Here is a 61,407-nt window from a genome sequence, read left to right as displayed (position 1 = left end):
AGCCCTATAGTTTCTGCATTTGTTGAGCATTTATCTAGTCTTATGAACTATTGCATCATGGATTGCCATCTGAACCTTCCACACAATAAGGACTTGCTGTGGAGGGTACAAAATGTTGATAAAATGGGAAAATATATTTTTAATCACACATTAAATTTGTCCAGGAATAGAAAAATAGGTCTAATGTTCTTCCAGAAACAGCACCACGTCTGTCCATGGCTGTGTCTGGTATTGCATCTCCTCCTCCACTCGAGTGAATGGAGGAGACGCAGCCCACAGGCAGACGTGGTCCTGTGTCTACAAACACAGCAGACAAAGCCATTTAAAAAGGTTTAGACTTATTTACATAAGCTCTATTAAAAAACCAAACAGATACGCATTGACGACAACAGTCCCCTGCATTCGGCTGCTTTCAATGTGACGGGTTCCTTTTAAATATACACACAGTGGATCTGTACAGGCGCAGGACAGGGCAGAGCTCCCCGAACTTTATACCTTGCTAACTACATTTAACATTGTCTGATGGTTGGAAGGCACTTTAACGTCAAAAGTATCAATATATTAAACAGGAAGAGATACAAAATCACGACATATCAGTCTGCAGATACATAGTGAGGTTTGACATTTGATACAGCAGCATTATACCACCTAATATGGCACCGTCCTGGGAATAGGATAGGTCTATAATATTGGTAATGGTTGTGGTGGGACAAACCCTTATCTGTAATCTACCTGTGACTTGTCCTGGAGTGGAGGGCAAAGGAGGACAAAAAGAGCACTTCCGCTCTAATCACTTCAATGGGACCTCCAGAAATAGCCAACGCGGACAAATTTAGTGGTCCCATTGAAATGAATCCAAGGGAGGTATGTATTTAGTCTTCTGGCCTACACTTCAGGACAAACTGCGGCCAGATTACAGAAAATCTGTGGGGAGACAATCCCCTTTAAAAGGGAAGCACCGAAATCAACTTGATAGGTGACAAATCAATTTTGGCACCACTTGAGCACGTGAATATACTGAGAATTCAGGTTTCATATGGCAGCCCCAAAACGGGGTTTTACAAGCCATATGTGGCTCCCTAGTCATTGGTTGGAGACCACTGGTATAAGGATCAAAAATGCAATACATATGACTGCAGCAGAATATACAGCACACGACTGCATATTAAAATTCCCATTGGCAGTACCAGTAAGTTAGCAGATCAGCCTTATTTAAAACACCCCAAGCAGCACTAGGGCAGAGGGGGTATTGGTCAAAGGGAAATTTTGATACATTATGGTTAGTAAACACCACAGTTGCTTCCAAAAGTACAAGATTCACTCCTGGTTTTATCTCCGGGAAGAAAAAAAAAACAACTCTCAAAACTGCATGAAATGATGTTGTTTGAACCTGAACTAATGCGCATGTTCAGACTGTGAACGATCAGAAGCTGCTACTAATCCACTGCGCACTACTTGGGTTTCTTTATACATTACAATTATATTTTTGGCACAAGGATTTTGAGAAAAAAAAAAAAAAAAAAAAAGCCTATATTTTATTTAACGCTCAGGTCTGGAATACCGCATTCATTGCTTCTATAACAGTATATTGGAGGTGGACTTTTTACTTAAAGTAAAAGAATTAACCCCTTAAGGACATGGCCTATTTTGGCGTTGAGGACCAAGCGATTTTTGGTATTTTTCCCTCTCCATTTTTCAAAAGCCATAACTTTTAGATCGCCGTGGCCATATAAGGGCTTGTTTTTTTGTGTGGCGAGCTGTAGTTTTTATCGGTGCCACTTTTGGGTACATAGACTATATTGTAAAACTTTTATTATTTTTTTTATGATAACAGGGAGAGAAAACGCAACAATTCTGCTATATATATATATATATATATATATATATATATATATATATATATATATTTTACAGCGTTAATCATGCAGCATACATGACACTAAATTTTTTCTGCGGGTCAGTACGGTTACAACGATACCAAATTCTTATTTTTTTTTAGGTTTTTACACTTTTTTGCAATAAAACCCCTTTTTTTTTGGAAACCTTTTTTTTTTCTCTCTAGCTGCATTCAAAGTCCTGTAACTTTTTTTATTTTTCTATGTACGGAGCTCTATAAGGGCTTATTTTTTGGTGAGACGAGCTGTAGTTTTTGTTGGTACCACTTTGGGGAATGTACGGCTTTTTTGATCACTTTTATTGCATTTTTTGGGAGGCAAAAATGCTAAAAATTAGCATTTTGCCTCTGTTTTTTTTACGCTTATTGCCGTACAAAATAAAAAACATGTTCAACTTTTTGTACACGTCGTTACGGACGCGTGAATACCCAATATGTGGGGTTTTAATTTTTTTTACCTTTTTTTATGCTAATATTAGAAAAAGCATTATAAAAAAAAGGCTGTTTTTTTACATTTTTGTTCGTTTTTTTTTCTATTTGAGTCCCTCTGAGGGACTTGCAGCACTATGCCTATGATCGCTGTCATAAAGCATGGCTCATCGCTTATACAGCGATCATAGGCATAGGCAATAAAGGACGCCAGTGTCTGGCATCCTGTTGCCATGGTGACAGGCCGGGCTCTCACGATGTCATCTCGAGAGCTGGCCTGAGACAGAGGGAGCGCGCTCTCTCTGTGAACTCTTTCCCTGCCGCGATCTACTTAGATTACGGCAGGGAAAGGGTTAACAGCGGGAGGCACATCTGACAGCTGGCTCCCGCTGCGGGATAGCGCAAGGTCAGTCATGATCTCGCGCTAGCCCGATGACGTACCGGTACATCATTTTGCGCGAAGTACCAGCCTGCCATGACGTACCAGTACGTCATGGAGCGGGAAGGGGTTAAATGTCAGTCACCACTAGATATAGTATTTTATTTAAGAAGATGATGCGGGGAAGCTTAAGTAGTCCTAAGCACCGGAGTGTCTGGGCACCAAGCAGAAGTCTTCTAAATAGGATGGAAATGGCCATTTATATATACTGGAGGGCTAGTTACACAATTAAATAGAAAATTATAGGAGTGTCTAAGTATCCAAAACCTGAGTGCAATTTTCAAATAATTAAAAAAACAAACAAAAAAAAAAAAACACTGTTAAAAAAAAAAAGTTAACCATTGGGAACAAAAAAATATACATTAAAAACCAGAACAAGAGGTTGTTCTTCCATGTTTTCATTTTCTCCCATCTTTACATTCTAAAGTCGATTTCCGGATTTTTCAAAAAACATGAAATCCTGTAGGAAACAGAAGAAAAACGTTAGAAATGCATTTCCTACATTATTACCTCTCCCTACGATAGCAGATCAGTAAAACTTAAAGTAACAGAAATTAGTGGGTGAGAACAGGACAACCAGTAGGTGGCAGTGTTGTCACTTAATGTGACTGTAGATAGAGCTTCATTATGGCTGACACACAGTCTAGTTATACTATGCCTTTTAATAGGTGCTTCCTCAGACCAACTTAACCCCTTAGTGACAAGCTTATTTTTTACTTTAAGGACACAGCGATTGCCATTGTCTCATTACAAGAGTCATAACTTGTGGACATAGCTGTGTGAGGACTTTTTATGTCACCACTTTGGGATGCATATATTGTATTGTATAACTTATTAAATTTTTTTTGAGGTGGAGATGGGAAAAACCACAAGTTCACCATCCAGTAAAAATAACAATCATTGCCTTATCTGGATCAGCACAATTACTACCAAATTTACATAGATTTTTATATATTTTACTACTTTTACACAATAAAAACATTTTTTTTTAAAGGAACACAATGTAGTCTGCATCGCTGCATTCTAAAATTAATAGCATTATTTTTTTCCGGCAATGTAGCTGTGTGATGGCTTGTTTTTTTACGGTCAGAGTTGTAGTTTTTAGTGGTACCACTTGGGGTACATGTGTCTTTTGGATTACTTGCTTTTGTTTTTTGGGAGGGAGGTGAACAAAAGAAAAATTGCAATTCTGGCGTTCGCTTTTTAAATTTTTACGGCGTTCTCATTGTGCGATAAATAACGTTTGTTTGGAAAAATGTGTTTATTTTAAAACAGATTCTCCCCCCCCCCCCCTTAATTTAAACTTCATTGAACTTTTTTTGACGCTGTATTTTAGTCCCTCAAAAGGAACTTGATTGTTTTATTGCTAGGATAGTACACTGCATTACTTACGTAGCGCATTCTACTAGGCCTAGGACAGCAGCCTGTTCCATTCTGCCAGCGGCAGAGTCTAATAGGCAGAGCAACATGGCAGACATGGAGGCCTTTGTTAGGTGTCCAGCTGTCATAGGAACCCACTGGTACCTTGCAATCACTGCAGAGTGCTGATGGGAGACAGAAGGATCCCCCTCCCACGATCATTGCCTAAATGCTGCAGTTGCTATTGATTATAGTATCTAAGGGGTTAAACTGCCAGAAGCCTGGCTGTGAATAGTCAGCTAAGCCATTGCCTGAAAAAGATATACAGGTCAAAAGCCCATTGGTGAGGTCAGTAAAAAGGCGTCACTAAGGGGTTAAACCCATTTTTACAAGGTTCTCCAGTTAAACAGTACAGCCCAGTAAGGTCAATACACTTTTGTATTCTGACCCTTGTTCTGTAATGTCACACTCCCCGATGTTGCAATCCACTCCTTGCTCAGGCGATGTTCACAACACTCTTCAGCCATATACCGTATCTGACTGTTCTTTTCTGTTACAATGTGTTTAGAGCCCAGGAAGTTCCTGTCCTCGAAGTAGAAAGGGATTTCCAGCTTCCAGTTGCCCTTTCTGATATATGTAAAGGGCTTTCTTCATCTCTATTAGTTTTTGCTTATTTTTTTAATGATCATTTGTCCTTATTTTGGTTGACATTTTGGGGGCATCAGAACTAATTACCAGTTTTTCAAAGAATTGTCTCAGGTTACAATATTTTCAAGTCATTTATTTGTTTGTTCAAAGACCATCATTCTATTGTAACTTGAGGGACCGCCGTAATTATCTTATATATGTCAGTTCGGACCAGAACTGTGGATTTGTACATATCTCATGTACAAATCCACAGTTCTGATCCCATTTGAGTGAAATTTTGCATGAGCATTCTTCAGCACCAGGCGACGAATACTAGCGGAATTAAAAATCGAAAACTCACCCACTTCCCTTGTAATTTTTGTTGCCAGTAGCAACCAATCACAGCCCAGCTTTCATTTCTTCTACTGCTGAGGTAAAATAAAAAGGGTCCAAAGCACTAAACCAGAACTGCGATTCCCTCTGTCTCAGGATTAGGGAGTTCTAGAGATAAGTCATCCCTTTCTAACATAGGAAAACATTAAAAGGAACATCAAACCTAGAAATGTCAAAAGTAAGTGGGAGATGATCTTGCCCTAACTTTTTTGCTCATTCTGCAGGATTCTCTGCTCGTTTCTCAAAAAACAGTCTTGTAGAAATGCTGCAGAGAACACAAGGTTAATTTTTTCCTGCTACCATGTTCCCCAAAAATAAGACACTGTCTTATATAAAATTTTGCCCCAAAAGAGGTACAGTGTCTTTTTTTAGGGGGGTGGTGAGGGGGGCTTATACTCACCTGGTCTGCACACTGGTCTCAGACGCTGTGGCAGGTTGGTGTGTCAGCCTGACAGAGGATACTCTTCTTTCTGGTAATGGGGTTTTGAATTACCCCACCTCCAGCAAGCAAGTGCTGTGAATTGATTGAGTGCCAGCATAATTAGAGTCGGCGCTCGATCCAGCCAATCATAGCCATTCAGTTAGGTCATTCACTGAATGGCTGTGGCTGATCGAGCGCCAGCTGTGATTGGCTGGTGCTCGATCCAACCACAGCACTCGCTTGCCGGAGGTGGAGTAATTCAAAACTCCGTTACCAGAAAGAGAATCCTTGGTCAGGCTGACACGGCAATCTGCGGCAGCATCGGAGACCAGTGCAAGGAACCAGACGCTGGCAACAAGGTGAGTATTTTTTCGTTTTCAATTAGTGTAGCTAGTGCTTATTTTTGGGGGAGGGTTTATATTTCAAGCCTCCCCTGAAAATCAGGGTAGGGCTTATTATCAGGTGGGTCTTATTTTCAAGAAAAGACGGTAATTAGTTACATTTTTGGCTAGGGATCAGCTGAAGAGTGGGGTTTAGCCAAGGGGTAAGGGTGGCTATAAATTGAACTGGTATAGTATATATAATTGCTCAATCGAGTGAATGTAAGCAATAGTTATTCGCTGTAAAAATGGCCACCAACAATGTGACAAGTGACACTTCGTTTCAGCTAACCTAAAAATAGTCGCTGGTCGACTAATTATTGTCTGATTAAATAGGCAATCTGTTGTCTTTTAATGACTAGTCAATAATCTTTACAGGGAGGTGTGCGCACCAGCGACCGTGAAATGAACAATCACTGTGTACAAGACAAAAACAGTCGTTCGTACGCTAACAAATCGCTGCAGGAACTATTTTCAGGGACTGTTCGAATTATATTTGTCCCATGTAAATCCACCCTTAGACTTAGGGTGGCTTCAGACAACCGCATATCGGCCGGATTTTCACGCCTGGACGATATACGGTGTCCCTCTCTGCAGGGGGGAAGAGGCTGGAAGAGACGGGAGCAGTGCACTGAGCTCCCGCCCCCTTTCCGCCTCTCGCCACTATGTGCAATGGGAGGGGCCAGTACAGGGGCGGAGCTAAGTTTTAGGGCGGGATCGCAAGGCACTGCTCCCACCTCTTCCAGCCTCCTCCCCTGCAGAGAAGGACACCGTATAGCGGCCGGGCGTGAAAACCCGGACGATATATGGTCGCCTGAATAAGCCCTTAATCTGTGTCCAGAAAGCCCATGGTTCATCTCCTCAGACACCTACAGAAGACTTATTAAACATATTGCTCAGTAATAATTGTAGAATGAAACAAAATAGGATCAAAGAAAAAAGAAAAAAAGACTGAAAGAGGAAGCGATGGTATTTCTAGGTTTAGGGTAACTTCCTGGAATAATCAGTTTGTACTTCCACATTGGGTTTGAAGGCCACAGAGAGCCAGGTATTTGACAGGTTTTATTTAAAAAAAAAAACTTGAAATTTGATTCGACATAAGCAATTCTTTTCTATTCTACACAAGCCATGGACTGATGAAAATACTCCACTTCCAAATAGGAATACAAAAAAGTAGGAAAAAAGAAAAAAAAAAAAAGAGGCAGGTCAAAACACTTACAATGAGGAAGCAGGCACCAAGAACGACAGCTTTCATCTTGACATCAAGGTCCATGGGGAACTGAACTCCAAAGTTGTCAGCATCAGTAAAATACTCCCTGACAAATCCAGACCATTGTTTACAGATCTTTCCAACCACATTGTCCCCATCAAGTGACTTCAGCTAAAGAAAAAGCAAAGTGGAGAAAACCAGGTATAGATTTATTTAAAAATTATATAATGCGAGTATAGGAGTCATGCATTAATGAACCAGAGGTAGAAAAAGTTTGAGGTTTACATTTTGGGTTACATCATTTATCAGTGTTTAACAATATCCTACATCCAAACCCAAATCTTATAGCAAGAATATTATATATATATATATATTTTCACTATGCAGTAAGAAAGAGGAAAAATAATAAATACAAAGCAAGCCAAAAAAGGTGCCACTCAAGTGTCAGCATAAAGGGTTAAAGACAACTACTCTACAGTCTGGGGTCTCCAGTCAAGTCCATGGAAATTCAAGCAGGTTGGACAGATATGTCAAAAAAGGTTGTAATTGACCCTAAAATTTAGTTCTAACCTATCAGTCTCACTAACAATTAGTGGGATAAATCTGGTCAGGATCAGGCCAATTTTACAAAATCATCATAAATCAGAAAACCAAATATTGACTCCATAAAAGTAGATGAGAGAAAAAAAATTGGGTTCACTAATGCGCCCTTCAGAAGGTCTCTAATGTAGCCAAAGCCCCCAAATTGCATGGTAATATAGCCACATATCTGGAGAACACTGTAATCTTCCCAGAAATTCAGCAAAATAGTGTCCAGTGGTGTGGTGGTCACTGAAAACAAAGTACACATAGGGTTTCCTAGATCAAAAATTAAGTGAAGGGTGATGTTCCTAGTTTTTAAAAGAAATGTCAAATTTTGCAAAGGACAAATTCTACCATTTAAACAGAAAAACTCAAGCATGGACCTTCTGCGAGGTACAGCCGAAGAGCTACTAAAATTATGCCAATTAATGAAGCAGGTGTGATGCCTGTTTTAAAAGCAATGTCATAAATTTGCAAAGGACAAAATTCTACCAGATGAAAATCTGTAGTTGAACACCCTTTCTGATAGCACACTAGCAGAGGGGGTAAGCAAGCACTTCTAAAGCATGTTGTGTTAGCTCTGGCCACTTGTGCAGCTTGGACACCCAGAATTCAAAGGGGCCAACACCGTGTCTGAGTACATCATCGTGGGAGCTAACATACTCTTGGACCATTGTGGGTAACTGGCGCTGTAGTGACCCAGTACTTCATCCAGGTCCCTTCCATAAATGTCATACATGTTTGTCTTATGTGGATGCACTGTGCAAAGCTGTCTTGTCATTTCCAGTGTGTGTGTTGCACAGCTGCAGGTTAATCTTCAATAAAATCCAAAGCCTGCATGTAAATGTATCAAGTAGGTCATGTCATGTGGTATGAGAGAAGGGATAAAAGTGAGTGATTGAGAGCGGGAAAAGAGAGTAGGGGTCCATCTTCTAAGACTGCTAAGAAAAACACAGACACATGGGGGAACCTTCAGCCCTTGTGTGTTGAAAATGGAGAAAAGAGATTTCCCATACCAAATGCGATTGAATGTTAGTTGAGTGAGCCCCAAGAGAGGGATAAAAGGAGCATTTGTAAGTAACAGTTTTCCTTCAAAGCCAGTGCAGAGGTACTATCTCTTCTGATTTTCCTACGCGGCTGTCTGAAGTCTGGATTTCCCGCGTAGAGGTACACCCTTTATTTGTCACACCCATGCGTCGCCATGGTTGGGTGGAGGTACTACCAGATAATAATCTGTTCACACACACAAGAGTCTTGGAGCCTGTAAAAGCCGTGTGGAGGTAGTAAGTTCTGAAGTCTATTCATTTGCCTGCACTGTGAAGTCTACAATTGAACTGCCTTGTATTGTTTATTCTTTATTCAAGTAAAGTTTATACCGGGCTCTGACCATTCCCAGAGACCCGTGGTACTTAAGAACTGTCTGTGGCTGAATTACTTATCCTCCAAGGGTCATACCGGTGTGAGTGTTGGAACGGTGGCGTCACACGTGACAACTACCCCCTGTTCTCCAGTTTTGTGGGCCTTCCCTATCCTAAGGGTGTCCGAGATGGACTGCAGTGCTACTCTGGCCTTGGCTGCTTGTGTCCCTCCGGGAAGGAGTATGGTAAGTGCCACCGTGGCAAGTCAGTACTTTACCCTCTCAACTCCCCACGTATGTCAGGTGTTCAGGGTCTCCCTCGGGGATACTGCAGTGCCTGTGTTGTTGCTGAAATGGGCCAAAAAAAAAAAAACACTGCCAGGCCTCTGTTAGACTTCTTCTGCCACCAGTGGTGGTGCTGCCGCAGAGTCTTCCTGCTAGTCTGCCATGAGCCACAGAGCTATGATTCATTGTGGGTGCATCCCTGCTGCCATGAGGAAATGCTTTGCTCAAGGTGCTTAACAGTCAGTACCGATACTGCTGCATTTTGAGGTCCCTCACCAATGTCGGAATGTGATTTGTCGTTTTGGCCTTGTAGCAGGGATCACGGTGGGTGGCCTCCCACTAATGATCTGATGTGGGCTATGCAAAAATTCTTCTAAAAGCAATGCAACATAAAAGCACTCATATGCCTCAAAGTGCCTAATGGTGATGGCTACATTCCTCAGGGTGTCCTATGGCTGGTCCCGACATCCATGTAGCATTACTGGAGTTAGTGTCTCTGAACCTATATTATACATCCTCTTCCTCCTCAAAACTCGCATGGGTGGAGAAAAAGGGTCAGTGAAAACACCCCCCTTTCTTGCCCAAAGCCACCCTCCCTGCATTGTTAAGTAATGGCGGAATGTCTAGACAATTGGGAGATTGTTATCTCTTCCTCCTCATGTGATAATACATCATTGTCCCTGAGGCCCTGTAGCATCTGATCCAGTAGGCAGACAACAGGGATGGTCATACTGATTAATGTGTCAACATGATTGACCATTTTGGTCACTTCCTCAAAGCATTGTAAAATAGGACACAAACAGGTTTGATCTGCAGCCACTCCATAGGCATCAAGTAACTGACCTCCATACAGAGCCTGCTAATGGCATACACTATCTGGTACTCGTGACTGCTCTCTGCTGCTGGCTTAGCCTCTACAACATATGTAATGTGGAGTTCCACCATGTCACAGATAAGACGGTTGGGTGGTAGCTTGAATGGATGCTGTTCCTCTGCCAGATGAATGTGTGAGTGTTCTCAGAGCGAGAAACCAAGTAATCTTCAGGGTAATTAATGAAACTAGTTTGGATGGCACAGAATTATAACATACAGATGCAGAGGGGAGGGGAAACATTCCTGTTGATCTAATTAAATGTTTACACACAGAAATTTGAGACTGTTTTGCACTCAAAACTTAACAGACAAACAGAGCCGAGATGTAAATCAGTCCACTGAGCTCAGGACAGTTTTAGGATGTGTCTTATCTCTCCTTCAAGCCTCCCAACAGGACATTTACTGTACCAGATTAGGTACACAACATTGGACGTGGAACATGTAAATGTGCTAGGGATCTTATAGTCCTGCTGTGTGTTGGGGATCCACATCCTGTCCATGGTCAGTACATGTGAGCAGGTCTTGCAGCTCCTTACCTTACATGGATAAGTTCCTTTTTGTTTTGGAGGGCAATGCACTCCTCATTATGCAGTTCCTCAAATTAGAAGGTCGCCTCTAACACAGATGGGGAGGGTCTGGGAATATGGTTTTCAGACGGTCATCCTTGTGTAGGGTATGATGGAGTTTCTTTGCAGTCTTCCTTAGTACCTCTAGCTGTGAATTGTAGGTCACTATTAGAGGTACACGTCCGTTATTTTTTTTTCTTTCTCCTTGTATTGGAGTAGTTGATTTCTAGGTGTTCTGGTGGAATGAACCTCAGCCCAGGATTCTTGCATAAGTGAAAAATAGGAAAGGTCTGAAGGAGGTCAAGAGGAATGTCCTCTTCCCAATCATAATTTTTTTTTCTCTTTAAAAACTTCATAAAAATTCAGAACTTGACTTGTAATGATGTTGCCATCCAATAGGTGGTGCTGCATCTCCTTCCATGTGCAGCTTGAAGGAGGTATAAGATACATTGTAAAACTGTCCTAAGCTCAGTGGACTGATTTACGATTTATGTCTGAGGTCTGTTTGTCTTTTGTTTTAAGTTTTGAGCGCAAAACAGTCTCAAATTTCTGTGTGTGAACATTTATTTAGATCAAGAGGAATGTGTTCTCCTTCCCCTTGGCATCTGTATGTTATAATTATGTGCCATCCAAACTAGTTTCATTCATTAGCCTGACGAAGGGGGTGATATATCCCCGAAAGCTCGCTGTAACATTACATTTGATTACATCTTTAAGGCGCCCTGGCTGCTGATTGGCTACAGTCTGACCTCTTGACTTTCCTGCAAATTTGGCCAAAAATCAGGTCGGGCTCACCCAATCAGATTTGGCAAAAATTGGAGCGATCACAACAAGCAACACCACTTCTAATGTTTTCAAATTAGAGCTGGGATAGTTGACATGATTTAATGAAGAGCAATGGATTATTTGCATTGATCACTTGAGTGCTATGACCGTAAAGAGGCCCTCCACAGCACCACAGTATGCAGACTACAGGACATATATTATACTAATACAACTGCTATCACTACTCCTCACTATGATTTTTACAGAAACTAAATACCTCAAAGTCCACATCGGAGCAGCAGCTACAGACGCAGAAGGGTCCATGCACTTTAAGAACCTCCTCCTCCCTCTCATTCAATAACGTAAACCTGGGTAGACATGGGTGCCAGTTCTGTTTCACATAGCCAACTACGTTCCCAGGAGGAGCCTGAACTTCAAGCTGACAGGAGAAAAGTGAAACATTATATTCAACAGGTACTTTCTAACCGAAAGATATTTTAATGCCTTGGAAACATCCAACATACATGTATACTGTAAGCTTGGGTGCCAACCCACTCCATACACAGCTGATGGCAGCAGTCTTTGATTACTGACAAGACATCCAGCCACAGCTGGCAGGATAGAAGATATCTCCTATCCTGGTCAGTAACCATTTATATGCCACTGTCAATACCAACAGCATCATTTAATTGCCCCGACAGAGGGAGGGGGCTCCATCTGTCTCTCGAATGGCTCCTTACACAATGAGATTGCAGATGCCATAGATGCCATTCAATTGACATGGTAGCCTGGAGCCTTGTGAAGGTCCCCAAGGGTGCCATGGATTTTTGCCTATTAAGCCCTATCGTAGGCAGGGCTTAATACCGTTCCTGCAAAAATATAAAATAATGCAATATTGAATTCTTGCAGTATGTATATTGTATAAAACATTGCAAGTCTAAGTTCTGTATAGAAACAAAATAAAGTAACATTTTTTTGTAATTTAAAAAAAAAACAAAACCCTCTAAATTAAAATTTTACAAAACCCTTTACCCATTTGGGGTTTTTCCCCCACACTTCCAAAAAATCATATTACTCATATTATAAAACTCTTATTTTTCTATCGACATAGAATCGGACATCCTTTAGTTTCTATTGATACCATAGATTTCATGTGAATTTTTTTTTTTTTTTTAATTCGTTTTATTTATTAAATAATAATAAACAGTTTATGAGATACATATCAAAGAGGATTTACATGGTACATAGTGATGTAAATAAAATCAGGGTCTTGCATCGGGTTAACATCGTTTTGTTGCTGTATCCCCCAGACTGTCTGATCATATATATATATAACAAACTTTTTTAACTTATAAGAACAGTAAAAACCAACTTCTGCTCTTTCTTGTTTTGGGTCTTGGGAGTTGAGAGTTTTGGGTCTTCCAGGCGTATGTCGATGGGAAGGGTGGGGGGGAGGGTTATTGGGTGAGTGGGAAGGGGGAGGGTTAACGTAGGGTAAGTTTAATTTTAGTCAGTGGTTAGGGTGGAGTGTGAGTTTAGCCAGGCTCCCCATATTTTTTGGAATTTGTTCGGGCATCCTCTTTTTTGGTATATGATTTTTTCGTATGAAGTTACCGTATTTACGGATTGGACCCAGTGTGAGATCGAGGGGGGCTCCATTGCCATCCATTTCATAGCTATTTCTTTGCGGGCTAGGAATAGCGTCTTTTCGAGGAAAATGCGGGTGTGGTATGGCCATGTCTCCTCCTCCAGTAAGCCGAACAACGCCACCTTGGGGTCTAGTTCAATGGATAATGGGGGTCGTAGAAGTGAGTTCATGAGGTTTGTCACTTTTAGCCAAAATTCCTTGACGAAGTAGCACTCCCAGATCAGGTGCCAAAAATCGGCCCCCGGTTGGCGGCATCTCTGGCACGAGTCCGGGGTGGTGCCACGCATTTTATGTAGTCGTTTGGGGGTGAGGTAGGCTTGGTGTATGATGTATAGTTGGATTAGCTTATTGTTTACGGCAGGTGACACAGACAGGTGGGATTCAGAGACGTCTTGCCATTCCTCAGGTGTGAGGGAGGTGATGTTGCGCTTCCATTTATCAAATGCTGGGGGAGGGTTGGGGTTTATTTTGGCTGAGAGGAGGTGTGTATATAAGGCTGATATTAGGCCTTTGGGTCCCTGGGATTTGAGGATGCCTATTGTGGGGAACTTGGTTATGCGGGTTGTGGAGGGGGGGGGGGAAATTGGGAATTTAGTGCAGGTCTCAGTTGAAAGAATCTAAATAGCTGGAGGTGCGGGGCCTGTAACCTGTCGCGTAGTTGTGTGAATGTGGGGAGCGTTCCATCTATGTATACGTCTTTTAGCGTTTGTACTCCTTGGGCGATCCAGTACTGTGGGTCTGGGACAGACTGTAATGCAATAAGGCCGGGGTTATTCCAAAGGGGGAGTTCTGGTACAACACCTTGGTATCGTTGCAGTGTCTTTGCTTCCCTCCATACATTGAGAGCTAGCTTATGAAGTGGAGTTAATTCAGAGGTTTTGGTGTGTTCCAGGAATTCTAAGAAGTTCAGGAGATTATGACCCGTTACTTGCTGTGCAAGTTGTTTGTCTGCTATAGGCAGTTCCTTTCCTAGAACCCATGATCTAATATTTCGCAATTGTCCTGCTATGTAATAGAGCCGGAGGTCCGGGAGGGCCATTCCGGCTTGTTCTTTGGGTCTTTGTAGGGTTGATAGGCTCAGCTTGGAGCGCGAGGAGTTCCAAATAAATGTTGTGATTAGGGAGTTTAAAGTCTAAAGAATTGCTTGGGAACACTCACTGGCATATGTTGTAGTATGTATAAGCATTTGGGTTGGATGACCATTTTTATGAGGTTTATACGTCCAGCTACAGATAGTGGTAGTTTAGCCCATCGTTTTAGTTTGTGTTTTCTATAAGTGGGTTTATATTGTCTATTATTGCATTATTATGGTCATATGACAGGAGCATTCCCAGATATTTAAATGTTGAGACTGGTTTTAGACCATATTTTGCTACATAGGGGTCGTTTTTTGGGTTAGCTTCTGTGTAGAGGATTGTTGATTTGGACCAATTGACATGTAGTCCGGAGAAGTGGGAGAATCTGTCTATGTGTGTCATGGCTTGGACGAAGTAGTTTGATGGGTTTGATAGGAATAGGATTGTATCGTCTGCGTATAGTCCTAGTTTGCTTTCCAGGTCTGACCATTTAATGCCGGTCACGCTGGGGGCGTTTCTTAATCGGATCGCCAGTGCCTCAATGGCTATGGCGAACAGGGCCGGGGATAGAGGACACCCTTGTCGGGTGCCTCTTGTTAGTTGGAATTCCGCCGATGGGACCCCATTGACAGTAACGTTTGCGCTCGGGGACTTATATATGGTTTTGACCCACTGTTGAAAGTTGGGTCCGAATCCGAAGCGGATCAGGCAGGCTTCCAGAAAAGCCCATTCCACCGAGTCAAATGCTTTTGCCATGTCAAGTGAGACTAGGGCCCAGGGCATATTATATTGTTTGCCTAGTTGGATGGCCGTTTGGACTCTGCGGATATTTATGGTTGTGGATTTTCCTGGCATAAAGCCCGTCTGGTCAGGGTGTATGATGGAGAGGATCACTTGATTCAGCCTGGTGGCCAGAATTTTAGTTAGAATCTTGTAATCTGTGTTTACAAGTGATATAGGCCGGTAGGAGCCGCAGTCTGTGGGTTCTTTCCCAGGCTTCAGGATCACTACTATGGAGGCTTTGTAAAATGAAGTTGGGAGTGTTTTGTCTATTTGCGCTTGGTTTAGTACTTCAAGGAGTTGTGGGCCTAGTTGTTCGAAGTATTTACGGTATGTCTCTATTGGGAGTCCGTCGGGTCCTGGTGATTTATTAAGGGCCATGTCTTGGATTATTAGTTGGATCTCTTCGAGAGTGAAGGGGGCCTCTAGGAGATCGACCTGCTCCTCGGTGAGGGTTGGGAAATTTAGGTAATTTAGATACTCTAAAATGTCTGCCACTGTGTTATTAGAGGAAGAAGTGTACAGGTTAGCGTAGAATTCTTTAAAGCAATTAGTGATGGATGGGGCGTCGGTGTACTCTATTCCGTGCTGGTTTTTGATCTTGAGGATCGTATTTGTTTGGTTTTCGCGTTTGATGAGGCTAGCGAGTAAGTGGCTGGATTGGTTCCCTAATTCAAAGTAGTGTTGTTTGGAGAAGAATAGTTGGCGTTTGGCTTTGGCGTGTATTTGTTGCTTATACAGTCGAGATAGGCTAAGCCAGGCTATTTTGTTGGTTTCGGTGGGGGTTGATATGTATTTTTTCTCGGCTTCTAAGGTCTGATTTTCTATCTCTTTGTCAGCTTGGGATGTTGTTTTTTTAATGTGTGAAATGGCGGATTTTAGAAAACCCCTGATGTAGGCCTTCAGGGTGTCCCATTTCAAGGCGGGGTGGGTATTATCTTTGTGGGCATCTAAAAATAAGGAGATGTGGAAGGGCATCTGGTCGTCTGATCCAATGAGTTTAAGCCAGAATGGGTGTAGTTTCCAAGTGGGCCTTATTGTGATTTGGGGGAATTTTAAGGTTAGTAATATGGGGCTGTGATCGGAGATGCCTCTCGGGCAGTGTGTTATATTTGAGAGGTGTACCGCTAGTTCTATGGAACTGAATATATAGTCGATCCTTGTCAGCGCGTTGTAACCCGGTGAGTGGCAGGTATATTCCCGCGTTTCGGGGTGGTGGAGTCGCCATAGGTCAACCCATCCAACGCTTTCAATTAGTTGTCTTAAGGGGGAGTTTGAAGTGGGGGTGGGGTTGGAGGGAGTATGGAATTTGTCTTTGGTAGGGTCCATTATCATGTTGAAGTCGCCTAGGCAGATCGTCTCTGCCATTGGGTAATGATGTGCAAACGCTATAGCAGTCTGTAGAAGGTGGAGGTTATTGTGGGGCGGGTTGTATATGGATAGGAGGACATATGGTTTAGAGTCTATTTATGAATATAAACCTTCCTTCAGAGTCTCTGCGGGTAGCGATTGGGTTCCAGCGTATCGACTTGTGGATTAGCACGGCTACGCCCCTAGAGGAGGAGGTGTGAAAGGAGTGGGAGGCCCATTGAATCCATGGTTTTGAGAGGTTGTCTGCCCTATCTTTGGTGAGGTGGGTATCTTGCAGGCTAATGATATGAGGGTTTAATTGTTTAATGTATGAAAATACTGTCCTTCGTTTAAGTGCTGTGCCGAGTCCTCGCACGTTCCAGCTAAGACACCTTAGGGACGCCATTGTTTACGTGGGTATAGAGTTTAGTCCCCTTGTGTGTATCTTTGGGGGTCGGGGAGGGGGGGGGGTATTGGCGGGTGTGAGGGGAGGGTTGTGTTAGCGCCTGTTTGTGAAGAGCATTGTTGGAAAACATAATATAACATTTCAAACCAATAAACATTGACATCTTGCTAAAGTAGTATCGCAGATTATCAATGAAAACAACAAAATTAGAGAAGTTGAGAGAAGAGGGAGGGAAGAAAACAGAGGGAGGGACAGGGGTGTATTAAGAGAAAAGATAAAGAAAGAAAGGAAAGGAAAAGAAGAAAAGGGGGGGTTTGAGAGAGAGAAATAGGGGGGGGGGAAGAAAAATCAAAGAAGTGAAAAAGACAATTTAGCTACAATTAGAAGTAGAAGTAATTAGAAGTAGCAGTTGATGTGTTGTTGGGGGGAATCTCTTGATGGCCTTTATAGGCTTAAAGTTGACCGCTGGGCTCCAACAGTGTCTTTAAAGGTGTCTCGGTCATGTTGCGTATCCTCTATACGTCAAGGGGGTGTTGAAAACCTAGGTCGCGACGCGGTTTGCAAACTTGTTAGTAGATATGATGGGGACGGTCATCCTTTTGAAATTTCAGAGTGCATATCCAGCCACTCCAGGGCCTCCGTAGGGGATTGGAGAAAGACCGCCTTTCCCTGAGCCACAATTCGGAGGCGTGCGGGGTATGCCATTGAATATGGTATCTGTCTTTCTTTAAATTTCCGTTTCACCTCCGTGAAGGTGGCTCTTTGTTTTTGTAGCTCCGCCGAGAAGTCGGGAAATATGGAGATCGTTGTGTTATTGTACTTTAGTGGGCCTTTTATTCTGGCTTAACGTAGTGCAGCGTCTCGGTCCCTGCAATTTAGGAGCCTTACTAGAAAGGGGCGCGGGGGGGCTCCCGGCTGTGGTGGTTTTGCAGGGACTCGATGGGCTCTTTCCACTATAAAGTGGGTAGAAAAGGTGTCTTCTCCCAGTAACGTTTTAAGCCAGGTTTCCGCAAATGTTTCCAGATGGGAGCCCTCTGATTTTTCGGGCAGGCCTATTATGCGGAGATTGTTACGGCGCAAGCGATTTTCCAGATCGTCTGTTTTAGATTGGCAGAATTCTATTGCTCTTGTTGCCTTTTTGACCGCTGTAGTTAACGGGCGTAGTGTGTCTTCTACGTTGGAGACGCGGTCCTCCATTTCCCGCATTCTGTCACGCATATTGTGTAGGTCCTGTCTTAAGATGACGGTAGAAAAAGTTTGAAAAAAATGCTCTTGCGCTGTCTCAACAAACAACCGGAGTTGACAATGTAATATTGTCTAAAAGATTTATTAGAGTACAACGCGTTTCGTCGCGTAAGAGCGACTTTATCAAGTACATGAAACATTACATCACAATGTATACTTATATAAGAACTTACATATCTGTAATGGTGATCCTGAGGTAGGTTTCCGGGTGTTTTCAGCTCACATGACCTCCACGTCATGTGTGCCACGTCAGCTAGATAGCTACCGGTGGAAAACGAAACTGAAACCACTTCCGGGTACGTGGAGATCACGTGACCCGAGTGGCCACATGTATAAACGAAGATTTTTAGCTCTCCGCCTATACCGCTATCTAAATATATATGTAGTTTTCATGTGGGCTGTTGCTTAGATGCATTATGAGCTCCGGTATGAAAAACCGGCAGAGAAATAAAAAACGTCATGACGCGGGGCTACGTCATGACGCCGGTGACGTGAGGACGCATAATAGCGCTAGTACCTGTTGGTGTGTTTCCATTGGGGACTGGCACCGGGGGGTGGCGTGGTGACGTGGGTACGTCAGCAACGTCATACGCTACCCAGCGTGGGTAAACAGTGCCGCGTAGCCATGAAGATTGGTATAACATTCCGATGTCCGCAAGGTACGTGGTTGAAGGAACGGGGGGTTCCTTTCTAGACATCGGATTTAATCTCCTCTATTTTGTTGGAAAGAGAGGATTTGCAAGTGTTGATCGCATCTAGGAGTTGACGCATAGTGGGTTCTGGGTTTTGCCCTGGTTCGTTTTCAGGATCTCTCGCCTGTGTGGGTCGCGTTGCACGCGGGGTGTGATCAGGGGTTTCAGAGCGGGAGAATTCTTTGAGTTTTTCGGCGGCTGAGCCGCCTTTTGCGCGTGTACTCATGTTAGATTTCGCTAGGTTGGTCTTGCGGGTTGTGAGATTTGCTGTTGTAGTATAGATGGCGTCGGTGTTTGCTTGTAGGGATCAGAAATCTTTGTGTTGTTATGGGTTGTTGAGGTAAGAGTGTTCGGTCGTCTGGATCTTAGTAGCGCCCTGTCATTACTGGCCCAGGTCCGGCCGTGGTGGAGGGGGCAGGGGGTCGTGCCCGTCAAATATGGTAGCTTGTCAGCCGCGGGGTTAAACAGACCACCCTCGTTCAATGTGGTTTAGGGTCGGAGATGGGTCAGTGTCTGTTGCGGGGTTTAATATTTGCTGACTCGGTGTAATACAGTCCGCTTACAGGTGCGCGATAGGATAGCCGGTCCCTTGGCTATTTTAGGGGACGGATGACCCTTGTCTGTCGTGGGCCGTTTGGGCAGAATTTATGGCTGTGGCAGGTCTATTCCGTCCTGTGTGTTGTCCCCTGGCCCCTTATGAAACACTTACAGTTCTGCTGCCGGCTCCGCAGGGCCGGGTCCGAGGGGGGGTCCCCACGGGAGCGGTGTCCTGGGTGATGCGATCTGGTGGCGACAGGGCGGTCCGGAGACGGGACGAGCTGTCGAGGAAGGATCGTCGGAAACGGTCGGGTCCGCCGCAGCCGGAGGTGAGTAGCGGGGTTTTCAGCCCGTGGGGCCGGGATCAGGTCGGCGTGTGGGCTCGTGTTTGGTGTGCCCCGGGGCGTTGGATGTCGCCGCTGTGTAGCGGTAAGGAGTTTGCTGTGCGGTGGGTTCGGCGGGGCGCTATCCCCCGCGGGTCTCGCGGCGGCAGCGCCGGTCCGGGGATGCTTCACGCGGTCTCTTCCGGGGGAAGGTGCCTGGCAGCGGCGCTCCGGAGCGACGCAGGAGGAGCGCTCAGCCCCGTCTCGGGCGCAGCCGGCGGCAGGCACCCACCGACAGGGAGTGGGCGGAGTGCCTCGGTCCACGGGGCCGGCCGCAGGTAGGCAGCGTCGGGGCAATCGGAGCCGGCTGGATGGTTACGGCTTCCGCGGCGGCGGTTTCGGCTCGGATGTGCGAGGGGCGAAGTACCTCAGCTCCAGGGGCAAAACCGACAGCTTCGGTGGGGGGGCCACCCCCTCTCGTCTCGCGGCGGGTGCCGGTCTCTGTGGCCCGGAGACAGCGCAGAGGGGCTCCGGTCCGGCTGGGATGGTGTATTCAGCCTCGGACGTCCGAGGGGTCCTCCGCTGAGTGATGGGTGGGAAAGGATGGTCCACCGGGGTTCCGAGGCAGCCGGGAGACGAGGTGAGTTGGAGAGGTGGTCCGTGCCCGAAGTGCGGGAAAGATGGCGGGTTTTGGCGCCTTTTCTCGTTCGCGGCTCTGTTGGAGGAGTTAGAGGGTTGCAATTTCCTTTATTTGCAGTCCAGTTTTTCTCTAGAGGTTTAGGAGCCCATTGGTCTCGTTTGGGTTGGTCTGGTTCTGGTCAGGCCAGGATTTTGGACGGATTTTGCTGTTCCTCCTGGGGAGCTCCTCTCATTTGCGACTGTTCATGCTGGTCGCAGGCCACGCCCCCCCCCGATTTCATGTGAATTTTTGGTTGCTTTTTATTATATTTTTTCTTGGAGGAGACAGGGTGACCAAAGAAGTGCAATTCTTCCACTATGCATTTATTTTTTCTGACAACGTTAATTGTGCGGTATACATGATGGGTTTCTTTGACTGCGATACCAAATACGCTTTTCTTTAATTTATTTAGATTTTTTTTTTAATAAATATAGCAAAAGATTTTTTTTTTCTGTTTTACTTTTACTTTTTTTTTTATTTAGTCTAATAATTAATAGAACCTTTTTTTTCACTTATTTTTTACATTTTTTCAGTCCCTATAGGTCACTTGAACTTGCAATTGTTTGATCGTTTATACAGTACAATGTAATACCATACTATTGCATTTTGACAGGCAGTCTTATCAAAACTTGCCACAGGCACACCTTCAAAAGGCAGTCATTCATGGCAGTTCCTGGGGGCCGAAGTAACTGAATGGCAGCCCATAATCTCATCGTGGATAGTGGTGGTGGGGGTGCATTCAGACCCCCTGTGGTGCAAATATAATTGGCTATTTGTAGCCCTCCATTTTGTCCTTTATCCTCCATTTTGTATTTTCCTTTATTCTCCATTTTGTATCTTACATACAAATAGCTATGAACATTCATGTGGCCTTCAAACCTGTTTGGTGTAGGAAGCTTTGATGTAACTGTGAAATGTGACAGAACAATGCTAACTGCATTAACTACAGTTCCATTTGTATAGGTTTGTTTTAACTGTCCATATACATTGTATGGCCAGGAATCTGTTGTCTTGTTAATCCTGTGATACCATCATCATTGTCTAGGGAATTGAGTTGCTGATTCTGAACCTTTGATCAATGAAACTGGCTCCTTCAGATGGTGGGGGGGTCTCAGACTGATAACATCTTGGTTTGCAAAGCTTGGAGAATATGGCCTATGACTCAGCAAGTTATACTAGTATAAAGGACAGGAGAGGGACTAAGGAGTAGTAGCTTTTGGAATCTAGGGGGAGAAGCTCTTGGAATCTCTGGAAGGATGAGAAGCTCTGGGTAGTCCGGACACTTCAAAGACCAGATGAGAATGTCATCTGTTGAACCCCTAGAAGTGAGGGAACCTCTGGTGATGGTAATATGTGATATGTAATCTTTTAGGTTATAATGTAACTTGCTAACTTTATACTTTGTTATGTAACATCTGCAACCTTTATGTTTTGTATATAGATATTCTCCTTTGTATATAGATCCGATAGTTTACAAACATAGGACAATTATTCACCACTATGCTCAATTATCATTTTATTTTAATAAATTCTTATTGTTAAACCTTTTGTAGTGTCTTACTCTCTTTAAAGCGTAATTTGAACTAAGTCTTGCTCCTTGCAGCAATACATCCCCGTAACCAATCGGGATACTCAAATGTTGTTGATCCGGGTCTACAGACAGGTAGGAACTATCAGAGGTTGATCCAGGGATTATTCTGTCTGCCATCATTGAGTCGAGAAGGAATTTTTCCCTCAAAGGGTCTAATTGACTTCTGCCTCTTGTTTTTTTTTGCCTTCCTCTGGATCAACAAGGGGGTTGAAACAGGCTGAACTAGATGGACATTGCCTGCATTCAGTCTAACATACTATGTTACTATGCTGTCAGAATTGACTCTGGCATTTAGAGGGTTAATAGCTGCGACTGAATGTTGCTGTGGCGGGTGGGTGTTGGCTGCCAAATACAGCTGGCACCTGCCTTGCATGGAGCAGGATTGGATACCAATTTCACTCCATACAAATTATGCTTGGCCAGGACGTAAAATGTACGCTACACAAGCAACTCTAGTAAAAAAGTAATATTACACTTACTTTCTGCAGACAGCAGGGGAAACAGCATGCAGAGCATCTAAAAGGCCGGGTGAGCCGGATTACTTCACGACCAGCGTTATCAATAATTGCTATAGTAAATGGCCGAGCAACTCCACACCAGTACCGAGTACAGCAATCCGTTTGTTCAGCAGCGAAGTAGACTCTCTGGCCCATGCTGTTCTTGATCTCATATTTGTTATTGGTTTCAAAGCCAATTAAAGCTTAATATGGAGAGAAAAAAAAGCAAACCGTTATAAAGAAAAACAAAAAACGATTCCATATACAAAATACTATTTCTTAATTTGTCACTTAGAAGGTTCTCCTAGGGGAGGATACAGCAGCCCTTGTAGTGTCTATAGACACCAGCATATACATATATGCAGCTATTGTAGCGGCGTGTAAAAATGGTGACCATGTGAAGCAATGGATTCCTATGTATTCATCCACATGGGCAATTTTGGGCCGCATAATAAAAAAAAAAAAAAATCACGCCTCCAAAAATAACATCGGCGATCGAAAACTGCGAATGATTTTATAGGGTCCATCAAAAGATAGGACATGCCCTATCTTTTGCCAAGATACACTGGAGGTTCCTATAGACATCCATGGGAGCTGAAAAAACAAAGGAAGTGGGAGGGAATTTAGCTGCATCCAACGCCTGGATAAGAACACGGCTGCTGTATCATTAGAAGTAATTCTGAGGACTTCCGGCGCAACAGCCTATATACGCCGCAGCCACCCGTGTGAATGGGCGAGAAAAGGTTAATTAAGATCGGGACTACATCACGGCTATTCTTCATTCCTGTAATTTGTAGACACGATCGCCTGAGCGTAAAAACGCATACGAGCGTGTGAAGGAGGTCTAACAGGGTGTAGTTAGTGACTGCGGGCATAGCTGTACAGGGTCTGTGCTCATAGCACTGCCATGTGAATGAGCCCATAAGCCGTATTTACTTACAAACAAACAATATTCTAAGGCCGGCTGCACACGACCGGGTCGGATTCCGCATTTTTTCCCCTTAGCAAAATTAAAAAAAACAAAAAAAAACCCACTCCTATTCCCTAAAAACTTTAAGCATAACACAGGAGTCAGATTTCCATTATCTTAATAGAACTTTTGCAAGCCACCACTCAGCCCACATTAGCATCATGGCTTCTGTTCTTAAAGGGAAACAGTCAACAGCCATGGGCACCATAAGTTCAGGGCAGTTTCCAGGAGCCCCGGGAGGTATCTTTTATAGTCATCTGCCGCCCAATGCCCACATTATCAGCCCCAAAAGTCGGCATGTGGACCATGCAGGCTGCATAGAGATTAATAAGAGTGCATGTGCACAGCCTAGAGTTTTGAGTCTGATGCATGGTCTGTTCGCTGACTTTTAGTGGTGACAGCATGGGCACCAAGAGGCAAAAAAAGTCTAAAAAAATACCTCTCGAAGGCTCCTGGGAACCTGCCTGCCGTGTCTGTCTCCTGTGACTCTGTGGTTCTACAGGTGATCTGGAGTTCTCCTGCTCAGGTGTGGGGGATTGTGCTGGCTGGGTGTGTGTGTCTCTCCAGTCAGCCAATCACCTTAGGTCAGTACACATAAGAGCTGTCTTCCCAGGTGTGGGTGTGGTCAGCTTTCTCTGTTCTCATTTCCTCTCTGTGTGTGGTGTGAGCAGGTTCTATGTGTGGTTGTTGCAAGAAAGGTTTGTGTTTTGGGTTTTGTTTGGTTATGTTGCTGGGCTCCTGGTTAGTGTAGTCACTAGCAGTATTGCCAGGAGCCGTGACATGGCCCGCTAGATTCCATATTTTGGCCAAAATGTCAACAAATACTTTTTGGCCTCATTCACACGGCAATTTATAGCATTAACTACTGCTGCTAGTGTTTGCGTATTGGCTGCTGTATGGTGCAATTATGGCTCTGTGTGTCTTCTTATCCTATCTAGTTGTCCCCATCAGTGTTGGTATCTATATGCGTCCTAGCCTGGGTGCGTGGGTTCCTAGGGGCAGCAAGGGCCCAGATCCGAATACCACTGGGCTGCCCTTTATCGGGACAATGTCTCCGCTCAGGTAGGTCTTTAGTCATCTTCCTTTGTAGAAGATAGGGAGAGGTGTTGATTGGTGTTCGTTTCACCTGGTGTTCCCTATCTTTGGTAACATTCATGTGTGCCCAGTGCTCACATGAACGTAACACTGCCCTAGGAGCACCATATTTTAGTTTACGGTGGTCATGGCTGGTGACAGGTTCCTTACCAGTCCTTTCCGCATCCTACATTAGTTTTTAGTTAACAACAAACTACAATGTCAAGGATCAGAGATCAGTCCAATCCCAGGTGCTTAACCCATTAGGTGTTATGGTCAGTAGTAACTGTGGCATATAAATGACTATAAGAGGGAGGTCACCACACAGGAGGTCCCTGACACAGGGTGCCAATACATTGAAGTAAATGGGAGGACACTGCAGGATTCAGAATGGCAGCTATGAAAAGTACAGCATTCTACATACAAGCAGGGCCATAATCAATCTCTAAATAAGGCCTATCTGGAAAATAAGCCCATTTTAAAAAAGGTTTGGCTAGAATCACAAATGCAGGGTTTTTTTTTGTTTTTTTTTTTAACTGACAAGTTTTACTGGGTTTTTCAAAGGCTGTACAAAATTACAACATGTCCTACTTAAGGTACTAAAATACAGTTCACAAGCAACAAAGAAAAAAATATTGATATAATCAGGCTCGTGTCTTGTAGACATATGTCAATCAATCTGGCTAGATGAAGCCTAAGGTCGCTCTCACACTCTCCTCTTTTTACTGTGGTGTGCTGAGTGCCACACTAACCGTGGTACAACGCCGCCATTTATTTCAATGGGGCCTTGCAGACAAGTGCTCAAACAGCGTTTATAACGCTGTGATTTTTGAGGGCCGTCTATTCTGTTTTTCAGCGGTTTCACGTTTAACGCACCCAATCACCCATAACCATGATGGGGCGCATTAAAAAACGCTGTACCATGTGTTCAAAAACTCAGCTCGAACTTGCTGTAAAATGAATGGCCTCACTATGCAGAAATGAAATGCAGACACAGAACGAGGTCACATAACGAGTTGCCTGTATATACGTACAATTCTTTACTAAAGCACGGAGCTCCTGCGCACGCGCAAGTGTGCTCAACTCAACAAGCTAGTAACAACCCAGGATAAACAGAAAACAATCAGGGAAAGTGCCCCGCGATATCTATCGGATCTGTTGGCTCTGCTCCAAGGTGTGTAGACTATGGATATACACGTTTTCTTTTTTTTACAGGTCACACTTCAGTCTAGATATGTTCTTTAGTGAAATATAACCTACCTTCCAGCAGCTCTATTTGTTGATGGATAAGAAGTTGGTCTATCTGCCAAAACCAAAACAAAGTTATCAGTAACTTATCAAATGGATAAGGAATAGAGATGAGGCTCGTTTAAGGCTGTTGCTCGAGCAAGCATCGGTCTTTTCGAGTAACTGATTACTCGTCTGAGCACCATGCGGGGGCGCGGCGGGAGGTTCTCACTCCCCCCTCCCCGCCGCCCCCCCCTTCCCCGCATGGTCCTCGGACGAGTATTCAGTTGCTCGAGCGTGCATCGGCCTTTTCAAGTATCAGCCTTAAACGAGCATGCTCGTTCATCTCTAAGGAAGCATTTAGGAGATGCAGATTGGAAAAAATATTGGTTTATCAACCCTTTCTAATCCACTGTCTGACGTCTTCCTACATTCTGATTGAAGCTTGTACAGCTTCAATGTCAGAGACCGTTTGACAGGGTATTCTTACCGTCTATTGCCAGCCACTCTGCTGTCAGGGCGCCTCTGGCGCACACACACTGGCTTTAGCCAGCAGATGGCACCGTTGTATAACAGCAAAAAGAGAGTCTTTTAGGAAACCCTGAATCCAAAATTGGATTGAAAAGGGTTAAGAGGGAAAAAGACTGATATTGAACCGCACAACTTATACCCTCACAAGGAGCTTGTCATGTACCTTATGTTGTCCTCACTGAGGGCAGCATAAAGAATTGACAGACTTGCTGATGGACTGTTACTTATAGGGCGATGTTCTGACACTCAGACTAGTTCACACTTGGGTTTACACTGAGGCTGTACACATGGACGTTCATCACACCGACGACCCAATGTCCACATGGAAATGCCGTGAGTTTTTCTAACTCCTGTCCGTTTTGCAGATGAGAACTAGGACATGCAAATGCTGTGTCCATGTATATGAGACAGCACACAGTCTGGTGGCTCTTGAATGCCACTGTCAGTTATGGCTAGTGTGCACCTCAGCCTTATGCCCCATCTGCCCAGGGCGACTGTCGGCTAAACTGTCTGTGCGAGCGGGTGACGTCACCGCTAGCTGTTAGCGCTTGTGCAGTGTTCAGACAGGCAGGTCACTGCGGAGTATCGTTTACTTCTCGGTCAGCGCTTCACATTCTACAAGGAGTGATAGACGCAGCGAGAAGTGAGTGAACCGGCGATGATTTTTATGCTGGCTGAAAGTGAGTAACAAACGAATAACAAACAATGGCTTTGCCTTTAGACGTAACGATTATCGTGCATTTTCGTTTATTTGAACGCATTTTGCACGATAATTGACCCGTGTACATGGCCCTCTACACAGTGAAAAGGCAGATTCCTGCAGGCAGGGGTCTGGCACCCGGGAGCTGCTATTTCACTATGCAACTGCAAGAAGACTAAGGAACATTGGCCCATAGGTGGCAGAGCGCTGGAATCAGCATCGACACCACTGATTTATGCAGACATGACAGGGTCCATAGAAGAATAAAACAGTCCATAGATCTGCACTTCCTAATGGATGCCAGAAGGGTTTTGTGCTTAAGAAAATAATTCTGGGGACCGGTCTTAATTCTCCATTTCCTATGTAATACCACAAGACAAACTGCATGTACAGTATATGTAGACACAGTGCTTACTGTATGTTAGCCTGTATATGGCACCGTCATTGTCAGTAGATACACCAGATAACGGTCAGCCATCGCTATGTAATTCCTGATAAAATGTTTAGTAGGAGATAAACCACTGCCAACCCCGCCTGGCAGCGCTCCTCTTTTATCTGATGGTTTATCTGGAAAAAAGCCTTTTGAAGTCGAATAAGAAGGTCGAGCCAACATATAAATGTGTACAACCAGCTTAACAGCTAGTAGTATGAGCAGACAAGCCCTGGACTCTACAGACTATGGACTGTCTGCCCATACAAGGGTAATACCACATGGGGCGTGAATATAGATGAGCGAGTATACTCGCTAAAGGCAATTGCTTGAGCGAGCATTGCCTTTAGCGAGTATCTCCCCCGCTCGAGACTGCAGGTTCGGGTGCCGGCAGCGGGCACGGAGCTGCGGGGGAGAGCGGGGCGGAATGGAGGGGAGATCTCTCTCTCTCTCCCTCAGGCAATTGCTCGCTCTAGCAATTGCCTTTAGCGAATATACTCGCTCATCTCTAGGCGTGAACTATGCTGATATAAACTGGACCAGGTTATACCACTATATACAGGATGTATAGCCTATACAAGTTGTACATGCATAATTATATACAGAGATCTTCAGTTTACACCAGCATGGTACATATCACTATGTACTGTAGTGAACAGGGGGCCTAATTGGTCAAACTCTCCTTTCAAAACAATACGGTTCATCGCTTACCTGGGACAGATATTCCAAGCCTGGTGGACAGTTGGCAACTGCTGGAGGTAGCGGCATCCATGCAGCAGGTGAAGGGACCCCTGGACCCATTGGCTGGTTTTGAACAGGCGGTCCTCCTGCATACGGGCCATAGTCAGGCTGACCTTGCGCACCTGAGCAAAATTGAAGCTTAAAAATTAAGGAAAGGAAACACTTGGCAGCTTCCATTTACATAAAACTAAGGTGCTTTTACATGTAACTATCTATTCAGCGTTTGCAAGAGCGAACCATGTCAGAGTTCACTTATGCAGCCCTTAATACAGGCAAATAAATCGTGCGCTCGTTAAATCGCTCACATTCACTGTACCGGTGAAGGAGAACGACCGGTATTTAAACGAAAAATTATCGAATTCAGCGATCCAGCGCGCCCACCCATAAGAGGGACCCGGTAAAGATCCAGGTCCCTCCAGGGGCAAGCGTGCGTGGCTGCAAGCCTCCATAAAATTGGTGTAATCTTTGTAGATACGACCTGTAGTAGGAAGCGTGAAAAGTCTATCGGGGATGTTCTTCACTAGAGATGAGCGAGCGTACTCGGAAAAGCACTACTCGCTCGAGTAATTTGCTTTATCCGAGTATCGCTGTGCTCGTCCCTGAAGATTCGGGTGCCGCTGCGGCTGACAGGTGAGTCGCAGGGGAGAGCGGGCGGGAGAGAAAGATCTCCCCTCCGTTCCTCCCCGCTCTCCCCTGCAGCTCCCCGCTCCGTGCCGGCACCCGAATCTTCAGGGACGAGCACAGCGATACTCTGATAAAGCAAATTACTCGAGCGAGTAGTGCTTTTCCGAGTACGCTCGCTCATCTCTATTCTTCACCCATTTCTTGTGTTTGAAAAAGTCGAAGTCAGCGAACATTCTTCTTGCGTGTCCACTCTTGTCTTTGTTTTTCAGGGATGGAGGAAGATCGTTTCTCAGGCGGAATAGATAGAGGAATTCCCCAGGACTTGAGAACATCCTCTCCGGAGTCCGGCTTATAAATAACACCAGCCTGTCTAAGAGAGGTAGTGATCGGTGCAAAAGAGCGTCTCGGTGGATGGTAGTTTGTGACAGGTCTGTAAATGGTTGTATATCCGTATAGGGGCTTGGAACACGGTCAAGGTTCTTTACTGCCAACATGAGAGAGTCTTTTAAATTAAATTATTTCTTCTTCCCCGATATTCCAGAGCCGCTAGTTTTGCTTTTTAGTTTTTGCACTTCTTCTTCGAGTGTGTAATGGGAGTCGATCAGCTCATTATGCGATTTAACTAATTCGCCCATTTTTTTGTGATCGACTCTCTTACCCAAGTACTGCACAGTGGAATTGACAGAAGCTGACAGCGCTTTCATATCTGCTTTGAAGTGTATCTCTCAGGGCCAATACAATGTCTTTAATGAAATTTTCTGAGGCTGGTGAGTTGGAAGATTGGAGCATGGCGATATGATCTTTATTAGTTGTTGCTTTTGCTTTTGGGAGGTGTTTGTAGCAGAATGTCTATTTGGGGTTCTCTGGGCATCCAGTCCATATCCAGTAGATTGGCATGTGGTTTGGCTTGTAGTTTGCTTACTGTAGAGGGTTGGTCTGGAGAGACAGTATTATTGATTTCTGATCTAAGTGGAATGGGTTGGAGCAACTTTTTCCTTACTGCTGGAATTTGTGGCAGCTTCCCAAAGAGTTTTAGTGCAGGATTGCTCTTTGGTTCCCAGTCATTTCCCCATACGTAGCACCTGCCATCTGGGACCTTCCAACGAGCCCCGAGCCGGGGATATTATTCCAGTCCTCAAGTTCTGGGCTGAGCTGAGCTGAAAGAACAGGAGATCCTCCCACTGCACTGATTTAAGCTGAGTTGCCGGAAAGCATTCTCCCCCTGCTTCTCTATTCTCCTCCATGGGTTGAGCATTATCTGCAGGAGACTGGTCTTTAGGTTCTCCGCTGACAGGTAGAGCAGAGAGATCGGTCGGGACCCGCCGTGGCTCCGCAGGCAGTATCGCCATGTGTATTTACTCCGTGCCCAGTCTCCTCTCCCCATAGTGGTCACTATCTGCGGGGGTTTCTTCTCCAAGCTCCCCTCCGCGCCGGGGAAGTGGGGGAGCCGTCACTTCTACTGTAGCAGACCACAACTGCCCTGCCATGGATTTCGGCATGAGTCCTCTTCCCGCTCCACGGCTCCCCTCCGACACCCGAGTATTGCCCGATGGATATTACCCAGTAGTAGAATGCCTGAAATAGTTGAATGGGGGAGGGCTCTACTGAAACTTTTGGCTCTGCAGCAGTCTCTCAGTAGGCATCTCCGCATGGACATTCCCGGCATCCCAATCCCACTCCTCACAATGCAGAATTATATCGGGGGCTTCTCCGCTATCCACCCTGGCACCCCCTTGATATTCCGACTCCTGAGCATCAGATAAAGAATAAATAGAGTCCTGAGAGTGCTCCCGTCCCTCCTCCAGAGCAGCACTCACCCGCAAGACTGTCGGTGTCATCTTGTTGCCCTCTTGCGCAGGGAAAAACTCTTCCATCTTGCGAAGGGGAGCTTTGGGGGGGGTCTTTTCTTCGGTGGCATGTTGGTCCCCCTAGTTTCAGACATTTGGGATCTGGTCTGCTACGCTAAGTGCTTTGAGGTAGCTGTAATGGGTGAAAACCTAGCGGAGTTCTCACTCAGACGTCCGTCCTGGTCCCTGGTTAAGCCACACCCCCTTCATTCTATATTAATGTCACGTTCACTCAGCAGAACTCTCCACACTTTTTGCACCCTAATGCACTTCATATTTGTGCATATACAGATAATAGCCATGAACTGACTCATTCAGCTCTTTACTACAGTACCTTGTGTCACCCCTATTTCCTCAGAGGGTAAGCTCTTGTGAGCGGGACCCTCACCCCTATTGTTTGACTTCTTAATTAGTTTGTCACTCTGAATTGTCAAGTGCAAGAGAATATGTTGGCGCTATATAAAGATTATATATAATAACTAGCTGATATACCCGGCTTCCAACCAGCTACTTCGGTACAGGTGTTTACCTGCTTGCACAGAAATTTTTATGAAGTCGTCGTTACTGTAGAGGAACCAAGGAATAAAATGTATCATTCATATCAGTCTCATAAAAGATATTAGTGTATTTCAGGTTAATCTACAAATATGTAATAATCTATATTACCTTTCATCTCCATGGCTGCAGCAAGAAGAGACGTCTAACGCTCCTGAAACAATAAAATACAAGTGTGTAAGAGCAGAAACTGACACCGTTTAATTCTATGTGAAATCTAAAAACATGAAAATGGTGTGGTTTCAGCGTTCACTTCGATGGCGCGGGGCACAGAAAAGAGAGAAACTGATGTAAAATAAAAAATTTTAAGTGTGCCTCACACAACAAACCCCAATGCCTGCCTTGCCAACAGATGCTGAGTCTGCAAAAATTCTCTACAACAGCCGAGAAGGTGATTAAATAAGCGAAAACTTTCTGGATGGTCCTTCCGTCCCTTCAGGGCTCACACACAAGTGATATACAATGTTACTTACGGAGACAAAGAAATACAACAAAAAAAACAACAGTTGTCACTAACCACCGGCTGCTAACACCAAATATATTAGAAGTCTCTCACACCTACAGCTTCGGGCTCGTTCACAACTGCATTTGCCATTTGCCTTTAAATTCCACCTAACTGTTCCTTTTTTGGAGCAAAAACCAAAAAGTTCAAATGAAAATAAGGTCCCATTCACACAAACATTTTTTCTGTCTGTATTCAGTCCATATTTTTTTACAGACAGAATACGGAGCCATTGAATTAAATTGGTGCATTCAGAAATGTGCTTTTTACACAAACCAATGCTGCTCCTCTGCTCTTCTCCTCGGGTCCCGACATTGTCACTGCAGCGCCAGCCGGACGTACATCCTGACCCCCAAACATCACACTCACACACACTCCACTACATCCATCCTGATCCCCACACATCACACAAACACAGCTCTGCTACATCCATCCTGATCCCCACACATCACACACAAACTCCACTACATCCATTCTGATCCCCAGACACGTCACACACACACACACACGTCTACTACATCCATTCTGACCCCGCACACACAGCGCACACAGCTTTGCTACATCCATCCTGACCCTCACACACAGCGCACACACAGCTTTGCTACATCCATCCTGACCCCCACACACAGCTCTACCACATCTATCCTGACACACACAGCTGAGCTACATCCATTCTGACCCCCACACACAGCTCTACTACAGCCAACCTGACCCCCCCACTAATCACACACACCGCTCCACTCACTCACTCAATCCATCCATCCATCCAGAACCCCACAGCTCCAACACACACACAGCTGCAGAGTCTTACCGCCGTCGCAGAGTCCTACATTTACTTAGCCACATGGTCATGTGATCCCTGACTCCTCCCACACAGGGTATCACATGACATGACATCATAGGAGGCCCTGGAAGCTGTCGGCTCTGCAGGTCTGGGTTTCCCCCTGATGTCAGGAGGGTTTCCCCTGCTGGAGGAGAGTTAACCGGCACTAGGGGGCAGTGCAGGCTCTAAAAATACCGGCCTTTAATAGGGCCGGTAAAAAAAAAAAATACCGGCACCAGCCTGACAGAAAAAATACTGGCCAGGCCGGTTGTTTACCGGCAGGGGGAAACCCTAGTTGAGACAACTGACATTACTTGGGCCTTCTTGTATTTTTGCACTCTATCAGAGAATGAATATCCATCACTCAAAAAGACAGATTTTCATTACTCCAGAGCACTGGAGTAACTATAGGGAATGCAGTTGCACCCGGGCCCAGGAGCTTTAGGCCCAATGTCCACATGCGGATTTTATTTCTAAAATCAGTGCATGGCCCCCACACGGGAGATTGGTGCGTCTTGCTGCCCATAGGGATGCAGGTGCACATGAGGCCTTAGGGGGCCCCTAAGGCCTCTCTTCTCCATATAGGGAGCCCAGTACTATGAATAAAGCATTATCGTTAGGGGCCCTGTTACAGGTTTTGCATTGGGGCCCAGGAACTTCAAGTTATGCCTCTGCGTTAATGAAATATACATGGCAGGGCTTGATAGGCAATCTGAAATGGCAGCCCTGGGGGGCCTTTAGAAGGCTCCTGGCTGCCATGGCAGCCATACAGCACCCTTAGATCTCAATGCAGGAGGGTTGTTCAGGACCCCGAACTTCGATCAAGGCATTTAAATGCAGATGTCATTAAAAGGGTTAACAGCCACAATCAGTGTGAGCCCTGATCATGGCTGTTGCGGACAGGTGTCAGCTGTCATAGACAGCTGGTACCTGCATTGTATAGAACAGGATCGACTACCAATCCATACAACCCTGGACCTCCATGTCATGTGTGTATGCTCTCCCATAGACTTTCATAGCAAAGAACACACAGGACTTTGTAGAGTCAGATTTTTGGGCAGTGCATGGCCTCTATTAGTGGGCACAACGGGAACCAGAAGAGTGTATGAAAACTACAGCACCCGGCGTGCGCCGGGCATATCCGCCGGGCTGAATAAAGAAGATCCGGCCGTGAAGAAGAGAAGATCTGCACGGTCCGCTGCGGGCAAGTTTATTCTTATGATAGGTCAATAGAAGCCTGCGGGAGCTGTCCCCGCGGGAGATCCGCACCTAAATGGAGCATGTCCATTTTTTTTCATGCTCCATATTTCTTTTAGTTCACTTTTATTGACCATCCGCGGGTATTTATCTACCCGCGGGTGGTCAATGCATCCCTATGGGGGAGAAGAGTTAAAATCTGCTGAGGCCTTAAATTATAATTAAATTGCTGTGAAATGCTAAGTGGTCTTGTGCTCACGGCCCTATTACTGGATTTACTCCATTTGTTATGGAACAAAGAAGTGGAATGCAAGACGCTCGCACGTGCCGAGACAGATAACGACACGGAGGCCGAGAGACAATCCAGGCCAGAACTTACTGGAAATGTTTCTACAAGATGATCTAGAGGATCACATGAAGGTCTGGTAGCTGCAGTTCAATATACAGCTCAACTACAAAATCACCTTGTAATATGAAAGCCCTTTACACAACAATAAGCGTGCAAAATCTGCTCAAAAGCCATCTTTGGAGTGATAAGCGTTGGGTGTGAATGTGCCCAGATCTGTTCAGATCGAAACGTCGCTGTGTCATTTGTGCTGAACTGCTGCATCTGTTTATTGCTGCTTGTGGGACCAATAGGGAATAAAGTTCCCTTTTATCTGAAATGGACTGCCGTGGATGCTGCCTCTGATTATACGATTGTTTTGCTATCCCAGACACTTACAGATTGTTATATGAGGGATGCTACACAACGGTAGACACGGCCCAACGTTTGTCAGATGTGTTGCTGCCAGCAATTTCTAAATGACTTAATATTTTTAAGTGAAATAAAAAAAGGTCCCCTCTAAACTTCTGATATCTTCTACCGTGAATAAGATATAGTTAGATGATATTTTCAAGTTGTTGCTATTTTTTTTTCTTTACATTTTACGCAGCATCCCCCCAAAAATTCTATAGATTTGGTATTGCTGGAATCATACTGACCCACATCATAGACATTTTGACTGTACTATGAACGCTGTAAAAACAACCCCCAAATCTCATCCACTTTGCTGCCTAGGCTCGGGTTTAAAATTGCCTCGGTCCGCACGGACATTCCGCCCGGTGTGAACCTGGCCTAAGAAATGCACTCCAAGCAGGACTTTGTGGTACTTTCCTCCACTTTGTGCTATTTCTTCAATGGCATCTTACTTCCCAATACACAACACGCTACAAGCGTTTCCCACAAGTGTCTCTACAATTTTGGGCAAACAAGGATGTTGTTCCACGCATTTCATTCATCATTTTATGAAGCAGCCATTCCAAATAAACAAGAGTCACAGCGTCATTCTAGTTCTCAGAGTTGTGGGAAACTTCTGACTCATCCCCATAATAAGGAAGGCCATAAACATCGGTCAGCAGTTTGCACGTTTCCTGGCCCCAAGTCTCCATTCCCAAATCTCCTACAATCTGGAAAGTAATGCGAAACAGTCGGTTCAGACAATTTTCTGAGACCCTGAAGTCAGAAGTGGATTTTCAAACTACACCCTATGTTGTCGGAGGAACAGGAAATATCAGGAAATCCGAAATTTGACAGCGAGTAGAGGAAAAACAAAAGAGATGTAAATATGCAGAGATGGAAGACGCTGGGAGCGGGTGAGCCACAGGTCTCTGCGGGGGCACGGGTCCGCATCCCGCTGCGAGAATTCTCACAGCGGGATCAGACCCGGAGGTCTGCAGGTCGCCATATGGAGAAAAGAAATTCAAAGGCCTCATGTCCACAGGGAAAATCAGGCCCGCGCGGATTTCTGCTGCGGATGCACTATAATTGTCTTTTTTTTTGCATGCGGGAGATCAATTGAGATATGAGCTCTATGAGCTCCCGCACATGTGATCCGCGTTATAATGGAGCATGCCGTGTTTTTTTTTTCTCAGGGTGTGAAATCCGCAAATCACTTAAAATACCATCTGCGGCTATTTAATTAACTGCGGATGGTCAATGCATTCTTATGGGATGCGGATTTGCGTTTTATTTCTCCTGCGTGGATTTGCTAAATATAATTTCCCTGTGGACATGAGGCCTAAGCTCGCAGGATATGAATGTGGTAGACACAAGTATCTTTAGGCCTCATGCCCACAGGGACAGATCCGCAGCGGGTCACCCGCACGCGTGATCCGCGCCCCATAGGGATGCATTGGACACCCTGCGGATGTCATTTTCCCCTGAGGCGCGGATTGCGTGTGCGGGAAAACACCCACAGCATGCTTCATTTCAGTGCGGGTCTCCCGCAGGCTTCTATTGATGCCTATGGAAGCCGTCAGGATCCGCAGCACCCCCGCAGCTGAAATATTGCTCTCCCACGTGGGAGTGCGGAAGAGCAGGAGTTCAAAAAAAAAAAAAGCACATCCGCCAGGCCGCGGAAAGAAGAGCCGTCCCCGACAGAGGTAAGTCATTCTTCTTTTTAGGCCTCATGTCCACGGGAAAGGAGGGACCCGCTGTGGGATGCTGCATGAAGAATCCGCGGGGGGGGGGGGGGGCTGTTTTTCCCCGTGGACATGAGGCCTTAATGTTGTAAATTGTATATCATTTATTATTCACTGAGTGTCTTGAAGAAAATTGCCTCACCTCCCTGCCTTATTGAGTAACAATATCATGTTTACAAGTTAAGCAAAATATCTGACTCCATGTGTTATTCAGCACCTCACCACTCACTACTACAAATTGTGCCCAAGGGCACTGACGTCCGAACTTAAAAAAAAGAAAACAAATCACAATTAAACCCACACCCTATATGTTAGCGCTCACCATATCAGACCTAAGAGGTTTTCTTGATTTCTTTTTTTTTTATTTCTTTTTTGCACCAGGTCTGAACAAATTATAGGAGCCAAGCTATCATTGCACCTATAGATTTGCTGCTTTCACCTCAGTGAAAACACATTTTGCCATCCTTGCACCCATCACCTGATTGCCTGTCCCATTTTGGATGTCTCCTATGTATATTGCAGTTACTTCCATGCACTGCAGCAGCTCCTGTCTGATGCTTATCAGACAGCATCTTGATGCAGCTGTACATCTTGCATGAGCATTTTTAACCGGGGTTGCAGTATGAGTTGAACAAGCAAATCCTACCAGCCTGCTCACCGCTTCGCGGCCTTTCTCAGTAAAGCAATCCGAATGGTCAGACTGTTCCATGCATTCTGCATGATCGCCCCGCTTATACAGCGAGTATGAACCACTGGACGATTTAAGGAGTGACCGAATTATCTGCCTGCATAAACAACCTTATGAGTGAATGACCAAACTCTGACATAGTTTGCTCGTGTGAATAATAAATCATTCAGTCTAAGGCTGGGTTCACACAGGGCGGATTTGCCGTGGTTTTGCCGCAGCAGATCCGCCCGCGGCCGCTTATCTCGGGATTAGCCAGCCATGTGGATGAGGTTTCTCAGAAATCTCGTCCACACGGGACGGCTAATCTGCTGCGGTAAATCCGGTTGAAACCGTGGCTGCGGCCGCCGCAGCCGCGGTTTCCAAAGATTGAGCAAGTCTGTTTACCTTTCCTTTTTTGTTTATTTACGTCGCGGCCGCGCTCTCCTCTATGGGAGCGCCGGCCGCAAGGGAAAAGCATGCGGCCGAGCCGCTTCAAAGCCGCCGCGGCGGTTCTCCCGGCGGAAGTCTTGCGGTTTTTGCTGCGGCCAAACCGCGAGATTTCCGACGGGAATCCACCCTGTGTGAACCCTGCCTAAAAGCGCCCTAAATATACTCTCCAGGAAATGCTCAGGACCCCACAGATAAATGCAGTCCAGTCCAGTATACGCCTATTTTATGTGCTTCGGGCTAAAAACTCTATTAACACCTGAAGAAACAAGTGTGACATGGGTAATTTCAATACTTTCACCAGCATAAAACATCCTGGACGCATGAACAAATACACCCCCCCCCCCCCCCCCCATAGCCGTCTGCACATGAAAGGATTTGATCGGCAGCAAATCCCGTCCATAGGACGCTATGATAAATCGATTCTTCCTGCATACTGGCGGAAACCAATTGCAGTTTCCGCAAATGGAAAATGAAGTCAATGGAAGCAGTCTGACCCGCGGCCCGTCAATAATTAACATTGCGGTCAGGTTGTGGATCCTGCGTCAGCGCCTAGTGAAGGCGCAGGAAAAATAAACATTTGAAGAAAATCCATACTGAGCATGTCCGACAGCGGCTCGCTGCGACCATCTGCGGTACGGATGAAGGGTTGCCGGCTGCTGTCAGGATCGGATTCCGCTGTTGGCTCCCGCATGCAGAATCCGGCTCTGCCGTGTGCAGTCGGCCTAGTCCTAGCTGCAATAAACTGCCACCTACCTTGATCACACAGACGATAATCACAAGTTGTATTAGCACTATGGGACCCGGGACGTATACGGTATTCTGCAGTCTAGAAAACAGAAGCAGTTATATGAATACATTGCATGGGCATCTTGTCTTCTGCACATCCCAGATTTTATTGGACAAGAGATTCAAGCCAGCATAGTGTCATACAGGGCAAGACGTCTCACTGACTGCGGGTAACGGCAAGGCGTCTTCTATTGTCGGGTGAGGGCTAAGAAGCCATTCCTCCTTACACATTAGGATCTGACCCTTCCCTTCTCTGCTTAGTGCTGAAGGTCATCATTGCTATCTGCACATACACTAATCACACAATGTACTGGGCTGTGGGTGCGGTACTTTATTGTCTTGGAACCCATCTGGTTAATTGTATTGGCTTCATGTAAACATCTCAGGTGAAGTTATCATGTGATGCTTTGACACCATACAGCAAATTACCTCCTATTCAGTGGACAGAGGGAAAATCCTTTTAAAGGGCCACTCTAGTGATTTTTATGCACTCGTGATGTAGCTCTTCCCCCAGTATACAGAAGTGGGTTGGGGTTACCTCAGTTAGTTATTTCTTTCTGTCTGAAACTCCTGGCCTCTCTTTTCTCAGATGGTCATGTGACCTCAATTCTGATGAGAACACAGTGCCGCAATTACACAGAGGTTGGAGTGGAAGTAGTGGACGTCTCTGCTCCGACCTCTGTGTAGTGGTTGGAGCTTATAACTGTTTGTTTTTTTAATTCGTATATTTATGCTAAAATAACCTATGGAAACTGGTTCCTCATTTTGTTTCGGACGTTTTGATTTATAATATGTATGGTTTTGGACTACAGGGCGCATATAGCGATGATTTTGGTTGGCGCCGGCTTTGGGTTATTTTCTTCCTTATGTATATATTGTTTTACTTATTTATGTAATTATGTTTTTTTTTACTATCTATGTCCCCCATGACGTCATACAAGACCTCCTGGGGGACAGTCACATGCGTTTTTTTTTATTTGACAAAATTTCCCATTGTAGCTGGGGCATCCATAGGAGCAGCATCCATAGGAGCTCCAGTTACAGGGAGACACATCCCCAGTAGTGACATTAGTCACTGGCAGAGCTGATCAGGGGCTTTCGGGACCGTGCAGCTCTGCTGTGCCAGGGTATCCTGGCAGTAACAGGACCCCCGGGCTCGAGTAGTGGAAGAAACACTTCCACTTTTTAGTACAATGTGCTCATTGAGCACTGTGTACTAAACACAAGAGGAGGCAGAAAGGGTTAAAACCTACTTCTCCCTCCTCCTGCAGGTTATCAGCTGTGACTAACAGCTAACAACGTGTCCTGCTTCTAATTAATTGCAGAACAGGAGGCTTTAATCCCCGCGCCGTAATTTTTCATATGGCTGGGCTTTAAGGCCGGGACTAAGCGCCGTAAATTTATAGTGCTTGGTCCTTAATGGGTTAAACCGAACAATTAGCGAACCAGCCAATGATGATATTTATGATTGTGTGAAATGAGCGATAAGCAAATGAATTATAGTTATGATTATCGTTCACATTCTAGCGATCCAGCGGTTTTTTTTGAACGATGATCGCTCTGTGTAGAAGCATCTTTAGGATACATTCAGATGGGCGAGCGCGACTTCAGGCCATCAGACTCCGCACGCCATCGCGCAAATTTCATGGGAAAGTGTATTTGATTTAAAAAACAAAAAAAATAGCATCGCTTATGTGAAATTGCAATCCATACGCGCGCGATAGGATCGCAAGTGTTTCCCATTGACTGCAATAAGAAACATCGTATGGCTTGTGAGGTCTTTTAACCCCTTAAAGCCACTCTCACACAGGCCATTTTTTTTTTTCAGCGTTTTAGGGTGGTGTTTCAAATGTCACGCTAAATGGAAAATACCTCCATTGATTACAATGGGTCTTCTCAGATGAGTGCTCAAACTTTTCGAATGCGGTCTGCTCTATTTTAGTGCATTTCAGCACTTTTAAACGCACCTCATCACTCATTTTAATGATGGCGTGCGTTAAAAGCTGTTGAAAATGTGTTAAAACACAGCATTTCAACTGAAGCCTGTGTGAGGGCAGCATAAGGGCCAAGCACAGTAGATGTACAGTGCTTTAGCCTGTCCTGACAGATAGCAAGCATACAGTATGGGATTAAAGCTCCTGTAATCAGGCAGGAACAGGTCGAGTCCTCAGCTGTTAGCCCAGGACCCTGAGAAGAAGGAAGTAGCTGTTTTGAACTGCTTCAGCCTTCTCCTTTCCAGGATGCATAGTGCTCAATCAGTGCTACGTAGTTAAGAGAGAAAGCGGAAGTGTTACTTAATGTGACTGCCGGGAGCCCCCTGTCACAGCAGAGCTACAGGGTCCTAGCAGGCCCTGATCAGCTCTGTTAGTGACTATTGTCACTATAGAAAGAGATTTTTCCCCGTAACTTGGGCTCCTTTGGCCGCCTGCAGACGGCCGAGTCAGATCCCCTGCGGGAATTCTTGCAGTGCAGCTCTCCCCTGCTCCCGTGGCTCGGGCTCTGATGTGCCGGCTGCCGCCCAACCAACGCATGCGCAGAGCGGAGCCGGCCTGTCGCCACTGACATTTCTGTGTGGGCCTCTGCGAGACCCGCAGAGAAATGGAACATGCCGCAATTTGTTTTCTGCATCTATTTTCACGTAGACAAATCGCGGCCGTCTGCATAGCATTGTGTTTTGGAAATCCTGCCGCGGAATTTCCACCCATGTGCAGGGGGCCTATAGATGCCCCAGCTACAGTGCAAAAGTATAAAATTCAAAACAAAACAAAAACCGAACAATGTGAATGACCTCCAGAGGTCTTATATGACATCACAGGGAACATAGATGTTAGAAAAAAATAGCTACAAAAATAATCAAAATTTACAGAATAAAATAAAAAATATATATATTTGTTAAAAAAACAAAAGGACCACCACTGATACAAACCTAAACTCTTGCTGTATGCGCCCTGTAATCCGAGACTATACAAAGTATATATATAAACGTTCGAAACAAAATGAAGTACCCATTCCCATACCTTACTAAAATTAGTACATTATGCTAAAATAAACAATTCTACAAAAAAATTCTATTATATATAATAGAAATTTTTAATATTATATACACACACACACACACACTTTATTTCCCCTAATAAAACTAAACAGTGGGGCAAAAAAGAAAGCAAAAGATATGAAAAAATAGCCCTATGTGTCACAGAAAAAAGAACCGCAGCAAAAATAAATCTGTTAGTTGAAGAAAAGAAAAAAAAAATAGGGCAGTAAAGCCACCATATGGGTAAAATCACTAAGAAGTGTCTGGTCCTTTAGGACCAAAACACCTTGGTCCTTAAGGCTGCCTGTCCACGGGTGTTGCGATGTCATGCGGCAGATCGCCGTGGAGCAGGAGCCAGCTGACGGATCTCCGCAGTGAGCCTGACCTAGGAGAATTGCGGCAATTCGCAGCATGCCACGATCTGCCGCCTGCAGATAATCGCTATGATTCTCCACTCGTGGACAGGGATGGGGGGCTGCGCTTTCCATAGCAACGCTGTGGAAAGCGTTCACTGCGTTCCCTACGGACGGATTATCGCCGCGGGGAATGCAATGCAAAAACACCCGTGGACAGGCAGTTTAAGGGGTTAAGGTCCCACTGAAAAAAAAAAAGAAAAAAAAAAAAGTTAATCACCTGTGCGAATGAATATATTCAAAAGAACGGATTTTACAAGGAGTACAAAAACTTGCTGAGAATATCGCTGGTGTGAATGTGCCCTAACTCTGCGATAACTCCAGTGCCTCCTGCTCGATAGTCTCATACAACAAGGTCTCATCACCCCACAACACACAGGTCATAGGGAATCACAACCAGCACTGGACAGCACTCCCCTGCTACACACCTGTGGCCGCACTGCCCTGCTACACACCTGTGCCGCTGGACCGCACACCTCTGCTACACACCTGTGGCCGCACTGCCCTGCTACACACCTGTGCCGCTGGACCGCACACCTCTGTGGCCGCACTGCCCTGCTACACACCTGTGGCCGCACTGCCCTGCTACACACCTGTGCCGCTGGACCGCACACCTCTGCTACACACCTGTGCCGCTGGACCGCACACCTCTGTGGCCGCACTCCCCTGCTACACACCTGTGGCCGCACTCCGCCGCTGGACCGCACACCTGTGGCCGCTCCCTCCGCTCGGTTTCCCTCGCGTTGTAGTTTGTAAGATGCTCTGGGCAGAGAGTAAGAATGTGCGGGAGGAGCCCGGAGAATCCCGGCGTCACCAGGAAGGAGGGCTGCGGTACATCTCCGCTGTCTGGGGGAGGGGGCCGTGTTATCTGAGGGGAGGAAATCTAGGAAATGAAACATGAAACCCTCCTCTCCATAAATAGACACGGGCTGTGAGGGCAGAGGTGGCTGCACGGCTTGTACAGCACTGACCGTCAGCTCTTCAGGCCAGTTATCCTGTCAGAAAGCATCCCTGACAGTCTGCCAGTAAATACAGTGTGTTTACATCCCATTCACACTGGTGTGCAAGATATCTGCCTCCAGTAGTCAGATTGATCCTCATACTGTCAGGGGTTTCCCACGCGTCGGCACGGTTTTGCGCTGCGCTTTTTTGGCCGCCCAACTTCTACAGGTGGAACTAATTGAAAGCAATCGCTTCACAAATCAAATCCCAGGGCCAAACCTCACACTGCGGGTTATGCCAGTAGTATTTGGCCATGCGCCATAAAGGTAGTGCAATTCGTGGCCAGCGTATGTTCACGTCTGCAGCTGAAATATGTCGTCCCCTCAGAGGACACGAGGGACGGAATGCTGATGGAACCTCTTAGAATCTAATGATATGGAACAAATCGCAGGGTCCTTTCACACCGGAGTGCCGAGTGTTCAAAGTATGGAGGCAGAGCGCGTCAGAGAACGCTTCAGGTTGCCCACTTCCATTCGCAGTAAGGGCTGCTTCGCATGGAGAATAGAAACGCTAATGGATTCCTTGCCTTTCACTTTTTTTTTCACGCACGCACACCTCTCTTGCTCGCAAAAAAAATTGAACCTGCTCTGTTTTGCACCCATTCACACACCAAAAGACCCCAAAGAAGTCTATAGAAGGGGCACAAAGAGGATGCACAAAATGCAGTGCAAACATCTGGACCTTATTAGGCTAAATGACGTCCCGAATTAGGTGGCACAGTCTTGCTTTGGGAGCCTGTGTCCTGCTTTCCCAGGGTTGCTAACCGGGACAGCCTTCTGTTCCGCTTTTGGGATGTCTGTCCTGCTTTTGTCCCACGTTCGGGACGGCTGGTTACCATGAAGGTGATTACCAGCCAGGGTGCCATGGCTTCCCAGCTGGTAATCACTCAGTGGTGCTGCTGTGAGATACACACACTGACGGCAGTGTGTGCAACCATGATGCTACTCCTCTGACCTCTCCTCTGTTCTAAAGGAGGATAGCAGAAAGGAGGAGGACACCTGGTGCACATACTTCCACAGCAGCAGCGCTATAAAGAAAGACAAGGAGGAGGTAAGACTTAATAGCTGTCTACAAATATCTGAAGGGCTGTCACAGTGCAGAGGAATCAGTCCTATTCTCATTTGTACAAGGAAAGGCTAGAAGCAATGGGATGAAACTGAAAGGGAGGAAACACATATTAGATATTGGACTGTGAGGGTGATCAATGAGTGGAACAGGTTACCACGGGAGGTGGTGAGTTCTTCAATCGAAGTGTTCAAACAAAGGCTGAACAGACATCTGTCTGGGATGATTTAGTGATCCTGCACTGAGCAGGGGGTTGGACCTGATCACCCTGGACGTCTCTTCAACTCTACCATTCTTTGATTCTATCTATATTGGTCTCAGGAGGGCTACTGTGGGGGTCACTTTTAATACTGGGGCCAATATAGGGGACACTATTAGTAATAGTGTCCCCCTATAACAGCCCCAGTAGCAAATAGTATTACTACTAAGGCCACTGTGGGGTTCATTATTACTACTGGGGCCAATATAGGGGACACTCTTTTACTACTGAGGTCACTCTCCATGTGGCAGCGTACCTCAATCAGGTACAAAGATAAATCCTAAGAAGCCTTGAACACGAAACAAACAAAAGTTTATTTATTGAGACAGGTCAATGAAAGCACATTTCTGTGATTTCCAGCAGTGGGATGTTCCTGGACATTTGCGCTGGATGTTTCAACTGTAGTCCGCCATCATATGCAAATCTCACCTTGAACAGTACTATTCTTCCACCGTCTTAATTTTGTGGTGAAATCGCGCAGCCTGTTCATCATTCACATCACCAAGACAATCTAGAAATCCAAAATGTAATTTGATTCTCATGGTAGAACCAAGTGTTGAAAAGCAGAAGTGAGTATATTCTCCACAAGTTCACCGTACTTAGCGGCTTTAGGGCTTAAATAGATGGGCACATTAATGCTCTTGCTGCTGCTAAACATATTAGCATATAAACCAGTGATTTTTTTTTTAACTATTCAAACACCACGCTATTGCGTGCCAGTTTGAAGTAAAAAAAAGTAAAAAAAAGGAAGATAAATACAGACCTATCTTTTCTCGTATGTAGAAAAACTACCTGCCAATCACCCCTAGCTAGTACAGGGATTGGATAGTTAGCTTCCCCTAGCCTAGAATCGGTCGAGTAGTAAGGTATATAAGGTACAGAGAGGACAAAGGTTAGTGAGTCTAATCCAGGAAGGCCTGAGATAGAGACCGTGAGGAACAAGGAGACCACCTTTACCAAGTCCTTAGAGAAAGTTAGTGCGGTGGAAAGCTGGAACATCTAAAGTATGAGTAACCAAGAATAAGTTATTCTGAAAACCTGGCAGCAGACAGAGATAGAGAAGAAAAGGAGTTTGGTCAGAAGGGAAATGCAGCAAAAAGCTAGTTCAGCCGAGCAAGTCAGAAGCAGTCAGTTATTTGTAATCACTGCCAGAGAAGTAAAGTTGGAGTGTAAAGTCAAAAAAGGGAAAAGCTAACCCTCAGCTCTCAACTGTAATTCAAGTGTTTCTCTAATGTCAAGTTGTCTCCATCCACCGCTAGTAACTGTAGTTCAAGTTGTGTAACTGCTGCTAATTCAAGAACTCTCACTCTCCCTGACAATAACGTGTTTAACCAACAAAAGTCTGCTTGCTGGAGTGACTTCCCACCATTTGCACTGAGGTACCACACTACATGCTTCAGAGGCAAGGACTACTACCCCATTTTTGTTCAGTTCTTTACATATTTGTATTTATTGTTTTGCTCAGAACAGGTCCCTACCCATACATGAGCTGGCATCACGACAAACTGACATCGTCCCCTACTCGACTGCATGGGTAATGCCCACTGGGGTATCACGTCTTACACTGTCTGACCCCATGGGCAGCACGCAGTGAGAACTGCTAAATTCTACCAATGTGTGTAGCTGAGCCAGGCTGCGTTTTACCATGCGAGAAGAGCAGCAGAGCCACAGTGACATCTCATTTCCCAGCTGTTTTCCCCTCTATAGTCTGCGCTCAGTCGCCACAGAACCATACAAAACGATGAACACGCACATGCCTCAAGGTTGTCCACTGAATCTTGGAAACGTTGAGTTCCCGAATTTGTGGTCTATCGAATATATCTGCTTTTAGCTTCTCTATGCTCATCGCAGGAAATTTTCTACACTAGATTGGTCCGATGTTCATTAGGCGAACATAAAATGTTTCAAAAGTGGTGGTTGTAAACTTCTAAATCTGCTTAGTTAGGTGATTATTTAGAGTGTCACTTTGTATTTGGAGCAGATATCTAATAAAAAAAAGGCTACAGTTCTCTCTATGTTTGTCTGTCTTTCTCTCTGTCTGTCTCTTTCTCTCTGTCTGTCTCTGTCTGTCTCTTTCTGTTTGTCGCTCTCTCTGTCTGCCTCTCTCTTTCTATCTCTCTTGTTTGTTGTCTGTCTCTCTCTCTGTGTCTGTTTTTGTCTACCTCTCTTTCTGTCTCTGTTGTTCTCTTTCTGGCTCTCTGTCTGTTTGTCCCCTCTGTCTGTCTCTTGCTCTCTCTATTGCCATATCTTTCTGTCTCTATTGCTCTCTCTCTGTCTCTCTCTCTCTATTGCTCTGTCTGTCTATCGCTCTCTTTCTGTCTTTTTTATCGCTCCTTCCCTTTCTGTTTCTCTCTGTCTCTCTATTGCTATCTCTCTCTCTCTCTGTCTATCACTCTCTCTGTCACTCTATTATTCTCTTTCTGTCTGTCTCTATTGCTCTCTCTCTGTTTATCACACTCCCTCTGTCTGTTTCTCTATCGCTCTCTCTCTCTGCCTGTTTCTCTATAAAAGGGTCTTCAGAATCATATTAATAGGGTTTAAAGCCTTTAAACATGGTTAAAGGGAAACTATCAACTCCTAAGGGCCCCATACGTTATGTCATCATAAAAAGTGAAACGCTGGATCCAGGAATGTGTCTCCAAGGGCGGTTTCAGATGGCCGTATTCACAACTACGCTCGCCGGCACGGAGAGTAGTTGCTCATGAACAAGGTTTTTTGCTGGCCATTCAAGCTCTTAGCCACAGAGCAAGAGTTCGAAAAAAATAGCGTGAACATATGTCCTGTCCTATCTGTCCCATGCGTATTTAATAATACGTGCAGGAAAGATAGGCCAAGTCCTATATTTTCTCGGCCATAGTATTAATGGCTGATAAAAGAGCTAGTGAAGACACAACCACTGAAATCCATTGAAATCAGTGGTTTGGTTTTGTCCTGTAATTCGGCCATGATTATCACGACCGCATAATGAGACTAAAACACGTTTATGTGTTTAACCCCTTAACGACCAGCCCATAGTCGTTAGTGGGCTTTATTCACTGAGGACGTAAAAACATGCGTCCTGCAGAGAATAAAGCCCCGTGGGCTCTGGACGTGACAGCTCCATGCTGTCGGTGCCCGCAGGTAGCCGACAGCATGGAGCTGTCATCCTGGGCTGCGGGCAGTCCCCCCCCCCGGCATTGCGATCGCTAGCCGATCGTAATAAAGTTAAAAAAAAAGTTTACAAAGTTAAAGATTCAGATGCCCTGATGGATCGGATCCATCAAGGCAGCTGAAATTACTCAACCGGCTTTCCTGATGTCTGCCGCGGAGAATGGGTCCTCCGGGACCCGGTGCGGCTCTTCTGTGCATGCGCGCCAGACGAATGACGTCACGCGCATGCGCAGAAGAATGGGAACCCCGGGGAGTTTAAAATCTTCTGGTTCCCGGCTCCTGAAGGTAGCTGGGAACCAGGGGATGTCCCCAGGCCCGCGATCGCCACTATCCAGTGGATAGCGGCGATCGCGAAAAAGTTAAAAAAAAATTAAAATAAGGTTAATTTCACCTCCCCTCATGGATCGGATCCATGAGGGGAGGTGAAAATACTCACCCCCGGTCCTCAGCGGTGTCCCGGTCTTCCGGGATCTGAGTCCCCTTCTGCGCATGCGCGCCCGATGATCGACATCGGGCGCGTGCACAGAGGGGCTCAGGACACGGGAAATTTAAAATCCCTCTGCTCCTGGCTGCCATGTGTAGCCAGGAGCAGAGGGATGTCCCTGCAAAGATGATCACTGTTATCCAATGGATAGCAGTGATCATTTAAAGAAAAAACAAAGTGTAATAAAGTAATTTTAAAAAGTGTAAAAAAGTAAAAGTAAAAAAAAAAGTTTAAAATTAGAGATGAGCGAACACGTTCGGCTCCGCCCCTTTTTCGCCCGAACACCGAACTTTGCGAACACTTCAGTGTTCGGGCGAAAAAGTTCGGGGGCCGCCGTGGCAGCGCGGGGGGGGTGCGGCGGGGAGTGGGGGGGAGAGGGAGAGAGAGAGGGCTCCCCCCTGTTCCCCGCTACTGCCGTCCGCGCCGCCGCGCATCTCCCCGCCCCCCGGCGGCACCCGGACACTTACGCGCGAACACTGCAGTGTTCGGCAAAGCCGGTGTCCGGGTGCGGATGTGTCCGTAACGGACATGTTCGCTCATCCCTATTTAAAATGCTTACATTTCATCTCCCCTCACGGATCATATCCATGAGGGAGGATGAAATTACGTACCTAAGGCCCCCGGATTTATCCGCGGACCTTACCACAGCTTCTGTGCACGCGGCCGTCGCCAAAGCGGCAGACACATGTGCAAAAGCCCTGGATTGTCAGGATAACTTAAAATCTCCCTGCTCCTGGCTACAAAACTTAGCCAAGAGCCTGGAAATTTCACGGGGGGCCGCAGTGAGCGGTTCCTGATCACGCTTTCGCCGTCATCCAATGGATAATAGCTATCACGTAAAAGTTTTTAAAAAAAGTTAGTTTCATCTCCCCTCACCGATGCGATCGGTGAGAGGAGATGAAACTTTTTACCGGAGCCCTACGTATTTGCACCCCGACGCGATCCTCATCCGTGAACTTACCCGGATTCTGCACATGTGACCGCCGGCAAAATACCGGACACATGCGCAGGAGTCGGGGAGCCCAGGAAACTTAAAATCTCCTTGCTCTCGGCAACCAACGGTCGCTGAGAGCCTGGAGCAGTGACAGGTGGCCTCGTTGAGCGGTCCCCGGTCACGTAATAAAAAAGTAGCGATCTAACATAGGTCAGTCTCCCATGACCGGATAGGAATTACAGATTCCGCATGCGTCTGATCCGCGGTAATACGCAGATCAATCGCATCGGATTACACAATTCCACTCACATTAGTGGGTCGGAATTGCGTAATCCACTCGCAGAAAAGAGAACGCAGAAGGTTCTATTTTACCGCGGATATCCGCAGCATAGAGCCTATTTTGCTCCACGGTCATGGATATACCCGCTGCCCATACGCAACTACCTTGTATACGGGCTGCGGGTACCCATGTCATCGCTAAGCAACGATGTGGGAAATACAAACAAAAAAAAGGTGTACTGAGCATGACCGCCTGCGTGAGTAGGCAGTTATGCGCAGTACATTACGCGGCCGTATGCAGAGTCACAGCCGGGCTAACAGCTGGGATCCGCTGCGGGCCTCCGCAAGCGGATTCCGCCTACGGCTGCGTGAGCCCGGCGTTATTCAGACTGCTACCTGTGATACGTATTTTATAATCCCCGTATTTTATAATAAAGAAGCCCCGGGAACGCTTGCCTTCCTGCAGTTCCAGGAGCAGCTTGTTGAGCGTCTTCTCTGTGAGACCGCCGCACCTCAGCAAGCTTACGGAGACTCACAGAGTGCCATTTTTTACACCCCATACCCGCCGCTGAGGTCACAAAATACCCCCCAAAAAGCATGAGAGGAGGGGGATACACGGTTTTATTGCCCCATGTGCCCAACCCAACCAGCCTCCGTAATTACCCCTGTCTTCGGACATAAAACACAGTTTATATTATTACCTTTATCTAATAATTAGGGAATGCCAAAAAATGGGGATGGCGGGGGGGGGGGGGGGATTATTTTTAGGAAGTCAATTTTTTTTCCGTATAAGTGGGCAATGGGGCCTGGAATTTATTCAGTTCTGCCCTGAAATCCAGTGGGCATTCCCTCCATTATGGGCATAGCCATGTGTCCTGTAAGTAGATTAGGGCCACAATGGGTATGTTTTTGAACACGGGACAAACGGGGGTATCCATTTTGGGGTGGCCGTCTTCATTCCTATGTACACTGTACAAAAAAAAACAGTTTTTAAATTGACAAAATTGCCAAAAAAAATGAAAATCGTAATTTTTTTCCTTCTGCTTTGCTTAGATTCATTCAAATACTGCGGGGTCAAAATGTGCAGTACACCCCTAGATAAATTCGTTAAGGGGTCTAGTTTTCAAAATGGGGTCATTTGTAGGGGTTCTTTATCGTTTTGGCCGCTCAATGGCTCTACAAGTGGGCAATGGGGCCTGGAATTTATTCCGTTGTACCCTGAAATCCAACGGGTGCTCCTTCCATTATAGGCCTAGCCATGTTTCCTTTAAGTAGATTAGGGCCACAATGGGTATGTTTCTGAACACGGGACAAATGGGGGTATCCATTTTGGGGTGAACATCTTCATTCCTATGTACACTGTACAAAAAAACTTGTTTTTAAATTGACACAATTGCCAAAAAAATGAAAATTATAATTTTTTCCTTCTGCTTGGCTTAGATTCATTCAAAAACAGTGAAGTCAAAAAAGTCATCGTACCCCTACATAAATTCGTTAAGGGGTCAACTTTTCAAAATGGGGTTGCTTGTGGGGGTTCTCCATCGTTTTGGTTACTCAATGGCTCTACAAGTGGGCAATGGGGACTAAATCTCCTGCAAGCAAAATTTCTGTTCCGAAAGCCACCAGTTGCTCCTTTCATTTTGGGCCCCATTGTGCATCCAGACATAAGATTAGGGCCACAATGGGTATGGTTCTGAACACAGGACAAACAGGGATATCCATTTTGGGGTGCAAGTCTTCATTCATATATGTGCTGTACAAAAAAAACTGCTTTTAAAATGACAGAATTACCAAAAAAAATGAAAATCGTAACTTTTCTCCTTCGGCTTGGCTTAGATTCATTCAAAAACTGTGAAGTCAAAAAAGTCATCGTACCCCTACATAAATTGGTTAAGGGGTCTACTTTTCAAAATGGGTTCACTTGTGGGCGTTTTCCATCGTTTTGGTCACTCAATGGCTCTACAAGTGTGCAATAAAGCCTAAATCTCCTTCAAGCAAAATTTCTGTTCCGAAAGCCACCGGTTGCTCCTTTCATTTTGGGCACAATTGTGCATACAGACGTAATACTAGGGCCACAATGGGTATGTTTCTGAGCACGGGACAAATAGGGGTATCCATTCTGGGCTGCAAATCCTCATTTTCATGTGTACTATAGAAAAAAGTCCTGTCTTTAAAATGATATATTTGCAAAAATATGAAATTTTAGTTTTTCTCCTCTAAATTGCATTGACTCCTAAAAAAAAAACTGTGGGGTTAAAATACTCATGACACCCCTTAGTGAATACGTTAAGGGGTGCAGTTTTTAAAATTGGGTCAATTGTGGGGGTATCTATCATTTTGACTCCTATGAGCCTTTCCAATCTTGGCTTGGCGTAGGAAAACAAAGTGTTCCTCAAAATGCTGAAAAGTAATGTTAAGTTTGTACGTCTCCTAAATAGTTAAAAAAAAAACGAAAGTTTTTCCAATGTGCACCCAAAATAAAGTAAACAGATGGAAATATATATCTTAGCAAAAATTTCTATATTATGTTTGCACATATTTGAGATATTGCAGTTGGAAATGTGAAAAAATGACGATTTTTTTCAAAATTTTCCCAATTTTGGCGCTTTTAATAAATAAACACAAATTCTATCGGTCTTTTTTTTCCACATAAATGAAGTACAACATGTGGCGTAAAACAGTGTCAGAATCGCTTGGATGTGCAAAACCTTTCTGGTGTTTTTCCATGTTAAAGTGACATGTGTCAGATTTGCAAAATTTGGCCTGGTCATTAAGGCGCAAACAGGCTTGGTCCCTAAAGGGTTAAGCCTCTTTCACACACTCCTTGATGTTCCCACCCTGCACAGCATTTTAGAACAGGGTTTTTAAACGCATCTGACAGCTTTTTTAATGCACCCCATTATGGCAATGGGTGATGAGGTGCATTAAAAAGTGCTGCAATGCACTAAAATACAACATACAGTGTTCGATTTAGCGTGCGTTAGAAAACGCTCGCCTGAGACGCCTCATGCAGTCTTTGATCCAGTTTTTTTAAAGAGTAGCTGCACTTTTTGTTAACTTTTGACATGTATGTCAGAGCACCATGTCATAAGTTTGGATCTGTGGGGGGTATTGCTAATGAGACCTCTGTTGATCAGTAGAACGAGGGGGCTACAGCACTCACTCAAGCACTGTGCCCCTTCAGCTGCTTTTTCTGCCTGTCAGCTCCTCTCGGCAGCTGAAGGCAGACGCCTAGAGGCTTACAGAAGTCAGTATTCAGCTGCTGACAGGAGTCGGCAAGCAAGGAAGACAAATGAAGGGTCACAGTGCTCGGGTGAGCACTGCAGCCCCCTCTTTTCAGTGATCAGTGGGGTCTCAGCCGTAGATCCCCCATTGATCAACGTTTTTGACATGTCACACTGACATACATGTGAAAAGTTTTAAAAAAGTTCAGTAAAGCCAGAAGTGGATCCAGCAGGAATGAAAACTAGAAATCCTTCCCCTCCTTTTGAATCCATTTCTGACTTTGGCTGAAAACAAAACTATTAAAAACTGTATGTGTGATTCTAGTCTCAAGGGGTTTCCAATATGCACAGAATATGTCAGGAATGTTTTGTTGATAGATATTTATCATGCACACCCTATTCACAAACAAGTTAAGAAAATGATTACTGCAGATTTTACCCATTTCTGTATTTATACTGTAGATTTCACCCATTTCTGCATCGAAATCCACAAAAACACTTATGATTTCCACACTGATTTTGATGTGGCTTTTCTGGATAGCTACACAGCATGTTCTTTACTTCCTCTTTGCGCATATGTATATGTGTCTTTTACTGGTAATGTTGGAATGGAGTACATTGAACCCATCATAAAAAACATTCTTATCTCAATGTTTTACAATCAGCAGCTCTGTAAAGTTTTCCTGTCCCTCCCCATTTATCTTGTGTTAATGGATTATAGAAGAACATACAGTTCACGGTCTTTTCATCTGACATTTGCATATTTTGTTAACATTGCCCCAATATATTCTGCAGCCTTCAACACGTACATCATTTCCTCTATATCTAGTTTCCCTAATACACTAGGACAAACTTTGTAGAAAAGCGATTAACCTTTAAAATGTGGAATTGATACAATGGTTAATACTTACAGGAATAGTAACTGCTCTTCTATTGACTCTCAAAATAAAGACAGGTGGTTTAACACATACCGTGTTTCCCTAAAATTAAGACCTACCCCGAAAGTTAGACCTACCACTGTTGTGGGGAGAAGCTTGAAATATAAGCCCTCCCTCAAAAATAAGGCCTAGCTAAAAAAAAACATCAATACTCACCTGGCCCACGGAATCCCTCTTTTTAATGAGAGGGGATGGTAACTATTCCATCCTAGGAGACTATTTGTAGCTGTTGCCTTTCGATATAGTGATGACTAGATTATGCCATCCTCGTTTTTCTGAATAAGGAGGTCCAAAAACGGTAAAGCTGTCAGATGGATATCTGATGTAATCCGAAGGTTTAAATCATTTTGATTCAAGGCATCAACAAAAGATTGAAAGGATACAGATGTGCCTTTCCAGAATAAGACAAACACACGTCAGGGAGGCGTTACCCGTGTGGGCTAGGAGTTATTGAAATATATTTGATATAACACTCTAAGGGAGTGTTATAGCCGAAAGAAAATAAGATAGACTCACCCGGTGTTTGGCGAGTACCCCTGTAAAAAGGCCTCACCAACACCTCCACCTCCTTGTTAGCTTGTAAATCCCCTGGTGCGTCCGTTAGGCTGCTGGGCTTCTGTGTCCTGCTGGATTACAGGACCCACTCGAAGGCAATTCGTATATCAGTATGTTGAAAAAAGTCGCCCGCGCTCCCAGGACCTGAACACCAGGGTCAGGCTGCGAACACTACTCACTTCAAAGTTTTATTAGTATACTCTGTGCAACGCGTTTCGTCGTCATGCAGGACGACTTTCTCAAGCACAATAAACATAAACATACATATGCACACTATTTATAGATTGCTTACTTTTAAGTAGCAGCATCCCATTCGTCCCGGTTTTCTAGGTGTCGGCGTTCTGGGCGTCTGTATGGAGCAAAGCGCAATGTTAGTAGTGAGTGCCGATACAGCGCTTCCGTGCGGGATGACGTCAGTCGTGTTTAGGGTGGAGCTATATCTCCTCAGTGTTCTTTCTCCATGATCATTGGTCCCGATATTTGTCAATCATTACGTGTCAGTCGTAAGTACGCTTGCTACGTGGTTGCGCCGGTGTCATGTGTTCCTCCTCCGTGTCTGACGTAGTTATGCATGTCACGTGCAGGGTTTCTATGTTTGGACCGTATCCTAGGTGACAAAGGAGGACATGCTTCCTGATTACTTTGCAGCGTTAATGCTTGCGAAGACATTATCTGATATTTAAATGGGAAACTCTTCAGTATCTGGTTATTTTAACTGATATGCATTGGGAAAATTAATAAAATAATATGTTAAACCTAAGTGTTTCTCAAACATACATGATTAGCAATAAAAGATGGTGTAAAATAAATTTACCCACACCATAGATCCTAATAAGATTGTGTACTTGGATCTAGAGCTGTCGGCGAAAGAACAGAAGATTACCACCCGCACTCACTTCAAAGCTGTGGATACCAACAGCTATTTGGATTTCCACAGCTGCCATTATAAACAATGGAAGGTGAATGTCCCTTATGGACAATTGAAAAGGGTGAGAAGGAACTGCACTAATCTAGAGGACTTTGAAGAACAGGCTAAAGTAATAAAAAAGAGATTCCACAACAAAGGATACCCAATTACTATAATAAACTCAGCCTATAAGAAAGTAGTGGAAAACCAAGAGAGTAACTGTGAACAGAGTACAAAAAAATCTCATAATAACATAAAAAGGAAAGAGGAGTCCAGTGATAGATTTAGAGTAGCATTTACAACGAAATACAGTAAACAGTTCAGCATCATAAAGAAAATCATGAGAAATAATTGGGCACTACTACAAGAAGATCCATTATTATGTAAAACCATACCGGATAGACCAGTATGTACGTTTAGGAGAAACAGAACCCTGAAAAATATACTAGCACCCTCACGCCCAAAACAGGAGAAAAATAAGAGGTATGAGAGGGAGAAAACACAAAAAGGCCCCAAAGGAGTCTATAAATGCGGTGATAAAAAATGCAAATGTTGTGAAAACATATCAAACAGAAGAACAGAAATTGAATTAGAAGAAGGAGGACCTATAAAGATTAGACAACGGTTAACGTGTAAAACGGAATCAGTAGTTTATCTGCTGGAGTGTCCCTGCCATCTAAGATATGTAGGAAGGACTATTAATGCATTGAGAGAAAGGATGAACAAACACCATAGTAATATTAAAAACGGGTTTTTAAAACACAGCGTTTCCAGACATTTTTTAAACAAACATAATAAAGATTATACTGCCCTGAGAATCACCCCACTGGAATACATAGACTCTAAATCAGTACAGGAACTTAGACAGAAAGAAATGTACTGGATATTCAGGCTTAACACACTCGCACCAAACGGTTTAAATGAGGTACTAGAGAAAATCTGAGGTACCAAAATAAATCCGAAATTTTTATAGTTGTTATTAGTATTATTAATGTAGGTTTTTTATATATACATATAAATCTTTTTAGTCATGGTTATATATACATATTTATATTTATATACATGTATTTTTTAAATTTATATATATCAAGAGATAGATATTTTAATTATTTATTATGTACTAATGTGTATGTAAATATCCAATTATATGCACATAACCATGTATGAGTAATATACAATATGGGTAGGTTTTATAATATAGGAATAACCATGAATATTATATAACATCATGTATTACCTTATGTTACAATTAGTATTACATGTTCGTATATAAATGTAGTTTTTAAGAATTTATGTCAGATTTATTGAAATTGTATTTTATTAAGGAATTTATGCACACATGTGTGTTTGTTGTACTAAGTAGCAGCATCCCCATTTAGGTCCCCTAGGTAACACCCCAACCCTTCCTAAAAAAAACAACCCACCCCCTTCCCCCTCATCCCGCACGGAAGCGCTGTATCGGCACTCACTACTAACATTGCGCTTTGCTCCATACAGACGCCCAGAACGCCGACACCTAGAAAACCGGGACGAATGGGATGCTGCTACTTAAAAGTAAGCAATCTATAAATAGTGTGCATATGTATGTTTATGTTTATTGTGCTTGAGAAAGTCGTCCTGCATGACGACGAAACGCGTTGCACAGAGTATACTAATAAAACTTTGAAGTGAGTAGTGTTCGCAGCCTGACCCTGGTGTTCAGGTCCTGGGAGCGCGGGCGACTTTTTTCATCATACTGATATACGAATTTCCAGAATAAGAGGACGTCATCAATATAACGGAACCAGAGGATGATACTGTCCGACCAGGTGGTATTGTCACTGGAAAAGACAACCCTTTCCTCCCACCAGCCCAGGTACATTTTGGCATACGATGGGGCACATGGAGTCCACATCGCAGTGCCCCTGAGCTGGTGGAAGTACTTGGTGTCAAACAGAAAAAAATTATGACTTAGAACGAATTCTGGAATAGTTACCATCCCCTCTCATTAAAAAGAGAAATTCCGAATTGCCAGTTTTTGCGCCTTAGGCGCAACTGCTCAGACAACCCCTCCTTTATGACCGAGAGTAAAAAACTTATCAAAAGATTTCAGAATAGAGACTATCCAGAGGAAGTGATTTATCAGGTATATACACACAGGGCTCAACAAAATAGAGCAAGCCTTCTAATACCACGAGAACGTCCCACAGACCAGTGTACCAGAGTGATAGGGACATATGTTACATGTTCAAGGGAGGTACGCAGTATCCTAAATAACTGGGATATTGTGAGACGGGATACTGACCTGAAAGACTGTCTGCCCACTTCGCCATTAATTACATTCCACCGTGGACACAATTTGAGATATTACTTGGTTAAAAGCCATTTATACCTGACGGACTCAAATAGAACTTGGCTTAATTCCAATAAACCACATGGCACGTATCCATGCCATGGCTGTATGGCTTGTCTGTTTATCTTGAGAGGCAATTCCTTTAAAGGTGCATCTACTAACAGAACTTACTCCTGTCGGGAGTTCATCAATTGCAAAACTTAAAATGTCATTTACATGGCAACATGCCCATGTCCAAAAAATTATATTGGCAAAACAATTCAGCAATTGCGTTGCAGGATCATAGCTCATGTAGGCAACATACGTTGTCATGAATCTACTTCATTGGCAGATCATGTATGGGCCATGCACAATGGTGATGCTCAATCTTTAAAATTCCAAGGTATTCAGCTGCTCAGGACCCATGGCCGTATAGGCGATATCGATAAAAGATTACACCAAAAAGAAGCGGCCTGGATCTATCATTTTAATACTATTAATCCAGCCGGTCTTAACGAGAACCTGTGTTTCAGCTGCTTTCTTTGACACGATTTTGCCGCCTTGTATACATAAAAATTGGACTACTGCTCTGATATGATCCCTACCAAGGAAGGCCACAGATGATATGCGGTCCACCGAGTTTCTTGAACACTTTAGTTTGACCATAAACATCCAGGCTTTGGACCAGATTCTGTGTTCATCCCAGTTCTTTTTGGGTAAGTCCACCACCTCACCACACTGACTTAGCCAAGTCATGATGTCATAACAAGAGTGAAACTCATTATGAGTCAAAATGGTCACTCTCTTGACTCGTGTCTGGCAGGTTACCACTTGTACAGCAAAAACCCCCCAGCCAAGCTCATCATTCACCAGCTCATAGTTCCTTCAAAAGAGCTAAAGGTCTTCTGGACAAACAAAGCTGTTGTCGAACTCAGATATTCCATAGGGATGGATCAGGGCATTGAATTAATTCACCTTGAAACCCATCTTCAGTAGAAGCTTCACTACCTTGCTTCTTGTGGGGCACGCATCATTGCCTCTCCACTGAAGAAGGGCCATGTTCCTATGGCCAATGCCCTGCCCATTTGTCAGCAGGGATCATACGGTTTTCCCCTTTGCTCTTTGAAGGCACCAGGTCCATGTCTCTCTACCCAGAGAGACAAGTCCACAACTCTACCCCCTACATTCATTGAGCCCTCCACTCTTCCTAAAGCCTCCAGGAGTTGCTGTTGCAAAACGCCATTCCCAGTGCCCAAAGAAAAGGAGGAAGCTCCCCATCTCTCTCCAGTGACAATGCTGGCATAACTTCTGAATGCCAACCCACTCCTGACTATTTCCCAAACCTCTACATGCTTGTTCAGCAGATGGTACTGTAGAAACAGGAGCACAATTGGCTAGCTCAATCAAATTCACACATGCATTATCACCAACTGGACCAGGATGTTAGGTTGTGCTGCTTGCACCTGTTGTTCTATGAGATTGTTGGAGCACACCTTCACAGGTGTGGGATAATTAAGCTGGCTGGGTGTGAAATTTCTCCAGCCAGCCAATTCCACTGGTGTGTTGCACATAAATACCAGCCCCTCTGATTAGAGGATGCTGGTCATTTTACTCATTCTGTGTTATTCCCACTCAGAGCTGGGGTAGTGTCTGAGGAGGGGGCCCACAGCCAAGGAGATAGTGGGGTAGATTAAAGCCTTGTCATGGGGCTCTGCCATCTCCTCCCCTGGGGGTAGCACGGGACCTGTCCAAGTCTGTCACTCATGACGCCACCATTCCTTCCTCCATAGTGAACCCAGATGGTGAAATAAGTGGTCCACACACAGAAAAAACATTTGAGGAGCAAAGCCGGAAACTGTCGGCAGTGCGTGTTTACTTCAAAGAATAACTGGACATTTCAAAAGGGTTACAAACTCACGCCAGCAGGAAAATGGTGCAGAACACAAAGTGTTGTGACAGGGAAGAAAGTCACAGGATATCAGTAGAATCCACAGTCCAAGTTATCTGTAGGGTTCTGTTCTCGGCCAATCTCCTTTACTCCCTCCAGCTCTCTACCAGTCAACACTCACATTTGGCATACAAGCACTCCACACTACATGACGGTACCCCCCCACCCTCTCTTTCAGGGTCTAGGGACAACATTGGCATCTACTGGGTGAAGCAAACCCAGGGTAGGCTGGTGAATATCTCTCAGCCTCTTCCATTCCAGCCCACACAGAACAGATGGTGTCGGTGTGGCTCACTCGTGGAACTCCAAACGCTCCTCTTGCAAGACCAGAACAGACTCTTGCAAACACATATATATAAAGCACAATCACATGACAACCAACAAGATACGTATATATCATATATGGTCAAATGGGTGATTCATGACACTGTTCCTTTTATGTCAGTACAGTGGCTGATTCTCTTTCCCCTAAGTGTGAGGGCATTTGGACTAGCTATTGTTTACTAGCTGTATGCATGTGAGCTTTGAGTGGGGTTACTGTTGGCTGTAGTATGCATTACCTGGTGTGTTAGTGAGACTAGTGATGTGTTTGGCTAGGTCTGTGCTGGTGGCCAGACATGTGCCATATGAGCAGTCCTGTTCTGTGTGGTATACATTATCTGGTGTGTTGGTGTGAACAGCGACGTGTGCATTGGGTCTGTACAGGTGGCGAGACGTGGTGTATGAACCGTCCTATTCTGTGTATAAGTGTAAACAGTTATGTGCCCTGTGCTTGGTGCATCTCTCCAGGTTTCTAATCAAGGATAGCCCTGTCTGAGATAAAGGTGGTGGGACTGTCTTTATTAGGGAACCTACCCTACTTTTAGGCAAGGGTGCACCCACTTCCCCTGATTAGTAAGGGACAGGTTTCCTACTATCTTTGCCTGGAGTGATGTGATTTGTCCTTGCCATTACTGTGATTGTGTTTGCAGGTTTACAAGGATATCATCTCGCATCCGTGCTAAGGTGTAGGCGTAACAAAAGACCTGTACTATTTTAGTTTTTATTACCCATTCTAGAGGGTGAGTCCACTGCCACAAGAGCCCTTTCAGTCGTACCAGATGCACCCTATACACTGGAAGCCACACCCATCCTCCAGTCGGCAGCAACATTGCCTGTATTTTTGCAGGGTTACTGGGACCAAGACAGGAGATCTGCACTATGATCATCATCAGCACCTCTTACAACATTAGTATTCTTGGCAATAGCTCCGCCCAATACCATATTTGGTACTGTGTAGAGATGAGCGAGCATACTCGTCCGAGTTTGATGCTCGTTTTAGGGCATTTAGAGTATTAGGGTGCTCGAGATGCTTGTTACTCGAGACGAGCACCACGTGGTACTCGTCTCGATTAAACGAGCACTGACCATTGAATTCAATGGAGCCGGCAATACAGCCGGCTCCATTGAAAGCAATGGGCTGCCAGCGAGTGCGGGATGAATTGTCGGGAAGGGCTTAAATATATAAGCCCTTCCCTGCAATTCATCCAGAAATGTGTAAAAATAAAAAAAATATATACTCACCTTGTCCCGGCAGAACGATGTTAGCCCATTGAATTCAATGGAGCCGGCAATACAGCCGGCTCCATTGAAAGCAATGGGCTGCCGGCGATGGCGGGATGAATTGTCGGGAAGGGGTTAAATATATAAGCCCTTCCCTGCAATTCATCCAGAAATGTGTAAAAATAAAAAATATATATATACTCACCTGGTCCCGGCAGACGGAGTTCAGCGCGGCCAGCGGCAGTCCTCCTGAACTGCTCTGAACAGCTGTGAGTAGTATTCAGCAGCCGGGGATTTAAAATCCCCGCCTGCTGAATGAGCTGCCTCTAATTGGTCACAGCCTGACCAATCAGAGGCAGATCTCACTCACACACCCATTCATGAATTCATGAATGGGTGAGTGACTGCTGCCTCTCATCTGATTGGTCCCGCTGAGCCAATGAGAGGCAGCAGTCACTCACCTATTTAACATCGTTCTGTTACAGCTGTGGCAGAGGAGAACGATCTTTATGCTGACAGTGGGGGGGGGGTCTCACTCTTGCCACTATTGTGGCTTAATAGTGGGACCTGGGAACTTGAGATGCAGCCCAACACAGCCCCTTGCCTGCCCTATCCGTTTCTGTGTCGTTCCCATCACTTTCTTGAATTTCCCAGGTTTTCACAAATGAAAACCTTAGCGAGCATTGGCGATATGCAAAAATGCTCGGGTCGCCCATTGACTTCAATGGGGTTCGAAACGAACTCTCGAGCATCACTGAAAGTTCGACTCGAGTAACGAGCACCCGAGCATTTTGGTGCTCGCTCATCTCTAGTATTGTGTCATCCATAACAACCCGTACAATATAATGAACACATTTCATCCTGCACAACAAATGTTATAAAAGAGAGCAAAAGAAGGAGCCCAAATGCTTTTTTTTAAATTAATTTCACCTTCCAAAACATGCAATAAAACTGTTCAAAAAAGTCATATGTACCCCAAAATGGTACCAATAAAAATTACAGTTTGTCACGCAAAAGGACTTAAAATGCAGCAATGGAAAAAGAAATATTTTCTGAAAGAAAGGGTTTTTTATGGAGCAAAAATGGACACACCTAACAGTATATTTATATATAATTTTGGTATTGTCCTAATCATACCAAACCACAGAAAAAAGTTATCATGTCACTTATGCTGCATTATTAATGCTGTAAGAAGAAAGCACAAAAATGGCAGAATCAATGCATTTCTTTCTCTCTGCCCTTCCAAAAATAGTAATGCAATACATTATATGCACCAAAAATATGGTACGAATAAAAACTAGAACTCGCCATGCAAGAGAAGCCCTCATATAGCCATGTCGATGGAAAAATAAAAAAGTTATGGCTTCTGGA

General features: G+C 44.8%; 1 protein-coding gene across 3 annotated transcripts; it reads right to left on the bottom strand.

The window, feature by feature from the left end:
- Positions 1-1,917: 1,917 nt before the first annotated feature.
- LOC136625260 (phospholipid scramblase 1-like) lies at positions 1,918-42,253 on the bottom strand. 3 transcript variants are annotated; one of them, XM_066599327.1, is made up of 9 exons: positions 42,116-42,253; positions 37,959-38,031; positions 31,215-31,257; positions 28,048-28,199; positions 25,709-25,751; positions 22,387-22,607; positions 11,858-12,019; positions 7,162-7,323; positions 1,918-3,222 (listed from the first exon to the last, which is right to left on the bottom strand). In XM_066599327.1, exons 3-9 carry the CDS (start codon positions 31,225-31,227, stop codon positions 3,184-3,186), a joined length of 792 nt encoding a protein of 263 aa, XP_066455424.1. In that variant the 5' UTR covers positions 31,228-31,257; positions 37,959-38,031; positions 42,116-42,253; the 3' UTR covers positions 1,918-3,183. The 3 variants fall into 3 exon arrangements, with proteins under 3 accessions (XP_066455424.1, XP_066455414.1, XP_066455432.1); XM_066599317.1 differs by lacking the exon at positions 37,959-38,031; XM_066599335.1 differs by lacking the exons at positions 37,959-38,031; positions 42,116-42,253 and adding an exon at positions 31,424-31,455.
- Between the last annotated feature and the right edge of the window lie 19,154 nt (positions 42,254-61,407).

The sequence above is a fragment of the Eleutherodactylus coqui genome, chromosome 1, assembly GCF_035609145.1.
Source record: "Eleutherodactylus coqui strain aEleCoq1 chromosome 1, aEleCoq1.hap1, whole genome shotgun sequence".
Classification (NCBI taxonomy): Eukaryota; Metazoa; Chordata; class Amphibia; order Anura; family Eleutherodactylidae; genus Eleutherodactylus; species Eleutherodactylus coqui.
Note: the sequence above shows the minus strand (reverse complement) of the source record. Positions and strands in the feature narration are given on the sequence as shown.

Excerpts from the sequence above, each read along its gene's own strand:
- LOC136625260 (XM_066599327.1), bottom strand. Across the intron at positions 22,608-25,708 it reads ACAAATAGAGCTGCTGGAAG|CTTTAATTGGCTTTGAAACC; the intron begins GTAGGTTATATT and ends CTCCATATTAAG. Across the intron at positions 3,223-7,161 it reads TTGGTGCCTGCTTCCTCATT|GATTTCATGTTTTTTGAAAA; the intron begins GTAAGTGTTTTG and ends TGTTTCCTACAG.